Below are 72,089 nucleotides of genomic sequence, written 5' to 3'. Positions count from 1 at the left end.
GTCCAGAAATATTGGGACATCGACACAATTCTAACATCTTTGGCTCTATACACCACCACAATGGATTTGGAATGAAACAAACACAATGTGCCTTAACTGCAGACTGTCAGCTTTAATTTGAGGGTATGTACATCCAACTCAGGTGAACAGTGTAGGAATTACAACAGTTTGCATATGTGCCTCCCACTTATTAAGGGACCAAAAGTAATGGGACAATTGGCTTCTCAGCTGTTCCATGGCCAGGCGTGTGATATTCCCTCAGTTCCCCAATTACAATGTGCAGATAAAAGGCCCAGAGTTCATTTCAAGTGTGCTAGTTGCATTTGGAATCTGTTGCTGTCAACTCTCAAGATGAGATCCAAAGAGCTGTCACTATCAGTGAAGCAAGCCATCATTAGGCTGAAGAAACAAAACAAACCCATCAGAGAGATAGCAAGAACATTAGGCGTGGCCAAAACAACTGTTTAGAACATTCTCAAAAAGAAGGAACGCACCGGTGAGCTCAGCAACACCAAAAGACCTGGGAGACAACGGAAAACAACTGTGGTGGATGACCGAAGAATCCTTTCCCTGGTGAAGAAAATACCCTCCACAACAGTTGGCCAGATCAAGAACACTCTCCAGGAGGTAGGTGTATGTGTGTCAAAGTCAACAATCAAAAGAAGACTTCACCAGAGTGAATACAGAGGGTTCACCACAAGATGTAAACCATTGGTGAGCCTCAAAAACAGGAAGGCCAGATTAGAGTTTGCCAAACGACATCTAAAAAAGCCTTCACAGTTCTGGAACAACATCCTATGGGCAGATGAGACCAAGATCAACTTGTACCAGAGTGATGGAAGAGAAGAGTATGGAGAAGGAAAGGAACTGCTCATGATCCTAAGCATACCACCTCATCAGTGAAGCATGGTGGTGGTAGAGTCATGGCGTGGGCATGTATGGCTGCCAATGGAACTGGTTCTCTTGTATTTATTGATGATGTGGCTGCTGACAAAAGCAGCAGGATGAATTTTGCAGTGTTTCGGGCAATATTATCTGCTCACATTCAGCCAAATGCTGCAGAACTCATTGGACGGCGCTTCACAGTACAGATGGACAATGACCCAAAGCATACTGCAAAAGCAACCAAAGAGTGTTTGAAGGGACAGAAGTGGAAAGTTATGCAATGGCCAAGTCAATCACCTGACCTGAATCCCATTGAGCATGCATTTCACTTGCTGAAGACAAGACTGAAGGGAAAATGCCCCAAGAACAAGCAGGAACTGACGACAGTTGCAGTAGAGGCCTGGCAGGGCATCACCAGGGATGAAACCCAGCGTCTGGTGATGTCTATGCGTTCCAGGCTTCAGGCTGTGATTGATTGTAATGGATTTGCAACCAAGTATTAAAAAGGGAAAGTTTGATGTATGATTATTATTCTGTCCCATTACTTTTGGTCCCTTAACAAGTGGGAGGCACATATGCAAACTGTTGTAATTCCTACACCGTTCACCTGAGTTGGATGTACATACCTTCAAATTAAAGCTGACAGTCTGCAGTTAAAGCACATTGTGTTTGTTTCATTCCAAATCCATTGTGGTGGGGTATAGAGCCAAAGATGTTAGAATTGTGTCGATGTCCCAATATTTCTGGACCTGACTGTATGTTATAACAAACAGCAGCGTCTGCCTATTAATGAAAGTAGGAGTTAGAAGAACATGCATATATGTGGAAAAGAAACTGGACTAACTTCTGCACAACTTCTAGGAAGGTATCTGTTTGCTCTTCCAAACACATGAAACTGCCTTATTTTGGTCCATCTAGCTCACAGCCAATTACTCTGACTAGCTACAGATCTCCAACACCTCAGTGCAAATCATTCCAGTCAAATATTGTAATAACCCACAAATAGCTACTAGGTTTGCTGCTGAAGTTTACAAGGTAAATTCTTTAATTTAAAGTGAAATTTTAAATCTTCAGACATGGTAACTATTGCTTACTTTTTGTTTTTTATTATTATTTTAACCGATACTTGAAAGCCAACCAAGAAAAAAAAGAGAAAAGAAATAAAAAAGAAATAGAAGAGATTTAGAAGCCATATAAAATAGAATAAGAATTTTCAAAGTAATATTACATTAGTACTGCATATAAAGATAATATTACATCAATTTGGCACTTCAAAAACATTGTCAAAATCAAATTAATAATTAGCAAAGGCTGCCAATATAATAAGAATAATAAATCAGAACAATTAATAGGAATTTCTTTCTAATCTGAGAAACCCTGTCCTTATTATCATGCAAAATCTTGCCTAAACTATGGATGTGATACAAGTCCTTGTGCAGAATTATAGTCCATAAATAGTTTCCAGATTAAATTAAATTTAGTATCAGACTTGTTTTTTAACTACAAAATTATTTTTGACATTGATGCATACTTCCATAGTTTATTCTGCCATTCTTTTAAAGGGATTATCTGCAATTTCCAGTAAGAAGCATAAAGGGCTTATTTTCAAATGAACATGTAAAAGGTTCTGTGCATGCTTACGTGTGTGTGGTAGAGAGGTCTATGTTTGCATTATGGGCATTGTGAAAATGTATGCACAGGAAGGGAGAGTATGCATGTGCCTCAAATCAAAGAAACTGCCTTTGTGCAAAAGACAGCCTGCAATTTCTATAGGAAATATTCTACATATTTTAATAATTATTTTTAACAAACATTCGATCTTTCTTACCTGTAAAAACTTCTTAACATCAGCAATAATGTCTCTAAAAATCAACTGGTCTTTCTGAACATCAAACCATCCTAATTTTGTGATCTTTGCAATTACTTGAACAAGAGCCTGAATCACAAAAAGGGCCAATTTTGGTCGAGATGCAATATAGTTTAGTATATAGTTTCCTGTGCCAAGATACAAAAAAATTAAATAACAATTTAAAGACAACACAATCCTCTAATTTAAAGTATGGTAAATGAAGGAAATCAGATCATAAAAATGTGCAGAATACGTAATTACTTTCTCCATTTAAAACTAAAAATATTTTAAACACTATTATAAAGTTTCAACAGCTACAATGACTAAAAAAAAAAAAATAGAGATTTTGGACAAGACTTCCTTAATTCTTTCTAAAAGGATTTACTACAGCATTAAAATTTCAGCAAACTGCAATATACTATTTGATATATTCATTCTTTTGCCTACCAAACTGCCTTATGACTTCTCCATACAGAATTACTGCCATATACATCCAGTTCAATGTTTCTTTATGGGTAAAATCTAGAGAGGTAGTCAACCAAATGTTTTTGATTGGCTCAGTGGCTCCCTAATGTGCTTAGCTATGTTAGCATATAATTTTGCTTCCTAATTAAAAGTGTATGACATATTCAATTTCAGTACATCACTACTTTCCCTAAATACAGGTAGTCCTCACTTAATGACCATTTGTTTAATAACGGTTCAAAGTTACAACAGCCTCGGAAAAAGTGCTTTACAACCTATACTCACACTTACAACCATCACGCCACCCCCTGCAGTCATGTGATCATAATTTGCAAGCTTTTTAACAACAGTCATTAAGTGAATTGCCACAGTTGTTAAGTGAATCATGTGGTCGTTAAGTGAATTCCGGCAAAAAAAGTCCACTGGAGAAGCTGGATTTGTTTAACAACCATGTGATTCACTTAATGACATGATTCACTTAATGACCATGGTAAAAATGGTCATAAAATCAGGTCCAGTCACATGGTGACTTGCTTAATGACCGCCCCACTTAACGGCCAATTTTCCGGTCCCTATTGTAGTTGTTAATGAGGATTACCTGTAAAGTTTTCCTTTGAATACAAATACTCAGTGGCTGGGTTATATATCATGTTAAGCCATCATGGTTCATTCCATCCTTTCTAATGTTCTGAAAGCCACTGAATATGGTACTATTCAACAGCTTTCGGAATATTAATTATTTCAGCTTTTAAGTATTTCACTGACTAGTTTGTTGTCACCATTTTTATTTCACTTTGAATTACTTATACTAATGATTTAATCATAAAAAATATTTAATTTTGTCATGGTTTGCTTATATATTTTTCATTATTGCTATTATCTTTTATCTTTGTATTAACTTTGATTAGTTACCAGCTGCTTCCATTTATTTGTATTTACTGTGGATGCTTTAACTGTTACAATCTTGGGTTGTTCATTAATAAACTGCCATGAGTCTATTCAGCAGTATACAAATAGAATAATCATGTATGTATATACTTATTTTAGAAAACATATATAGCTGCCCATCTTATATACCATACCTCTGGGTGGCTCACAGCAACAATAAAAACAAGTAAGAGACAATAAAAATCCAACCTAAAAAAAATCGCCTTGCACCCTCAAGCAATATTCCCCAATAACAGTAATTGGGCTCCAGCTTCATCTGATCCCAATGCTTGGGGGAAAAGCCAACTTTTTAAGTCCCGCTGGATCTCGGGGGGCACGGAGGTTCCCTGGGGCAGAAGCTGCTACTGAGAAGGAACACTTTCTAGGTCCTGCTAGGTGACAACCTTTAAGGGAAGGGACCTGGAATGTGCGCACCCTATCTGACCTGGTGGAATTAGCAGATACCTTCAGGGAGAGGTGGCTTCACAATCTAGTCCTGAGCCATGCAGGGCTTTAAAGATGATAACCAGCACCTTGAATTGCACTGAGAAAAAAATGGTAGCTAGTGCAGTTTGTATAATAGTAATATAAATATGGGCAAAGCAAGGGGCACCCAAGACTGTGTGCACTGTTGCTTTCTGGACCAGTTGTAGAGTAAGTGAATAAATAGAATAAATGAATTAAATAATGTGATTTTGTTTAGTATCATGTCTGAAACCCTCCCAATGTGGTTTGTCTTATATGCAAACCGAGCTATTGTGATTTGTTCAACACACACATCAAAATCTTGATTTAACATTATATGCCAACAGAGCCATTATCTAAACAGCCCTGCCAATTAATGAATCTTAATACGGAATCAGGGACTTAGATTAAAAAAAACTATGAAAATAAGAAATTAGCATAGCTACAGCCACTCATTTTCATTTAAACAGGATATTAAGATGTCCAAATGGACATTTACCTTCCCCAAGTTTAGGATTTCTTTTACTACTTCCCTCATCCAACCTAGAGAATAAATTTTCAAGGAACTAATCCTCTAGTGCAGTGTTGTCCAAACTTGGCCACTTTAAGATGAGTGGACTTCAACTCCCAGAATTCCCCAGCCAGCCATGCTGACTGGGGAATTCTGGGAATTGAAGTCCACTCATCTTAAAGTGGCCAAGTTTGGACAACACTGCTCTAGTGGTATTTGTCCGTGTGACTCTGGAGCCTTGGATACCATGAGAGAAGTTCTCTTTACATTATCTTCTATTGGGATATAACAAAAGAACTTATAAAATCACTATTTTGAGGTTCCTAGGAAGAAAGTACTGTATATACTCATGTAGATAACACGACCCTCGAATTTTTAACCAAAATACTCCACCCAAGGATAAGCCAACCTACATTTTTCATGATCTTTTGGTTAAAAATTTGAGGGTCTGCTTATCCATGGATGGGCTTATGCGTGAGTATACAGTGCATTCAGAAAGTATTCAGACCCCCTTCACTTTTTTCAATTTTGTTATGTTGCAGCCTGATACTACAATCGTTCAAATTCATCTTTTTTTTCTCATTAATCTACACCCAGTACCCATAATGACAAAGTGAAAACAGAATTTTAGAAATGTCTGTAAATTTATTAAAAAGACAAAACTGAAATATCACATTGGCATAAGTATTCAGACCCTTTGCAACAACACTTGAAATTGAGCTCAGGTGCCTCTTGATTGTTGCTGAGCTGTTTCTACACCTTGACTGGAGTCCACCTGTGGTAAATTAAATTGATTGGACATGATTTGGAAAGGTGCACACCTCTCGAGAAGGCCTCACAGCTGACAATGCATACTGTATCAGAGCAAAAGCCACGAGGTCAAAGGAACTGCCTGCAGAGCTCAGAGACAGGATTATTGCAAGGCACAGATCTGGGAAAGGCTACAAAAACATTTCTGCTGCACTGAAGGTTCCCAAGAGCACAATGGCCTCCATAATTCTCAAATGGAAGAAGTTTGGCACAACCAGGACTCTTCCAAGAGCTGGTTGCCTGGCCAAACTGAGCAATTGGGAGAGAAGAGCCACAGTAAGAGAGGTGACCAAGAACCCAATGGTCACTCTGACTGAGTTCCAGAGATCCTGTGTGGAGATGGGACAAAGTTCCAGAAGGACAACCATCACTGCAGCCCTCCAACGATCTGGGCTTTCTGGCTAGATGGAAGCCTCTCCTCAGTGCAAAACACATGAAAGCCCGCTTGGAGTTTGCAAAAAAGCACCTGAAGGACTCTCAGACTGTGAGGAACAAGATTTTCTGGTCTGATGAAACCAAGATTGAACTGTTTGGTCTCAATTCTAAATGAAACCAGGCACCACTCACCACCTGCCCAATACCATCCCAACAGTGAAGCATGGTGGTGGCAGCATCATGCTGTTGGGGTATTTTTCAGCAGCAGGGACTGGGAGACTGGTCAGGGTTGAGGGAAGCTGAATGGAGCAAAGGACAGAGATCTCCTCAATGAAAACCTGTTCCATAGCGCTCAGGATCTCAGACTGGGCCGAAGGTTCACCTTCCAACATGACAACAATCCTAAGCACACAGCCAAGACAACACAGGAATGGCTTAGGGACAACTCTGTGAATGTCCCAGAGTGGCCCAGCCAGAGCCCTGACTTGAACCCTATTGAACATCTCTGGAGAGACCTGAAAATGGCTGTCCACCGACGGTCCCCGTCCAACCTGATTGAGCTTGAGAGGATTTGCAAAGAAGAATGGCAGAAAACCCCCCAATCCAGGTGTGCAAAGCTTGTCGCATCATACCAAAAAAGATTCAAGGCTCTAATTGCTGACGAAAGTGCTTCAACAAAGTATTGAGTAAAGGGTCTGAATACTTATGCCAATGTGATATTTCAGTTTTGTCTTTTTAATAAATTTACAGACATTTCTAAAATCCTGTTTTCACTTTGTCATTATGAGGTACTGGGTGTAGATTAATGAGAAAAAAAATGAATTTGAACGATTGTAGTATCAGGCTGCAACATAACAAAATTGAAAAAAGTGAAGGGGGTATGAATACTTTCCGAATGCACTGTATATTACGGATGAGCCCATCTGCAGATTAAGCTGAACCCAATTTTTAGGTGCATTTTGGCACCTAAAATTCTCAGCTTATCTGCAAGTATACACAGAATTTATTTTATGTAACTTACCCTCTTGCAGGTGTGAGCCCAGATACAACTAAAATGGTTGCAAAGTTCTTTTATACTGCTATTAATATAAGACCCCAATTATTTCTGATGCAACTGCACTATTGTACTAAGTTAATTTAAGTACAATACCCCAGTTGTGATTAGTCAAAGGCAGTAATAGAATTCATTTAGGTAGGATGCAGAATTGTGCCAGCATGCCTCAAATTTAAAGTAAAATGTTTCCTTTCCATGTTCCAGGGCTAAACTTTATAGTGACAAGTATTCATACTCAAGTCTGTGAACCTCAATCTTACTATTAATGTCTAAAGAACAGAAGAAACTTTCCATATCAGGCACAAAGAAATGGAAGACAAAGCTACAAAGAAAAAAAAATGCATAAGAAATTATCACAAAAGTTATTGTTTTTTGAGTCAAAATGTTACATAGCGTATTATGCACCTGATTTTACCAAAATAGCTCAAACTGATCCAAATTATTTTTTGTTACTAATTGGCAGGCTACCACAATGACAGGATTCATATATTGTATTGTGCCAATAGTTTGTTAACTATTGTTTACTGAATAAGCTGTAATTTGCTGGGTTCCCCACACAGGTTTACCATTATATAATAGTTTGATTGGTTGAAAAAAAAAAAACTAAGCCAAACCAAATAAACCACATTATGATTTGTGAGAAAAGTAAACCTGGCCAATATATTTGAATTTCTTTCTATAAATGTGCAGGACAGCTAATTCCCATAATATGCATATAAGAGATTTCCAAGCATAAATCTACATCTACCACATTAATTATGAAGTCACAGAAATCTGTGTACTATTTCTCTGGCTCTAACAACAAATATGTATGTTATAAGAACCAATCCAAACAACTCTTATTTTCACTTTATTTTTCTGGTTTTAAGCTTGGGAACATTTATAAATCTTTGACATGAATAAATAACATTGTGTACAAGTTCAGTGTGACACACTATAAAGCAGGTAGGTATGATACCTACCACTATCTTCATTTTAAGGATGATACCTATCACCATCACCAAACAACTCCATTTGACTGCAAAGATAACTCTCTGAATATACCAGATGCTCACAGAAATGTGGTTCAGTTCCTGCTCAAGTGTTCACACTTTCTCATTTATATGAGAAAAACAAACAAACAATCAAACATACACACATCTCTTCTATTGCCTAAAGATGACAAACCCAAGATTATGGGAAATATCGACACTCTCCAACTATGAAACTATAATAACAAATTTAAAAAGATTGTGTTAAAATTGCTAGTAGTTATTTTAATCTAATCTAATTTTAGATTATAAAAACAATTTTACTATTGAAAAGAATAAATGATGCTTACTGATGTCCATTCTTTGCTGAATAGGTAAAGGGGCAGTTTTGCATACAAGTTTTGAGAGGCATGTTGCTGCTAACAGTTGCGCATAGGATGTCTAGAGGAAAATATACACAATTCAAATGCTGACAATAATGATTGGATAAGACTAAAGATTTTTAAAGCAAACAGATAATCTTGCAACAAGGAATTCTCTTTCTAGCATTTTGCTACTTAGCGAACCATATGTGTTCTAACATACAATTCTCAGATTATCATAAGCAAAGAACCCAACACTGTATAAATAATATTAAAATAACAATTTATTTTTATAATTACCTTATCATTTTATCATTTTAATAATTTATCATTTATCATTTTATTTATAAAAATAAGAGCCTTTCTTATTTTTATAAGAAAAAAAAGCAGGTTCTAATGTTTGTAAATAAAATGATTGCAGGTACCTGTAATTTGCAATACACACTGCCCTACACAGACATGCAGATAATAGATAGCGATACAATACACAATTAAGCTATTATATTAATATGATCTTTATATATTATAGTTACATATAATCATATAATATATAAATATATTTATTATTATATTATTATTTCCAATATGTTCTATCTATATTATAGATAAGATCGTGTCTTTATGGACCTTCAGGCGCCCATACACATTAGCACTTCTCTTATAGCTTCATTGATGCCAACATGGTTTTAACACACAAAATGAGTAACTGCTGTTTCTTCTAATGTCATCAGGTTTCCATCAAGGAATCTCCAGCTGGCAATGTGCCCTTTCCCTCAACAGGCCCCTTACCAAAATGACTGCTAATCTCAAACTAAAAGGGAACATCCTTGTAGCCCATCAAGCAAATAAATGTAATACCCTCTAATCTAAGGATTTTAATACTAAGTCTTTTTTTCTTAAGTCAAATTTTCAAGCAGTTATTAAAACTTTCTGTAGCATATGGAATGCTTTAAGACTGTAACAGAATCACAAAAGAATTTGGTAGCAGATATACAAGAATTCTAAACTGTATTTAGCCTTCCTTAGTTACCAACAAACTTCTTTATGTAGCTATAAATTCCCACTGATGTGAGAATGTGTCATTATTTCTTGTCATTTGATAAAGGAAGCTTAGAAAACAACTTTTGTAAGATAGTCTGTGATACATACAGGACTGGCTTCCAGTACTGGGAGATGGCTGGGGCTGAAAAGAAATAGTTTGAGAGTAGCTGCTTTTGGGGTCTGACACTAAAATTAGGGCCATCTCCACCCACTGCAGGTTTGGAGATCTTTTTGGCTTAGCACTTGGTTGTAACATTACTCTAGAGTAGCTCTTATACTTCATACAGCCATTTCACACTGGCAAAGGTGGTAAGGATAGCCAAAATGATCAGAGTCTGAGTATGAAAGTAGCAGAAGTCAGAGATGTGACCAAGTTTAGGGAGTTGGGGAACATCAAACCAATAGAATACTGAGCATCAGGACCAAAGGCCTCTGGTTAGTCCTTTTCCAGAATTTAATGCCTTAATTACTAGATTAACTGCATGTTGAACAGAAAGAACATCTCAAATGGCTCTATTTTACCCTAGTCAGAGAATCTAATTGAAAATCCATATGCAGGTATTTGATAGAGATATTTTCAGTAGATGAACTGAGCTTTTTCTGTTCTGAGCAACAAAATATTCTAGAATTCACAGATTAACCAAAAATTGTTGATCATTTTACCCAAAGGAACTTCTATTTCATTCATATAAACCAAATCATCTTCCTGTAAAATGGTACACAGAATTAACACTTTGGGTATACATAAAACTGAGAAATTTTTTTAAAATATCAAGGCTTGTGTGACTGTTTTGAAGTGTTTGATTTGGTTTACTGGGCATTATTTGAAAGTTATTGTCCAAGACAAGCACTACAATCATAAGGAATAATTGCTACATCAATGATAATGCTCCATCTAGCTTTTAGGGAATCACCTTTCCAATCTAATAAAGTTCCTTGTCTACCACAGGGTCATCCACACAGTACCCACCAGAATCTCAACAGCTCCTCTCCCCCAAAAATTATATAAAGGTCACATCCATGATCTTGAACATATCCATGTGATCTTTTTGACAACAATATAGAAATGGTGTGCCATTGCTTTCTTCTAAGATATTTTTTCAACTTTCCAGTCTACTCTACTAGTCTAGGCTTTCCTGCTATCTACCATCCAAGTCCTAATCAAGTCTGACCCTGCTTAGCTTTTGTCAAGATAGACAGGTGCTGCAATCTGCTGTGGATAACAATAAAATCTCACATGAATGTGTATATATGTGTGTGTGTTTGTGTGTTTCTGTTTTGCTTCCTCCTTTGGTTTAAAACCATAAAAGCTTACCAATCCTTTGTCTATCATCACTAATCAACCTTACTACTGCTATTATAAAAAATGACAAATATATAGGTAAAGAAAAACCTTATAGTCAAATGTACCTTGATAATACATAGATGGTCTTGGGACCCAGAAGGGGATTTGAGCAAACAGGTGTAACAAATATGTACTTAGATAATAAAGTTTAAAGTGCTTACTGTTCCTTGTTCCAATAAAAGTTGGCACTGACTGAGGCACTCAGGACTGTTAATAAGCTCCAAGAGAACTTTTTCTGCTTGTATTCGCTGTGCTAAATCTGTCCCCTCATACAGCTGTTTACAAAGAACTTCTAATTCTGCCAAACTCTGTTGGGAGGAATAAAATGTCAGACATTAAACATTCATATACATTTTCCCTTAATATTCATGCTACTCCATAATGCGAACACTTACACGCACACACATAAAGACAGCTTACATTTAAATACATTAAGTATTTCTAAGCCACAAGTGGAACGAGGGGGTGATCCAAATTCTCCCCCAATAACTCACTAATTCATTTATTTATCATTCAGATGAAACAACTTGGGAAAGAATGAAACAAGCAATATTTGTCAATGGCAAAAAATACTGTATTTAGCATTTAAATTTCCTTAATAATCTGAAATAATAAGTGCTTTTTTCCCACCCAGCCTAACAGGTTGCTGGCAAAGTTAGCAATGAGAATCAACACTTTCAATGTTACACTTAATCTGTGCCATTTACTTCATGGATGCCAGCTTCTAATACTAATTTACTTTTCCCCTAATTTCCTATTCTGAATCAGAATTAAAAGCATAAGATATGTTTGCCCAAACATTATCCTAGGCTCGATTCACTTCTGTCCCTGATGCACAGGATAACAGTAAGAATAGTTATAAGAACAGTTATGTCCATACAATGAAAACGCATTTAGTCTACTCATCTCACCAGATTATTAACACAGTATTTATGTTAATATTTATCATCAGGCACATCAAATCATTAAGGCAAAACTAATTATTTAACAGTAATTGTTTCAACATAGTTAAAATTAAATTACGTTTACTAAGTTGCTCCTGGCCAAAGACCTCACTGAGCATTGATTATTTCCTGCCCTGAATATTGAGCATGTTGAGGTACAATCCTTACCCCAGTGATAAGCTTATCAAAAAAATTATTAGAAGACAATGATTAAAACTGAAATGATTACTCTGGCATCCCTCCACTATTCTCATTACAATATACACCTCAGATATATCACTAACATAAACGTCTTTAAAAGGTTGGTAAGCATTACATCCAGAAATTTGCCCTGTAACAACTACTGGCTATGCTTATGTCCAGTTCAAGAGTTCCAGAAGGAACTCAGCTGGCTAAATGGACCCTACAATTTGATTCATTAGGGTTTTTTTTTAAAGCCGCCTGACATATATGCAAATCTATTATTTAATTAAAATGCATTCAACCATACATATAAATTGCTCTCGCCATTAAGAAAAGAACAAAAGGAAGGACTGAAACCAGCACTCTTGATTACCAATCAAAAGGTATTTCATCAAGTTATTCCTTACATCTCACCAACCCACATGACCATTGACTTTATTCACAACTACCTCTACTTATTTTTTATACCTGTATAGTATTCCTGCAAAGAGAAATTTGGAGTTGCATACTTACCTTGGACCAACATTCAAGCTGGCGGAGGGGGAATCATAACCATGAAGCCACTTTTCAACTCGGCAGTTGCAAAGAAACATATGAAGAGATACCCCCCCCAAAAAACCCACCATGTCATAAAAAATACTATTAATCAAAGCAAGACAGGTTAAGTATGATATAATGTATATGCAGATGTTTTTCAAAAGCCTAATAGAAATTGGCAAAATGAAAAAAAAGGCTGGGTTCACATAATGGGCTAATCCATTATTTTAACAGTAATTTATAGTAAAAATCAAGTTCAGCTAAGGCACAACTAGCCTAAATTACAAACCATGGTTGACAAGCCACAATGACTGGGTTCATAAAACTTGCTAAACTAAAACTAAGCTTAAAGATGTGAAACCTCCCTCCGCATAAAAAAAGAAAAATATTTTTAAAAATGGAGGGAATGTTCCTCTAAAGATTTTTTTTTAATTAGAAAAATTGGGAAGAAAGGGTCATGAAGCATTTCTTAATAAAATTGTTAAGCTGTGGGGGGAAAAAACTAAGCTATGGCCTATTAACTAATGGCCTATGGCCTTAGGTTTGAAAATTTACTAGAAGCTGCTGATGGGGTTGGACTATTTGAGAGACTGCCTCTTCCCAATCACATCTATCTGTCCCATCAGGTCCAGCAGGAGGGGTATGCTGCAAGTCCAGTTTGCTAAAGAGTTCCATCTGATGGGATCCAGACGGCGTGCCTTTATTGCTGTGGCTTCTACCCTCTGGAACAGTGTTGTCCAAACCTGGCCATTTTAAGGTAAGTGGAGTTGAAGTCCACTTATCTTAAAATGGCCAGGTTTGCACAACACTGCTCTGGAACATCATCCCCCCCCCGAGGTGAGGTTAGCCCCACCCGTTATCCTTTTGGGAAGGCCCTAAAAACATGGTTTTTCCAGCAGCCTCAGGGATCCCATGGAGAGCCTGCATGATAGTTCTATGATGTTTAAATGGATGTTCTTCTCCTGCAATCCTGCTTTTATTTATATTTTAAAGTTTTTTTTAACAGCTATGACATTGTTTTAAGTGTTGGCTGTACACCGCCGAGAGTCACATTCAGTGAGATGGGCAGCCATATAAATTTATTACATAAATAAATAGTCCTCTACAATCAGAAAATGAGACCGATTAAACTGTGATTCATATAACAAAATGGGTATTTTGAGCTTGGTTCCCTTTCCCTCAATTTTTTTTCTTAGCTTTTTCAGAAAATTAGAGCTTTCTCTGTTTTACACAGCAGAGGACAAAACTCAGAACATAAAACTTTGTTTTACTACAATGTTATTTCCTTTTCCAATGTTAATTTTTGCCTACCTGCTTCTCTGAAACAGGCAAAAATGAAGCATTATATTTCTTAGAGTTCAAAAACTGTAACTCCATTTGTAGTAAAAATTTAAAACATTCTGAGGTAATTCAGTATCTTTATAACTGAGATTTGAATAAATTATACTTTTCAATTTTATACATAAATCAGTTATATTTTATAAAGCAAGTTACACTTCACTTTACATACAGACTATGTATCTATAAATAATGTTTATTGTATACATTTTCATTTTGTCCAAAATACCCATTTTTTCCAGTAGAAAACTAGGTTTTCTTTTATTGCTTCAAAATGTTCAGGAAATCTTATATCTCTAATTATGGCTTTGCACAATGTATGAGAAATAGGTGATCTTCTAATAGAAGGTATGTAAGAAATTATGCTATCTCAAAGACTCAGTACAATACTAGCTGTTTTTTAGCAAAACTAAAATCCCAGGTAAAATGGATTTCATCTCCCATCACAAATCTATACCAGAGACCAGATCAAAGCCACCATACATTTGAAAGAAGTCATTTTGTGTTCAAAAGAGACCATCACCTCCTGGGTTCACAACTTCTCCATCTTATGGATTGAGTCTCAAAATATCCCCATTATTCATACATAATTCTTCCTTATTTATTTAGCATAAAGAGCTTTTGCACCGTTGTCCTATTGTACCAACCACCCAGTCTAATTCCTTTTTCAAAAAATTTACTAAGACTTCAAGAAACACCTGATTATATTAATAAAAACGCCTCCCATAGCTCACATGAAGCCATCAGTTCCAGCTTTTACAGGAAAAAAAAAGTTTAACTTTTACACCCAGTAAGGTAAAATAACCAGATGATCTATGGGCAATGGAAGAATCATTATTAACTGCTATGCTTCTTTCCACAAACTCAGATCAGATGAATACCCTGGATAACACAAACCAGTCAACCACATTTTAGCTTACTTTTTTGGGCAAACCCTGGCCATGTGGTCAATATATAATTGTCACGTGAGAATCTGAAAATTGGGTTAAGCATTAATAAATCATCTCTCACTTAAACATCTTGTGCAAACCCAACCTGGGTTGTGGAAATGTAGCCATATTTGTGCTAGCCATCCAGTAATAAACTAGCAGATATTGGTTTACTTTCTGCCCCATCTATCTGAGCACCAAATTCTTGAAAAAAATGTTTGACTACAAATTCAATAGGTACTTCCTCTCTGGGTTATGTTTTGTCTGAATCTTCACTACAGCAGATGAATAACATGTGCTGTCTGTTCATAGGGCTGAAGAATGGGAAATATTTTTAAGACGAGTTCTTAACAATTTGTTTCAGCATTCTTGGGAAGAGAAAACACATAGCCATGGATGCTATGAATAATAGGTTCTTGAGGTTGCACATACTAAGGCAAACAGAGTTGTTTAAGAAACTAGAGTTTTATCTAGATAATCTAAGATGAAGAAATTTCTCTTGCAGATGAATCTCCTATCAGTCACAAATACACACAGTACAAAATCTTAAACAGGTCTCTCTCACCACACATGCCTTTGGTAACATACTCACACTTTTCCTCACTCACTCACAGCTTCTACAGCAAAATTTCCCACCTGCTCTACATCGATGCATAGCAAAGCCCTCCCTTGCCTGAAGAAATCGTTTTGGGGTTTTGCACACAGGTTTTGGGGTTTGTGTATATTGAATCTCTATAATCCGACCCTCCCTTTCCTGACATCCTCTACCACTGGGACCCCTGCCCAAGCCACCACTTTCTACAGAGGCATCACTTTTCCAAATACCATCTCCTCGAGGGATCATTCCCTGCTCTACCACCTCTCAAACGGGCAGGGGGATCCCCCCAGTCCCCAAGGACTGACCTTCCACGGCACCCACCCTCCTCTTGCAACCCCCCAACTGGCTTCTGCTCGGGGGGGGAGCGGAGGAGGAGGAGGATGGCAGGCGGGAGGCAGCGCCACTTCTTGCCTCCCCTCCAAGCAGAGCCGCCACACAGTCCCCCTCGAGGCACTGCCTGCCCAGGAAGATGCGCTGCCCCCCCCCCCGCCAACGCCCCGGTCCCCGGCTCTGGGCGCCTTCCCTCCCCGTCCCGCCCTGCCTCCTCTCCCCGGCCTATCCGCCCAACGGCCCGCCTGGGCGCCCAACGCCCCGCCGCCCCCTTCCCAGGCACACCAACCTGGCCGCCCAGCGCCATCTTCCAGGCAGCAGGGTGACGCCGAGAGGAGCCGGGAGGGGAGGCGCAGGCTGCTGCGGTGCCCAGGCAGGCGGGCGGGCGGGGAGGAGCGAAGCGGAGGGCAGCGGGGCCCGCCGGGAGGAAGCGTTCGCGCCGCCGGCGGCTTGGAATAGGCGGAGGAGGAAGGCAGGGAGCGAGCGAGTTTAGGCGGGAAAAGGGAAGCGGCGCGGGAACCCGGTGGAAGGGGGAGGCCGAGCCGAAGCTGTCCCATTTCTTCCCCTCCGCTTTGTTTTAACTTCACGCGGAGGAAATGTGGCGCGAAACCTTGGTCCCTGGTGGAAAACGCCGCCCGACTTAGGAAGCCGGTGCACGCGGGGTTCGCCCGGAGTTGGGTGCAACCGCAGCGAATCAGCCGCAGTTGATCCGTCCCGTAACGCCGAGCAATAAGGCATGGTTTGCAGTCACGGCGGCTGGGTTCGCGTAAATGCTACATCCAAACATGGCTTAAGCATGGGGCATGAGACCAGTCTCAGCCATCCTCGGCGCGTCCTCTCTCCTTTCATATAGTACCCATAGGAAGAAGCAGGAATAGAAAGCATGGGCCGTACGAAATCACCGCGGCTTTTAGCAGTTTGCTGTAACAAACTAACATAGCTACTCCTTGGTAGTAAGCAGTCCCTGAAAATACGTGCCATAAGTGTGCACAGAGTTGGGTTCTTCTAAACTTTGCTCTTTAATATCTGCTGTATTGCTTTATCCCACCTTTCCTCCCAGGAGCTCTCGAGACCTATTTTTGATTTTTCTCCTGCCTTGATTTTTGGTCAGCTTAAGGCCACATACATACTTAATGCTCTCACCTCCTATTTTCCCCACAACAACTGAGAGGTGGGTTAAGCTGAGAGACTGGCCCAAAGTCACCCAGTTGGCTTTCACGCCCTGGTTTCTAGCCCAGCATCTTAGCCACTACACCAAACTGGCATACTGACGTACCACTTCGTAAGGACTCTGTCTGCACACCCCAACCATGGGGTGGCATAGCAGTTAAGGTGCTGAAAAAGTATCAGAGGGAGGGCCTAAGTTCAAGTCCCCCCCTCAGCCCCTAAGAAGCTCCCTGGGTGACTTTGGCCCAGTCATTTGCTTTCTGCCCAACCCACTTCACATGTTTGTTGGGAATAATCCAGAAATGAAGAGTGCGGATGCTGTCTTGAGCTGAGGTAGAATTAAATAAATGAAATAGTTTGCTGAATTAACCTAATTCACATAACAGAGTAAACTCAACCACAAGGCCTCGGTTTGCACGACATACTAGAATAAAATGTGGCTCAGTGCATTGTACAAACAAAGCAACAGTTTTACTCCCACAGCTCTGCAGGTTCAGGTTAGGCTGAAACATCAGGCTGGCCCAAAGTCTCATTGTGAATAGGAATAAAGGTTAAATCTGCATGTATTCTTATCCTCATTAAAATACTGCCCATTACCATACATCATAGCTGCCTGGGTTATTTTGGCACATCAGGATAAAATCATACAAGCACCTCTTCCTATTCCTGTCAGGAAAAATACAATAATTAATTCCATGCTGCTCTTTCACTTTATTTATGTTACCTGAGGTGAGGGTCTTATGTCCTTGCAGATTCTGTTGCCCACCAACAACAGCTGATACTGATGATGCATATGAAAAGCTTGAGTGCCTATGCATGAGGGAGAGAGAAAATGGGGTTGATTTTTTATTTGCATATTTCTTAATTTAATTTAAACCGGGGAGCCACTTGAAGATGGGAATTGCTATAAGAATGTGCACGTAGAAGGATGTGCATATTAAACTTAACAATTTAATGAAATAAAATTAATTATAAATATGTTAATATTTCATTTTAATCCCTCCCTATTTTAAAACTTTTTCCATGACCCATGCCCTTTTGCAATACAGTCCCAGGATACCAATTAAGGAGTGCTTAACTCAAAGAAAATTGCATATTGTTGCATTAAACCCCAAACCAGTCATATTTAGTCATGTTCAGTACCCTGTGTGAACCCAGCTAGGGCATCCAAAAATTGCTAGATATAAGAAGGCAGTATGTTGCTTCAGGTACAGATTGAGGTACATTGACATGGTTAACTAATGGTGGTTTCTGTTCCCATATCAATTCCAACACAAGCTGATAGTTTATGTCAGGGGTGTCCAACCCGCAGCCCATGGGCCACATGCAGCCGAGGATGGCTATGAATGCGGCCCAACACAAAATCGTAAAGTTACTTAAAACATTATGAGATTTTTTTGCGATTTTTTTTGTAACTCGATTGCGCGGTTTTCAAACGTGAACTTTGTAGACAACGTCATGTCGCAATGTCACGTAAAATAAATGTACGTATACTCTCACTATTTGTACACATGTGTGGCTTCAGTTTTGCGGCGGTATTCAGCTTCCAGTGTGCAGACAGTTGAATTGACACCATCAGACGTTACATGTGCTCGTGGTGACTTGGCAAGTGAAATGCAGCAATTATCGATAATATTTCAACCTACCATTGCAAACGATAGGCATTTAATGTTATTTAGTAGGCAGGTAAGCATTCTTATTTGATTATTAAGGGTACTTCTACACCTCGGCCAGGCCTCACGTATCGCCCACTGCACTTTACCTATACAATTGGGCCTCTGCCTGGCGCTGCATCAGCAGCTGAGATGTGGAAGGGCACAAATCTTGCTTTCTATTTTCTTGTCAATCAATTTTCATAATAAAAGTAAATATAGTCCCTTATCTATTATTATTTTTTTGATCCCTGCATGGGTTCTACAATGTCTCAAAAGAAAACAGAACCCCAAAAAAGAAAAATTACGGATGAAGGAAGATTGTTCAACGAAAAGTGGACAGATGACTACTTTTTTGTCAAGGCAAATAGTAAGGTACTCTGCTTTACTCAGATGGATTCTATTGTAAAAGCTAGTTATGTGGTAGCATATTTAATAACAAAAAAATCAAAACCATTTACTGATGGTGAGTTTATTAAGCAATGTATGGAAAGCATGGCAGATATAATTTGCCCTGAAAAAAAGGGGGATATTTCTAAAATCAGCTTGTCTCACCAGACTATAGCCAGGCGAATTGAAGAAACTAGAAAATCTATCAAAAGAAGTTTGGAGAGCAGAGCTGCTAATTTTAAATTTGATGCTTTGGTGATGGATGACAGCACTGATGCTACAAATGCGGCTCAACTTACTATTTTTATTAGAGGTATTGATGACGAATATAATGTCACTGAAGAAATGGCTTCTTTAGCACCATTAAAAGATACAACTAAATCAAGAGATTTATACAAAGCAGTAAAAAATATGTTAAAGCGATTTTCTTTGTCCATTGTCAACATATCTGGTATAGTTACTGATGGTGCCCCGGCGGTGGTAGGTAAAAGAGAGGGACTTGTAAAATTAATAGAAGATGATGTAATTGCCACCCAAAACTCACGTTTGATGAAGTATTGCATGCTACATCAAGAAAATTTATGTGCAAAAGTTTTAAAATGGATAACATCATACAAATCATCATCAAGACTGTGAATTTCATAAGGACCAAGGGATTAAAACATCGCCAATTCCAGGAATTCCTTAAAAGTGTTGATGCTGACTATGGCGACACCATTTACTTTTTGGAAGTAAGATGACTAAGTTGAGGCCAAGTGTTGAAAAGATTTTATGATCTGCGACATGTTATCAAGTCGTTTATGGTATCAAAAACAAAATTTGTGCCAGAACTTGACAATGAAAACTGGCTTACAGATTTATTTATTTTTATTTATTTATTTTCAGACTTGTATGCCGCCCATCTCCCCCAACGGGTGACTCTGGGCAGCTCACAATAATAAAAAAAAAGAAAAAACACAGGTCTCTCCAGACATGGATACAATCTATAAATAATTAAAAAACATATATTAAAAATGCCCAAAAACGTCCTATGATTTTAGCCCTAAAAAACCTGTAAGATGCTGGGGGGGGACAACCCATCACCCCACCAGCTATCTCCACAGGTGCGGGCCCCCCTCTGGCCCCCAGGCCTTCTGGCAAAGCCAGGATTTGATCCCTTTCCTGAAGGCTATGAGGGAGGGGGCACACTGCACCTCAGGAGGCAGGATGTTCCATAGGGCGGGCACTGCAGCAGAAAAGGCTCTCTGCCTAGACCCCACCAATCGAAATTCCTTGACTGGTGGGGTCTGCAACCTGCCCCTTCTGCTGGACCGAGTGGGGCGGGCTGAAATGACCGGGGCGAGGCGGTTCCTCAGATAACCTGGTCCCATGCCATGAAGGGCTTTAAAGGTGATGACCAACACCTTGAATTGGACCCAGAAACAAACTGGCAACCAATGCAGCTCACGCAACAGAGGTGTTATACGTGCCCTCCTAGGGGCATTAAGAACTGTCCGCGCCGCCGCATTCTGTACCAGCTGTAGCTTCTGGATACTCTTCAAGGGTAGCCCCATGTAGAGCACATTACAGTAGTCCAACCCGGAGGTGACCAGGGCATGAGTGACCGTGCGGAGGTCCTCCTGATCCAGGAAGGGGCGTAACTGCTGCACAACACAAAGTCGTGCAAAGGCCCTCCTAGCCACGACTGCCACCTGCTCTTTGAGCAGGAGTCGTGAGTCCAGGAGAACCCCCAGATTACGCACCGGGTCTGTCTGGGGTAGTGCAACCCCGTCAAGAACCAAAGATGACAAGCTCCTAGATCCTGAGGCTCCCCGTATCCACAGCCACTCCGTCTTACCAGGGTTCAGCTGAAGCCTGTTGTCCCCCATCCAGGACCCCACAGCCTCCAGGCACCGCGAGAGGGCAGTCACAGCGTCACTTAAGGCACCTGGGATGGAGATGTATAATTGGGTATCGTCAGCATACTGATGATACCTCACCCCATGGTGCTGGATGATCTCACCCAGTGGTTTCATGTAGATATTAAATAGGAGCGGTGAAAACACTGACCCCTGTGGCACCCCACAAAGTAGGGGCCGGGGGCTGGACCTCTCGCTCCCTATCAACACCGATTGGGTTCGGCCTTGGAGAAAGGAGCTGAACCAGCACAACATTGTGCCACCCAGCCCCAACTCCTGCAGCCGACCCAAAAGGATACCATGGTCGATGGTATCGAAAGCCACTGAGAGGTCAAGAAGAGCAAGGATGGATGCACTCCCCCCATCCCGCTCTCGCCAGAGATCATCTAAAAGTGTGACCAATGCTGTTTCTGTCCCATAACCAGGCCTGAATCCTGACTGATAGGGGTCCAGATAATCCGTTTCCTCCAGGATCCTCTGAAGCTGCCACGCGACCACCTTTTCTACCACCTTTCCTAAAAAGGGGAGGTGGGAGACTGGACGAAAATTGTCCAGGAGGGTGGGGTCTAGCAACAGTTTCTTGAGGAGTGGGCAGACCAAAGCCTCTTTAAAAGGCTTCGGAAACACCCCCTCCTGCAAGGATGAATTAACCACCGCCAGAACCCACCCTAAAGTCACCTCCTTGGTAGCTTTAACTAACCAGGAGGGACAAGGATCTAAACCACAGGTGGTCGCACTGACAGCCCCGAGGACCCTGTCCACTTCCTCAGGGGCAACAGGATCAAACCGTTCCCAGATAACTGGGCAAGAACGCTCCCTGGGCAACTCCCCTGGACCTACTCCACGCTTGGCTTCCAACTGAGAACGGATCTGAGCGATTTTTATCCATCAGGTGTTCAGCAAATTCCTCTGCACGACCCTGCAAGTAGTCCCCCGCCCCCCCCTTTTCCCAGGAGGGCCCGGGTGACCCTAAACAGGGCTGCAGGGCGACACTCTGAGGATGCAATAAAAGCGGAGAAATGTTGACGTTTCGCCGCCCTTACTGCCACTAGGTAGGCCTTAATAGCAGCTCTAACCCGTGTTCGGTCTGATTCGTCCCCAGTTTTCCGCCAGCGGCGCTCTAGATGTCTCTTAGCCCTTTTTAACTCCCTCAGCTCCTCCGTGGACCACGGGGAGCGCCAGGGGTGATGGGCCAAGAGAGGACGCACAGGCGTGATCCTGTCCAAGGCCCCAGCCGCCTCCTTGTTCCAGGCTGCGGCCAGAGCCTCCGCTGGGCCATGCAGCAAGGCCTCAGGAACAAACCCCAGCTCCCTTTGGAACCTGCGCGGGTCCATCAGTCGCTGGGGGCGGACCGTTTGAATAGGTCCCACCTCCCTGCGGAGGGGGGCAGCATAGGAGAATCCCACTGCCACCAGGGAGTGATCTGACCATGACGGGGGATAATATAAAATCCCCCACCAGATTGCGCTGCCACTGCTCTGACAAGAAAACCATGTCTGGGGTGTGACCACTGTCCTGGGTCGGGCCATCAATGACCTGGGATAGACCCATGGCTGCCATGGTAGCCATGAACTCCCGAGCCGCCTCCGAGGCCAACCCCAGGGACGGCAGATTAAAGTCCCCCAAGACCATAAGTCTGGGGAACTCCACTGCCAACCCCAAGATGGCCTCCATCAGCTCAGGCAGGGAGGCTGCTATGCAGCAGGGAGGCTGGTACACTAGCAGCACTCCCAACTGATCCCGTGTGCCCAACCCCAGGAACAGGGTCTCACATCCAGCAACTTGTGGAGCAGGGCCCCTGAAGGCCACTAGGGCATTTAGCATTTTTAGTGGATTTAACTGCTCATTTAAATGAGTTAAACATACCTCTTCAAGGTGAAAAACAACTTATCAATACAATGTTTCAAACCATAACAGCGTTCCAAATGAAACTGAAATTATGGCAAGCTCAAATTAAGGCAAACAATTTTATGCATTTCAACATGTTGGCTAAACACAGTCCTGTGAACAGCAAAAAATATGCAGCCTTGCTTTTCGATTTGATATAAGAATTTGAAAACAGATTTCAAGATTTCGGGAAAATAATCAATATTTTGGTATATTTGCGACTCCATTTTCAGTTGACATAAATACGTTACCTGCCAGTTTTCAAATGGAATGCATAGAGCTGCAATCTGACATTCAACTTAAAGGAAAATTTGATCATGTCTCTTTACTGGACTTTTATAGGTCCTATCTTCCCAGAAACAAATATCTCTCGCTTCACAATCACATCTTATTCATGTCATTGCTTTTTGGTAGCCCCTACATTTGTGAGCAACTATTTTCAAGAATGAAGCACACTAAGAGTGAAATTAGAACCAAAATATCTGATGAGCACCTTGAGAACTCACTGAGAATTGCAGCTACTTCCATCGAACCAGATATTGATGCATTAGTTTCTCAAATACAATGTCAAATATCCCAGTAGTTTTATGTTGCCCTCTTTTCTTTTACTTTTATAATAAAAATATTTTTAAAAAATGAAGTTTTATTACTTAGATATGTTCATTTTCTATATTAGTGATTACAACCTTGGGACCTGCTCGATGATTTTAAAGACTCTCCAAACAGGGCGCCACATAATTAGGATTATTATGCGAGGATTTTTTGCTTATCTGTGGTGGCGGGTATCACGAAAATAATGCACAGACCTTTTTTTTGCTCATCAGCTTTCGTTAGTGTTTGGGTATTTAATGTGTGGCCCAAGACAATTCTTCTTCTTCCAATGTGGTCCAGAGAAGCCAAAAGGTTAGACACCCCTGGTTTATGTCATTTGACATCAACACAGGAAGAATCTAAATTACATTGGGTTTGTACACCAGCCTACCATTTTGCCATGGCGAAAGTCATGAAATTCATTGATGGGAAGATTTGATAAAAAAAAAAGTAGCAGAAATGAGGACCAGAAAAATGAAGAATGAATGCATTTGTTTGGGGGCAAGATGGGAAAAGCAATAGAATGAAACTGTGTCCTGAAATACAAAATAATTTGTATTTTGTAATAAGAAGGAATTGCACTACTTTAAGTTGTGGTATAAGGACAACAAATAGGCAAGCAATAAACACTAAGAAAATTTTGTGAAATATAATTGAAAGCCTTCACTCAGAGATGTATGTTTGTGCATGTGAATGTGTGTGGGTGTGTAATAATTTCCTTGAGAGCATAGATATGTTCTATTAAATTCCATTAAATTCAGTATGTCCACACATCTCTATTTCACTTAAAGCTTATGTGGGCACAGCCTGATTGCACTGTTGCCAGAACAGGCCAGCAACCATTTTTGGAAGGCAGGAATAGATGACATCACTCTGGAGATGGGGGGATTGATTTATTTAATTATATTGTTAGAGAAATACAAAAGAAAAAGTCTACATTGGATAATGATAATACTGTGGGAAAAACACTCTAAACATTTATAGTGCTGAAATGAAGTAAACAGAACTCCCGCAAAAAATAACAAAAGGGAAGATCCATGTAAATGTAAAAACCTTTATAGAATTAATTCAGTTGTTGAACTTAATATTGTCTGGATCATAAAGCAACATAATGTATCATTTTCTCTTTTTCAGAACACAAAGACCTTTTAAAAATAAACTCATTTCCTGGATCCATTCCTTGGAGTCAGGCAGCATATACATTTAATAAATTATTATTATTATTATTATTATTATTATTCCTTAAAATCAGGAGAATAACTTTATTTCCAGTTACATAGGATTATCCTCTTTGTTGTATCCCAAGATCAATAAAGCCAAAGTTCTTCATAATTTGACAAATCCCATGGTTTAGGAATATAATTCAATTTGAGATCCTTAAATATAATATTTCATCCCCAAATTATGTTAAACATATTATTTTGAATCTAAAACAATGCTATAACAGAACAAGACCAAATCAGGTGAGTTAAAGAAACTTCACATTGCCAGGATAAGAAGTCTAACGTCCATCCCTTTTTAAATATTCTTTGAGAAGTCCAGTAAATCCAAAATAATATTTTCAGAAGAATTAGTCGTCACTACCCTCCCATCACAAATGTGCCCTCTGAGCGTAATTTTCTGCTACGGTTTTAAAATACTCTCTTCCCCCTTATGTCATCTTTAGCACTTCTGTATATTTTGGCTGGTGTGCTTTATCTTATTACAGCCCAGCCCAGCAATTCATTGGTTACTTTGCAGAGGGAGGAACATCCCCTCCCTCTAATTAATGTTAGTACTACAAACTAACCTCTGCATTTTGAACCAACTGAAGTTTTTAAGGTTTTTTGTTTTTTTTTTAATCTGGGGAACTTCTTTAATGTATACCATATTCATAGAGGTTCCTGAAAAAAATGAGGAGGAGGGGAAGGAAAAATTCTCCCAAATCATATAAAGACTCACCATGATCAAATTCCTCTGAATCAAGTCTTCTGAAAGTGTCTAAATTGCTTATTTAGAAATATCCTTAGGATGTACAGTATAGAAATTGTCCCCAAACATACAGTGGGAGTTAATCCTTCATTTGCCTGAGAGACTAGCTGCATATCTGCACCCTTAAGCTGGACCTGTCCCATGCTGATGCCAGCTGGACTGTAAGTGGGCTGAAGAAAATACTTTCCAGACTAGGAGATTTTGCAAAAACTTGCCAGGCATTCAGTCCATGTGTTGAATGCCCCCCCCCCACTTTTCCCACATTGGACAATTCCCTTGCTGTTGTGTCCTCCTACCTTCCCCTTCCAGAAAAGCAATTGTAGATCATTTTCCTTTCTGTGGTTATGTCTTACTGGACATATATAGCTTTATATGTATAGGTAAATACATACATACATAAGGATTATTTGAGGGACCGCCTCTCCCCGATTACATCAGCCCATCCCATTAGATCCAGCAGGGAAGGTATGCTATGCGTTCCATTGGCCTGGGACTTGCATTTGGTGGGTCCCAGGAGGGGGGCCTTCTCTGCCGTGGCTCCCTCCTTGTGGAACATTCTCTCCCCTGAAGTGAGGCTCACCCTTTCCCTGATGTCATTTAGGAAGTCCCTCAAGACCTGGTTGTGTCATCAGGCCTGGGAGTCTTTGGGAACCGGAGACATTCTTAGATGGCTCCACTGTAATTGATATTCTGCTCTCCCCATGGGGTTTGTATATTTTAAAATTAATTTTTTAAAAAATTGTGATAATGTTTTTATTTTAATAACAACTTTTTATCTTTTTATAATGCTTGTTTTTATTCACTTGTTGTTTTATTTAATTGTTGTACGCCACCGACAGTCACTTTGTGTGAGATGGGTAGCTATATAAATGTGACATATAAATAAATAAATACAAAAATATATTAGAGAATATATGTAGCCCAGGGTTGAACTGTTCTCTGAACATGGTTGTTTTCTTGCAGACGTTTTATTACCAGGCTAGGTAAAATCAAACAAGCTCAGAGACTACCAAGAACCCAATAAATACACACACACACACACACACCGAGTTAAATTAAATTTATATAAACAAAGTTAAAGCATAAAAAATGTACATGTACACAGGCACAGCAGCAAGTTTTAACATAAGAAGTCCTTTCTTGCTTTTTCACAGTTTTGGCTCAGTAATTTCTGCTGCAGTTTCTGGTACAGAAGCCTTTTAGGAGAATAGCGGCTATAACGTTTGTCTGATGTGCAGAACATTTCTGGCTTGGAGAGCTTTTTTTAATTACCATGTTTGTTTTCCTAAAGACCTCCTTTGCTGCTTCTTACTGCATACCACCAGTGCCTCATTTCATGTTTTCTCCAGTCAATTGAAGTAGAAGGTAGAAGGGTTTCACTCCAGCTCCCAAACACCACCGCTGTACTCTGTGAACCATGAGTACAGAACATTTATCTGGTGTGGGAATCTTTCCTGTACATGTGGGGGCTTCCACATGAACTCAACCCCAATACTACACAGTTCCAGCTTGTGAAGTTCAGCATAGGTATACCCATGCAAGGCTCCTCGTGCAGACTATTGTACTCTACCCACGGCTCCCTTGGTATAGTAGCTCATCAACCTCACAAACAAGATTTGGAAACTGCTCCTCAAGTGATAAACTTGACACTCAAACGCATCTCCTTAATGGAGCTCTAGTGTCCCAATGAGGTATAGACTTCCCTGTTGGCTCTGATGAACCTGTTAAGTGAAAATGCTCATCTTTAATATAACAGCAAAGCAAAAAAGAAAGGAAGGTGAAGATCCCATTGAGTATTTGATCCACAGCTTCATTTTAACCTCTTTCTTTGAAGCACACCATTCTCTAAGACCAGAAAGGGAAGAGACTTGCTTGTTCAGCAACTGTCTGTTCACCGAGCAGACAAGAAAAGACTTTGGACACCCAGAAGAGGATTCACTTTTTATGTTAACATATGTCAAGTGATCTTTTCGTGTATCAGGTACTTTCCATGTACTTCTCATGTAAGTAATGAGGCTGCTTTAATGTTTCAAAAAGAGATGCTTCCTAAACATTCCCTCTTATAAGAGCTTTGTACAGCCTATTCTTTTTGTATATGTGCAAATCTGTTACTCTTATTAACTCAGCCAGAAACAAAAATGTCTTGGGCCAATTCTAACAAAGCACATTGATGTCATTCTACCTAGGGCAAAAGTGCGCAGCCAAATAAACAAGCCACAAGGCTCTTGTAACCTTTTATTTACAGCCTATACTCAAAAATGTATTTGATGTCAAAGTATCCTAACACTTGTATTATGCCCATTATTGTTTAGTAGCACGAGTTCTGGTTATGTATCCTAAGGCCATTATGCCTTTTCGTTAAGGAGTCCAGAACATAAGTCTAACCTCACAATACATCTGTGCTGTGGGTTAAACTGAGGGAGAATAACTCTGGTGAGGAGGGATTTGATACCCTTGAATTGTGTTAGGAATCTGAAAGTGGGCTATCAGTTCAACATGTTTTGCCACAGCATGATTGTCTTAATTTTTAAAAACTTTTCCCCCCCAAAACATTGTTTTGGTTCTTGTTACCTCTGTTGGGCACAATGAAGCAAAACATCCCATCTGTTTCCAAGCATGCTTCGATCTTTTATCTTTCCCCCCGAAATGATAGCTGTTAATTTTGAACCCAGCATGAAGGACAGTTATAACTGTAAATTGTGTGATTTGCTGCAATTCCACTTGGGCACTAAATTCTGTTTTATAACTTTCATTTTGATCAAGCTATTAAAATCATTATGTTTGGGGAGGACATATTTTAATCTAATCACTATGCCGATTTCAATTGCACTTTCAGATTAAATGTGTAAAAGACTGGGCCACATAAATGACTGCAATCATGGTGCTATGGACAAATCTGAAAGTCTTTTGTGGGAATATTTTTCCTTTGAACAATTACAAAATCTAGCCACTAGGGGGAATCAAACTTGTCCTTTAAGTTGGTTCCAGTTTGGAAGGTGAAAACTTCAAGATCAAAACTAGCTGCGCTGAGCCAGGATACACACAATGAACATAGTTTCTGTGGACGCTGTTGTTTTTAAACATTTTTTCCCCCAAGGAAGCTGCCTTGCTGCAAAGCAAAGGACCAGGCTTCAGTGTGAATTATCTTGATTTCTAAGACTGCTTCTGAGCTCCACCTGAACTCCATACACATTCGTAGCAGAATCTCCACTGGTGACTTGAAGAATCTCCAACACTTTTGTGGCAGCCATTTTATGAGAACATCAACAGTAGTGAATAGGAAAAGGAAGCAAAGATATCGTATAGGGCAAGTACGAACTGTGAAAGAACAGAGGCAGGAATTCATTTGGGAGTGAGGCCTTCTATTCAGGATGAACTAAGGGCTCTAGGTATTTTTTATTATTGTGAATTAAGTTAATGTTGATTAATGGAGGTCCTCAGACCAGTTTATAAAGAACATTCATGACGTGACCTCAACATTTAAATTACATCTCCAGAAGATTGCCTATCTCATGCTGCAAGCAATCCATGGCTTTCCCAAATATTCAGTATCCCCCAGTATTTGTTGGTCCTTCAGGAGTACAGGTTAGAGACAGATTACCATGGAGAAAAGCTATGTGTGTGGTTAAGAGTTAACATCAACTTGATGGCACATTATCAGTCACCAATCAGTCAATCAGTGTCAGAAAACAACAGACACGGGTTCGGTTGTCCAGTAGACAGAAGTTTTTTATTAGGCACGTTTGCAAAGGTGGGTCCCTCCCGCAGCAATGGAGGAACCCCGAAACAAGGTCTGACAGGTTTTTATACCCCCTATCTGTCCTCCCCCTCCTAAGAGGGCCTGGCTCACAATCTCACCTTTTTTTACCGCCCCGGAGCGCCGCTAATTAACCGCAAAACCACAGACATTCCACTTTCCTAATCCAATCAGCGCAATACACATTCCAATCCCCACTTGACCCAACAGCCGCCCCCTGCCGTTTCTCTTCACTCTGGTGCGAACGTGCCTCCTGCCCACAGTATTTCCTCCCTCCTGCCGCCCCTCTTCACTCTGATGCGAACGTGCCTTCTGCCCACAGTATTTCCTCCCTCCTGCCGTCCCCCCCAAGGCTGCCCCATGGTGCACAGCGCTCTCCCCTAGCAAACATAGTTCGTTTGAGGCCCTCACTTCTCCCTGCCTTCTCACAATCCCCCCTTTTTCTTTTCACGCCTCTGTTGGGCCTCAAACCTGGCTAACAGGATTGCTCCCTCGTCCCGGACCCGGGGCTTCACACACTGGGACAGGTAATTCCCACAAGCAGGGAGGCATTGCATTAAGCAACATACTAGGACCAGTAAGGCAATGAAGCCAATAGCTAGCACAGAAAGTTATTTTAACCAAGCAAAGTTAGGTAACCAACTAGTGAGCCACGACCAATTCCATCCCTCTGGATCCTTGGATATGCAAGAGGCTAAGGTCTTCAACTTGGCTAGTTTTGCTTCAGTATAATTCTCATTGTTGGTTAGGTTAAAGCAACAAAGACCTTGAAAAGATTCACAGCCTTGTCCTGCCCTTAATAGGAGATAGTCTATAGCTATCCGATTTTGAATGACCGCCCTCCTGATCTCAGTGACTTCTTCAGTGAGAGCTGCAATGAGAGAGGATGTAAGGTTGACACTTTTAGCCAGGAGGCAGGCCACCTTCCTTAGGTCCAGATAAGTTCTTCCGCTTAGTGCAGGAACCCCTACTAAGGAGAGGGCCAGAGCCATGGCTTCTGTTTCAGACAAGAGTGTCACATCACTCTCACAATCAGATGGCAGCTCCCTTTTTCTTTTTTCTTTTGATGGGTGCGCTTGCATCGGAGGCAGGGCATATAGAGAGGTCAGGCACCCTACGGCACAAGGGCCCCCTGAACTATAGGCTGGAACATAGGTATAAGCTTCATGTCCACATAACAAAAAGAAACCTTTAGGTAGGTATAGAGGGGTTGAAGCGTAAGGGATATTATAGACCCCTCCACAAGTGAAAGCAGGACCTTTTGAGGGCAATGGGTGGGTACGGTTCTGGGTATTGTTGAAATATACACATTGAGTTGCATTGGTTATCCCCAAGAGATTTAGAGCCATTTGCCTTTGATTAGTCCAGGGTCTTGGTATGGGAGAAGACCCAAAATGATAGAACATCCCCTCCCACGGGGGATCATCCCCAGTGATATCAATATTCGCTATCTGAGTAACATTCTTCAATGCTTCCAAGCTGATGGGCATTCCAAAGAAACAGGTGGAAGTGACACCATTCACAGTCAAGAGTTGCCCCACACAAAAAGTTGTGCTGTTCAAAGCTGTCTGTGCCAATTCTACAAAAAAATTGTTGTTAGAGCTGTGCTGTAGAGCATCTAAGCAGTGACATAACAGGATAACCTGGATGCAAGCCTTTATGTTGGTCATCTCCTCCCCTGCCTTAGTTCAGTTCCTTTTAAGTTTTACTTTGAGTCTGTCTCCCAGTTGGGCAGTCCACGGTCGGGGGTCGGGAGCTCGCTTAACCCGATGGTAGTGGGTCCAGCCCCCCTGTTGGGTCCAAACCGCTGATTCAGTTGTCAGGAGAACTTGGTATGGTCCCTCCCAAGACGGTTTCAGCTTCTCATCCTTCCACGTCTTTATCAGGACCCAATCCCCTGGCTTGTGGGGGTGTTGGTCTTCCAGCAAGGGGGGCCGTTGAGCGAGGATTCCCTGTTTTCTTAAAGACAAGAGAGATTGTGACAGTACCAAGAGATACTTTCTTAGGAAGGCATCCTTTAGCTCGGGGATAGGCTCTCCCATTGGAGCCAGGAAAGGTCTTCCCATCATCAGCTCGAACGGGGAGACCCCCACATCCTTGCGAGGGGCTGTCCGCATTCGAAGCAGGGCAACCGGAAGTGTCTTTGTCCAAGGTAGCCCTGTTTCCAATCCCAGTTTGGTGAGATGTTGCTTCAACACCCCGTTGGCCCTTTCCACTTTCCCACTGGAGTCAGGATGCCAAGGGGTGTGGAGTTCCCATCTAACCCCCAGGCTCCAGTACCACAGCTTTACAGTGTCTACCAAAGCCTGCACCCCCCCGTGAGACCCTTCGTGCAGTTTCTCCACCATCCCCCTCATGTCAGCACGGCTAACTACTGAGGTCCCCTCAATTGTAACCCAACGACCTGCTTCCTCCCTGCAACCTTCCCTTTCTAGCAGCACCTTGTCCAACTTCCCTGGCACCCAAGCCGGAGGTTCTTCTATTTGGGGGATTGCAATCATGATGGCAATGGGGACACCCTCCGCTGCCTCCTTTGCTACTCGATCAGCAAGTCGGTTCCCTCTTGCCTCCATCGAGTCCCCCTTCTGATGTCCCATTACATGCACCACTGCAATCCTGTCAGGTTCTTGAAGAGCTTCCATCATCCCCTCTATCAGTTGCCGAGTTTTCACCTCCTTCCCAGCAGTTGTGAGTAAACCCCGTTCCAGCCAAATTTTCCCGAAAGTGTGCACTACTCCCCAGGCGTATCGCGAGTCTGTGTAAACGGTGAGGGACACTCCCTTTCCCAACTCTAGTGCCCGTTTCAAAGCGTGCACTTCACACAGCTGGGCCGACCAGTCCGCTGGTAGTGCCCCCTTCTCTACTGTCTCTCCCTCCGCCGCCACTATCGCATACCCTGACTTCCTTTGTCCCTGCTCTACTCGGCTAGACCCATCCACAAACCAGACCTCACCCTCCTCCAGCGGGACCTCCTGCAGGTCCTCCCGGGTCTTTGTTTGCAGCTGCAACAGGGTGAAGCACTCGTGCTCCGCCGGCTCCCATTCTTTCCGCTCCCCCGCAAGAAACTCCGCTGGGTTCAAATTCCTGTCTGTTCCTACCACCACATCAGGACTTATCCGGAGAACTGTCTCATATTTCAACATCCTTCCTTCTGTCATCCAAGCAGCCGCCTGCTGACTAAGCACACTTAAGATCTGATGGGGTGAATGGACAATCACGGGGCTCCCAAAAGTGAGTTTTTTCCCTTCTGTCACTAGTACAGCAGCGGCAGCCACTGCCTGCACACAAGTCGGCCATCCCCTCACCACCGGTTCTAGGGCTTTGCTCAGTAAGGCCACTGGTTGATATTTCCCAGCCCGTCTCTGAGTCAGCACTCCAATGGCGGTTCCCCCATGGGCTGTAACGTACAGGTGAAAGGGGAGGGCCAGGTTCAGTAGAGCCAGAGCCGGGGCCGTCACCAGGCTCCTTCATAATTCTCCCCACTTCTCTGTGTCCCCGTATGTCCATTCTACCCTGTCAGATGATCCTTTCAACTTCTCATACAGAAACTGAGCCTTGCTCATGTACTCATCTATCCATAGCCGGCAATATCCTACTAGACCCAGAAACCACCGCACCTCCGTTTTAGTATGAGGGGGCTTCAACTGCATTATCCCCTGTATCCGAGAAGGATCAATCAACTTCTCGCCCTTCCGGAGTACATGTCCTAAATACTTGACCTCCCTTTCCACAAATTGGACCTTCCCTTTTGACACCTTTAATCCTTCCTCAGCCAACCAGTTCAATAAAGCCACTGAGTCTTCTCTCACCTTTACCTCCTTCTCTCCAGACACCAACAAATCATCCACATACTGCAGCACCCGAGAACCCCCGGGGGCCCGGAACCCCTGGAGTTTCTCTTCCAATGCCTGTCCAAACAAGAGGGGGCTCTTGGTGTACCCCTGGGGCAGCACCGTCCATCTCAGTTGTTGCTTCCTCCTAGTCTCCGGATCTTCCCACTCAAAGGCGAACAGATCCCTACTTTCCTCTGCCAGAGGGCATGACCAAAAAGCATCCTTCAAGTCTATCACCGTGAACCACCGATCCCTGGGAGGGATCTTCCCCATCAAAGTGTAGGGGTCAGGCACTACCGAGGTCCGGGCCAAGACCAAATCGTTGACCCTCCTCAGATCCTGCACCAGCCTGTAACTATTGTCCTTCTTCTTCACAGCTAAGATAGGGGAGTTGAAGGGGGACATAGCCGGTTCCAACAGCCCTTGCCGCCTCAGCCCATCTATGATGGGCTTCAGCCTGCGCCTCCCATCCCGGGACAGCGGGTATTGGGCTTGCCGCAAACCCGTCACCCCCGGTTTCAAGGGGATGCTAATTGGGGCGATGCGAAACCAACCCGCCCCCCCTCCCCTGCCCATACCTCAGGGTTCACAACCTCCACGTCCGCCTCCCGCAACAAACACATCCTTTCTGCCTGTTCCACATTCCACAACTCCACTCCTAGACTACCCATTAGATCCCTTCCCAGCAGGTTCACTCCTGCCTGTGGGATCAGTAACACATCTGCAGTTACCTCCTTCCCATTCCACTCCAATCTTACTCCCTCCAGTACGTCTGCCTTGACCGGAGAACCTCCCACCCCCATCACTGATACCGACGCGCCCTGGGATTTCGCAATCCCTGGGATCGGTTGGCACAGCGATGTTCGAGAGGCTCCAGTGTCCATGAGGAACTGCCGTTCCTCGCCAGTGGGACCCACCGTGATGTTTACCAAGGGTTCCCCGTGGGTCCTGGTTGGGGAACCATGACCCCCCTAGTCGTATAGGGGGAAACTCCTCTCACCCGTGGGGCGATCCACCTGACAGTCCCGAGCAAAGTGTCCTACCCACCCGCAGCGGAAACAACCTTGCCTATCCCCAGTCCACCTCTCCCTTCTGGAGTCGACGCCACCTCTCCGGGGCCAAGGTCCCCGGACCAGATGGGGAGAAGGTCGCGCCTCCCTCAATCCCTCCCCCTTCGTCTCATTCTTGGCCGCCGCCTGAACGGCTGCCATCATCATTTGAGTTTTCTGCCTGGTCTTCGCCTCCTCCCTCCCCACATAGGTCTGTTGAGCAATCCTTAGGAGTTCCCCTATCCCCTGTTCAGTCCAACCCTCCTGTTTTTATATCTTCTTCTGAATGTCTGGCCACGCTTTGGTGACAAACTGCATTTTTAACAAGGTCTCAAAGGCTGGGGTGTCCGGAGTCACACCTGAGAATTTGGTCAGGCCAACCTGGATCCTCTCACAAAAGTCTCCGGGCGATTCATCCTTCCCCTGGGTTACCTCAAAAGCCTTGGTCAAATTCTTCCCCTGGGGCACTGCTGTTCGGATGCCCTCCAAAATCATCTCTTTCATGTCTCTCATGTTCTGCCGAAGTGCGGCATTATTGGGATCCCAATTTGGGTCTGCCAGAGGGAATTTAGTATCCGCGGCCGGGGCATTTGGGACATTTGCATTCCTTCGCTCCCAAGCCCCAAGCGTGGCTCGCCGAATCTGGCCCCTCTCTTCTGGCATATAGAGGTGGGCTAAAATGTAATTCAGTTCCCCCCAGGAGTATTCCACCGGGCCGAGAAAAAGTTCCAATTGTTCGGCGGCGGTATGGGCGTTCTCTTGCATACGAGGAAGGGTCTTTTTTAATTCCCTCAACTCACTGGGTTTGATGGGAACCGTTACATAACTGGTGACGGCCACCCCCTGTGCATTTGTTCCGTTCGGGACCTCCCGGACGGGGAAGGCACTGGCTGACCTTAGAATAAAGGGCAAGTTCTGAATGTCTTGGTTCAGCTGGTCCAGCTCTTTCCACAGCCCGGGATAGGGTGGGGGTGCCGGAGGGGGAGCAGTTGGAAGAGGAGGAGGAGGAGGAGGTGGCGGCCCCCATTGGGGTCCAGTCAGCCAGAGGTCCTCCTCATCCTCCTGTTCTTTTTGGACAAAAATTTTGGCTAACTTGGGTCGAGGCCCCTCCCAATGAACATGGAACCAGACTTCCACATGGGGTTCCTGTGTTAACAATTTATGCTCCACAATGTAGTTTTTTTTTTTTTTTAGTTGGGTCACCCAGTAATTACTGGGGATTCCAAGAGTACCCAACGGTAGGGGAATTCGGGGTCCACTAGTGGTTATTTTGGCCATTCTTTAGTGCACAAAGTTATCATGGTCAGTTTTTCCAGACCCCTGGTGAATGGACACAACCAGGGTGTCTCCCATTGTTGCAACAATTGTCCTAATGGAGAATCCGTGGGGATTCCCCCTACTGCGTTTTTCCCACTGGCCCCTGGCCTTACACTCTTACTCTGCGCCTTACCCATCCTTCCTGACTACGTTTCCCACCTTACAGAAGGTCCTGGACTCTTCTGTCCCCTTGCGGGGTCCAACGCCTCGTAACCACGATAATCTCCCCGAGATTATGGGTAGGCTGTACTCACCAGACCTCCCGGAGGTCCCCTCGTCGGCCGACTTCCTCTTTACTTCTGTCTGACTGGCAATTGGAGTCCCGTCCCAGACCCGACTCCGGGGAAAACGGGAGACACCTCAACGGGGTGCTACGGCCGATTACTCACCGGTTCCCCACAGTCCGGTCCACGTCGAGGACTCCTGGCTGGCTCGCCAATTTTGTCAGAAAACGACAGACACGGGTTCAGTTGTCCAGTAGACAGAAGTTTTTTATTGGGCACGTTTGCAAAGGTGGGTCCCTCCCGCAGCAATGGAGGAACCCCGAAACAAGGTCTGACAGGTTTTTATACCCCCTATCTGTCCTCCCCCTCCTACGAGGGCTTGGCTCACAATCTCACCTTTTTTTACCGCCCCGGAGCGCCGCTAATTAACCGCAAAACCGCAGACATTCCACTTTCCGAATCCAATCAGCGCAATACACGTTGCAATCCCCACTTGACCCAACAGCCGCCCCCTGCCGTTTCTCTTCACTCTGGTGCGAACGTGCCTCCTGCCCACAGTATTTCCTCCCTCCTGCCGCCCCTCTTCACTCTGGTGCGAACGTGCCTTCTGCCCACAGTATTTCCTCCCTCCTGCCGTCCCCCCCAAGGCTGCCCCATGGTGCACAGCGCTCTCCCCTAGCGAACATGGTTCGTTTGAGGCCCTCACTTCTCCCTGCCTTCTCACAATCAGTATTGGTTGAATACAATTTAAACATTGTTTCAAGACAATCCATTTCCTTCCCTGATGGACATGGGTTCTTCCCAGTTGTTTGACATTAGGTATTTATTTATTGTGGGTGGGGGTCTATGTTAGCCTATCTTAGCAAGCCCCCCCCCCATGTGTCCTAACCACTCCTCCAAATCCCAGGTTGTGAGATCTACTTTCAAGCATGTAATGCATAAGATACGTCAGAGTCCTATTGCTTGAAAAGCTTGACTATGCGGGGCTCCCTGCTGGAGACATGTGTATTTTCTCTTCTGTTGCCATTTCTGTTGCCTTTAGGCAGACAAGATTGTTACTGACCTGCTCTGGAATCCCTGGAATGTGAAAAACGCCTTTCCTTTTTCCCTCTTCTCAGAGGGAAGTTAGGCCTGTATTTCTCTGCCTAAGCAGGCAATAGAGGCAGAAGAGATGGGAAACTGTTTTGGGGGAGGGGGAAGAGTGCAGGGCTGGTCTTCTCTGAAGATCTGATATGGGGCCAATGGTTCTGTCTGGTCCCATCCCCTCCTTTGTCTTCTCTTTCTACTGGAAACCAAACCCAGCCAGGTAAATGTTCCCCCTGGAACTTTTTAGGGCTGAAAGGAAAAAGTATGAGGTCTCCCAGCTTCCTGCAACATAACTGGATTGGGGCTATGATGGAGGAGAGGCCAGCAGGCCCCCTATTAAGAAGGGACCAGCTCCTGAAGACTGATACCAATGTTTATAATAAACATTCAAAATCTGAAAAAAATACATCCTCTTGCTTCTCACATACCCCATCTGTGTCTTTCTATCTAGTAAAAAGGCTGGATTCACACATTATGCCAAGATGCAGTGTGATTTGTTTGGTTTTGGCTAAGTGTGTTTTGTGAATCCTGCCATTGTGCTCTGTGAATCATAATTTATAGCTTATTGCGTTGTGAGAACTTAGCCAATAGTGTTTTATTCAATAAACCATAGTTAAGGAAATCAGAGGTTAATATGCTGAGTCAGCCAAGCTGAAGAAACAGGACAGCAACCGTGTGATGGGTTGAGCCATTTCTCTCCCTTCCTAGGCCGACTAGATAAAAACAAAGATGACTTTATTTGGTGAAAAAGGCCTATGTGGTTTTGCCAACAGATATTTTAATGGAATAATGCAATACTTCAAAGCACATCTCCCTTGAAAACTCTGGTGATGATATACCATTGTGCGTAAACATTACTAATACAATATATTTGGAGATAATTAGTTTACGCTAAGTGGCTATTGCTGTTTTTGACTCTTATTTTTTTATAGTCTCATAAACTTTTACTGTTCTTTCTCCCATTTGTTACCCAGGGTTCTCAGGCATAAGGCTCCAAATGCCACTAGTTGAGACTTGTGTAGTTATACAGTATCACCTTCTGTCCTAATAAATTTTTTTTATAAGAACATTGGTGCAAGAAATTGTGCAAAACACTGGAGACTTAAAATAGAAGGCAGTATTCTCTATTCTGACAACCTTGGGCACTTCTAGACAACTAGTTCTTCCATAGGCCAACTCTTCCAATTCCCCTTGGAATTTGGCCAGGATGAAGCTGAGCTGTTTTAATTGTTTGCAAGTCTATAGAGCTTTCAGAGAACTGACAACCACTTAGCACTTGCCCTTCCTAACCAAGAACAGCACATGGGGCTGTCAATCAGTCATGGATATGCTACTAGAATACCATAAGCAATGCCTCCTTCTGCGCTTTCAGTGTCACGCTCAAGTGTCCTTTTCCCACCCTTTCTTTTAAAAAAGGAAATGAAATACAGTGAATTGCTGATGTGGCCCAGTTGTGTTCCAAACTCCTTATTCTGGCATAGCAGCTGTTTATTGTACAAGCAGTTGGGATCCCAGGAGCTGGATGCTGAGAGACAGAAGTCCTCTGCATTGACTGTAGGTGCCCATTGGAACACCAGGCAGTGAAACACTGGCATTGCCGTAGCAGAAGATCTCCTCATGGAAGGCTGAATTGCAATCTGTCATGATTGTCTATGCCCCACAGCCTTTCCAAAGGTTGCTTCTAAGTTAAATTTTCAGTGTCTGGGAGTGGTCAGGGAAGTGTCAGGGAGAAAATATTAACTAGTTTGGGAGTGGTCGTACTAAATTGATATTTATTTTTTACCCTGACCACACCAATTTCTTCCAATGCAGTCTCTCAAAGGACAGTAAAATTCTAAGTGGGTTTCTCTCAAAAGTACACATTCCTGATATATCCTGATAGAAGTAGTGCCATTAATTAACATTTGACTCCTAACGTCTTTATCTGCTTGAAGATAAGGCTCTTTAGATAGTCCTTTATTTATTCCACAATGTAGGAAGGTAGCCCAACATTTTTATGTTCCTCCTTCTCTAGAGTCACGCTCTGGATGTTTGCTCAAAATCCAGTTTTGAATATGCCACCAATTACAGTGGTACCTGTAGTTACGAATGCCCCTCCTTACGAATTTTTCGAGATACAACCAGCTCCGGCCCCAAAAATTTACCTCTACTTGCGAACTCCACCTCGAGTTACGAACCGGATCCGCGGCCATTTTCCCTGCTGCCACGCAGTCGCGGCTTCCTGTGGGCGAGATCGCGGTAGCAAGGAGACGTTCGGTGAGGCTTGTGGTGTGTTTTGTGGCGTTTGGAAGGTTTTTGGTGTGCTTGTCAGCATGGCTCCAAAGAAAATGCAGAGCAGGCTGGCAACTGACTTTAGACAGGTTTTTCCCCAGAACTGAGCCTGCAGCTAAGAAGCAAAGAAGAGAGGAAACCCCTGAAGGAGATGTCCCCGATGTCCCTTTGGAGGGGGACTCTCCCTCCAAACAATAACTGCCTCCCCACCCCATTCTCCCTCTTCATACTGTGCTGTACTGTACTTTTTTTCATGTTTTTGAGGTTTAAAAATAAAATGCATATGTTTCAGAACTGTTTAGCCGTATTTACATTGAACCTTATGGGGGAAATTTACCTCGGGGTACAACCAAATTCGGAGGGCGGATTAGCCGTATTTACATTGAACCTTATGGGGAAATTTGCCTTCTGGTGCGACCAAATTCGGAGGGCGGAACGGATTAACCGTATTTACATTGAACCTTATGGGAAAATTTACCTTGACTTGAGACCAACTCGAGTTGCAACCAGAGTCACAGAACGGATTAAGTTCATAACTAGAGGTACCACTGTAGATATTTATTGCTGTACTTCCTTATTTTATATGATAATATATAACACAATTCTGAGCAGTTCAAGATATGGGACACACTGAAGCCTAGCAAGAATCTATAAAATTATATGAAGTTTTCCAGGTGCTGTCACAATTTACAGAATGTGCAGTATACTGTAGCTAATTGCAGCCCTAAATTATGTCTTTGTAAATCTGGCCAGATAATCCATAGTCTCTAGGCTAGTGTTTCTCAATCTCAGCAACTTTAAAATGTGTGGACTTCAACTCCCAGAATTCCCTAGCCAGCAAGCCTAGCTGGGGAATTCTGGGAGTTGAAGTCCACACTTCTTAGAGTTGCTGAGATTGAAAAACACTGCTCTAGGCCTACATGATAGGTTACAAACCACAATGGTTCTACAGCCACATTTTCCTAATAATGCAGGTCATTAGGGCACATTTTATCAGCACAATGCCTATGCAGCATATAGTAATGAGCAAATGTTATGTATCAGCTTTTCTGACCTGAAAGCTTCCACGTATATTAGACTTTTGCCCATACTGACTGGGAAATATCAGAGTTGAAGACCAACATGTCTGGCTGTGATATGAAACTATTGTACCTTGGAGAAAAGTCTACATTAATCCATAGTCATTTATTTTCATGCCTCAGTGCAGAACTGTATCCCCTTTGAGACTCCTCCCAAAGAGCTTGTCAAATTATTTGGCATTCTGAGAAGAAATTATGCTAGTTGCTAAAAAATAAATCATTTGCACATCAGGCTATAAAGTTGGGAGTGGATTAATAATTCATCTGAATTTGTCCATTCAGTTATCTGTTTGTTTTTTCCCCGCATGCCATAAAGTTGCATGCAGAGATTTTTTTTTCTGATATAATAAAATAAACTTCATCCTATTGTGTGGTGTAATTAATTCTGCCTAACACCATAAGGAACTTCAGAGATCTTATTTTGTAGAATTAATCAAACTATATTCTATCTATCTGTCTAGGGCTTGAACCTTTCTACTTCAGGAACTTCCCTTACTTAATTGCTGAAAATGAGTGATGTTGTTTCTTCCATTTTTAAAGTCAGAAATACATGGAAACTAGGATATGTCCTAATAGAGACTCAATAACATTTAAAACAAAGAAAACTAAGCCATCCAAAGCTTCTCTGTGGCCAGCTTTTTTAATATATATATGATTGGCCCATGTGGGAATGCTGGATTAGATGGACTGATGTAACAGGCTTCTTAAGCTGTTACAGACATGCAGGATTTTGCATCATTGCCCCACCAGCCACGGCCCTTGGTCTCATAAGTGGACTTCTGAAAGTTTGCCTACCCCAGCTTAAAATAATTTCTGCCAAGAACAAATCATTAATACTTGCTTTCATATTTTCTTATAACTCTCTTCTGTTTACCACAAATGGGGGGAATATAGAAACGTTGAAATTTGTCCTAGGAATTAGATAAAGTTGATACCAAAATGAGTATGGCCAGCAATGTGATGTAACTGCAAAGAAAGCAAATACCATTTTAAGCTGAATTAGCAGAAAAATAATTTCCAAATTACAGGAAGTAGTTGTTCTATTCTATTCTGCTTTGGTCAGATTGCACTTCATGTCCAGCCCCTATAAGGACTGGAGGAAGAGAATAAAGATATCAAGGAACTAGAAATTAAGCCCTGTGAAGATAGAGAGAAGAAGCTGGCTGCAATCAGCCTTGCAAAATGACAGTGGAAGAATATGATAGCACTTTTTCTTCAAAGGATATCATATAAAAAGCAGTCCAGATTCCCTCTCTCTCCCTCTAGATGGACACAGGATAATGGATTTAAGTTACAGGAAGGCAGATTCTTCTTTCCAAGCTGTAAGAGGAGCTTGATTGGAACCAATCATCCCAAAAGATGGTGCACTCTTTTTAACTGGATGTGTTCAAGGGGAGGCTGGACAGCTATCAGTCCATGATGCTTTAATTTGGATTCTTGCAGTGAACAGGGAGCTGAACTCTAGGACTGACTGTTTCTAAAGAGCATCATAACCTTTATAAAATGTCCCCTAAATCTTTGGGTCTATGATATATGATTGCATCATGGTAAAAATGCACCCTGTTAAAGTGACTATGCCCACATGTTACATGGTATGAATATTTCATGGTGTCATACTACTTTTGAATCGCAGGTATCTCAATAACTTAAAGATTATCTTGAAGAAAATCTCTAAGGTTATCTTAAAGACCCTGAAGTTGAAAAACCTTACCAAAAGCTTGCCTTGTTTTGTTTTTAAGGCTTTAGTGCCACCATAAACATTTTGAACAGGACTTCTCATTGTGGCTGTTTCTTACTGAATAAGGTTGTGGCCAATTTCTTGCTGGCCTGGATAGAACTTCATGTTTAAGGAGAATAAGAACCAAATAAGGAGGGTGACAATGCAAAATGAAGTAGATGGTGTCACCTACATATGTCAGACCAAGATTGTCTTTCTCCATTGTGTGGGGGACAGTTGTTTTGTAAGCTGAATTAAGCCTGTTTCTTGAATTATATTTCAATTTTCATGTTTCCTGCATCAGAATGGTGGGAAACCATGTTGCCAGTTTTTTAGAGATTGTACTCCCAAATGTTGGCGGTATGGTCAGAGGATTCTGGGCACCACAGGAAAAGGAGTTACACCTCCCTGTTTATGGCAATTTTTATTTGAGAAAATAAAGCAAAAGATGAACATCTTAGAATTTGGAACAATTATGAACCTGGAAGAGATTGCACTTGTGCCAATGCCTTTAGACAGTGTGATATTCTCTAGCTGTTTTGACTCGTAAAGGACTGTAGCAGTTGAAGCTGATAGGAGTTGATATGCAAAACATCTGGAAGGCATCAGATTAGTAACCCTAGCCTTAGATAACTCAAACTGACAATTTACTCTCTAAATGCGGCTACAATCTGCACTTCCCTGGAATTAAATCCCACTGAATTTAATAAGACTTATTTTTGATGTAGTCAGATCAAAAACTGCACTGCCAATTATAAATTGTTCATCTACCTCACTCCCAGTGATAGGATACAATGACTGTCAGGTTGTTCTGTTGCGCCCAGACCGAGATGCTGGGGTATCCGATTAAAAAATCGATGATAGTAAATGTTAGCTACATGATGCCTTTCCTGCACTGCACTGCAGGATCCTTTGTGCTTCACACTAATGTTTGTGTCCTTTTCTGCAGATGCATCTTAGAATGGGAAGATGTTCTTGCAGGGGTTTCCTTCAGATTCATAGACACTCAGTGGCGATTTACCCATGCCTTTAGGGGTCGTGGATTTCTCTAAATGTGATGGTCCCACAACCATTTTGGCCAGTGCACACAGAAATTATTCTTTTTGTCCAACTCACAGACCTGCTCTTCTGTGCTGTCACATTCTGTGCAGCCACACTGATCTAACACTGTCTCAGCTTGATGACGTGTAGGCACAAAGCATAATTTAAAACAGAATGGTCCATACTGTAGTTATCCTCTTAGCTGCAATGACACCAGGTGGGGAAGGGCTGAACAAGTTACCAGGACAGCTGCATCCAATCAGGATTCATCCCTCTGGATTGAAATCTGAAGAAAAAGTGGAAAAGAAAACTTGTCCCATTCCAGCTTGGATTTTAGAATAGAGGTTGACCGAAGGCCTACAGGCTTTTAAAGTGATATTAGCACCAGATTTCCCCTGGTTCTAAGGAGTGGGGATTGAGCTCGCACCCCACTGCCGCTCTGCAGCAGCAGTGGCATCAATGGAGTCTGTCGCAAGTAAGGCACAGATTCTGCTTCGTTGCATGCCAAATTTCTAGCTTTTCTGTAGTCTGGGAAGGGAAGGATTCCCACCCATTCATGACTGGCATGTTGTCCTTCATACTAGTGCTTTCAGTTTATGCAATCAGCGATACACCCATTAAAGAAATCGCATGCCCTGAAAGAAGAAAATAAATGTTGTTTTACAGACCCCACCCATAACTGCTGTAATTTGGGGTTTCAGAGGAGTAAGAGAATGCTGCATAGCTAGCATTTGAAAGGGAAGGCTAGGAGAACTATCTTTGCAACATGTCACATTAATAGGTCATAGTGACTACATGATACATTGATCTCAACTTCCTTTTTCTTTGTTGGTTCTAACTGATGTTTCGTGGAATAATAATAAATACCGCAATGTACATTTTATAGTACTGTACTGGGTTCCATCTCATTTCTGTTTTCTAATCAAAAGATGGCCTTACTGATTCCAAGCAATGATTGATTTTTTTTTCTATTCCAGTAAAATCTTTCTGTTAACCATCTCAGTCTGAATCCTATCTTGATGACTAGTAGTCTCAAGAACCAGATAAAGTTTCTATACATTAGAATATCCTAGTTTAGCTAGAAGGCAGAAAAGCAAAATTATAGTTATTTTCAATATTCTGTAGAAAACAATTAAAATATATAAAGTAGGTTATTAAAATATGTAAAATTTATAATTTAATTATAAGATTACAGAGCTTTATAGTCTAATAACTCTGGTGTATTTTGCATAACAGTGAACAATTGCTTCCTTAAAGCACACAGTAGAATCGTTTACTTGATGCTGGAGATTAAGTTAATTATGGATCCCTTGGCTTTGACTAATGGTTTTAATAATCACATTACTGTAGAATTAACTTATACTTTACCATGCTTATAGCACTAATGATGAGAATTATAAAATTTATGTATCTTCAAAGTAAAATTGGCATGAAAAGCTGCCTGTAAATACAGCAGCTCCTTGGAGAACATTTAATGGGTATCCAATCGCTTCTGATTCTTCTCTCATTTATCCTCCCCACTCGTTTACTAATTTCTTCTGCTTCCAAAATCTCATGGCAATTACTAGTTTGCAAGCTAAAGTATGAACTGTCTTCCTAGGAAGATGCAAAACACATTCTCCTGGAACCAAGATGAACAGGCCAATGCTTGTTGGGGAAGGTCACGCAGGGGTAAAAATAGGCATGACACCGATTCCCATGTCAACATCAGGAAAGGAGAATTTCAGTCATGTAGGCAACGTAACCTGATAAGAGGGACTGCTTCCATTATTTTTCCACAAATATTCTGAAACATTGATGGACAATTCAGGATTTTAGCAATTCCATTCTGCTTTCTCCATCTTCATAGTTTTCAGTTTCCCTTGCTCCAGTACTTGAGAAGCTCTACTCTGAGCAGTAATTTAAAAAACTAAAACATAGGCGAGCATTGTGTGTCTACTGAGTCTTCCTTGGGGTGTTTGAAAGGATAACCTTTCCCCATTTTTTTAGAAGTATCCTTAAAAATAACTCCTTACAAACCACAGTGTTCCCCCAACACTGATATCTTTCTCTTCTGCGCAAGATGACTTCACTGTGGCTATAAAAGCAATGACATTCCAACTTGATCACTGGAAATAATATCACTTTGGGAGGGAGCATAACTGGTGCAAAAAGGCATAACACCTGGAATTTGTAGGGATAATTCCCATCACTAACTGTTTGTATTAATTTTACTAATATTCCTTATTCTTCCATATTAGGATTACCAGACTTGGAATTTGTTTGTTTATTTATTTCTGTAAAAGAAAATATGCAGATGGGAATGAATGGACACCTCTAACTTGTTGCATCTCATGATACAGACTTATCTGGTACAATCGTGTCTATTCAAATGCAGTTAATGACATTATGTTGTATAATATGCTTTGGGGCACACTTGTAAAAAAAGCATTAGGGAGATGTATAGCCATATATAGCTAAATAAAAAAGATATCTCTAGGAAGGAAAAAAAATAACCAAATAGGTCACAACCCTGTTACATATTGCACTATGTATGGGAGAAAGGATGGGCAAATCCATCAATTTTAGTTTTTTTCTGTTTCTCATATTCCCAAATGAAAATTTGTTTAGGCCTCTTTCTGTATCAATTTGAAAAATCAGCCAAGAAGTCTGCATGAAAATGTTTACATATTTTTGTGCATATTTCTCCAAATTTCCAAAATTTTATCCACATTTTCATATGCATTTTCTGGTATGCACACTTTTTTGTAAGAAGTTTCCCCCTAATAGAATGCTCCAAGTTATGTATATTTTCTCCATTGAACATGCTTTGTCCACATCTTATCTCTGTATTAATTTCAGGAAACCTACTTTAAGAATGACTTAATGTAATGTGTTACCTCAGAGTTAAGGAATTCTAGTGGAAGGCAGTAAAAACATAGAAAACCTATTTCTTTTATTTATTTAGGCTTTATTTAATAAAACAGAGAGGAAAAAAATAAAAGGAAAAGGAAAAAAGAAGAAAAGGAAAAAAACATAATGCAACAACAATTATATATAAGAACTTGTCATACGTGTACATGTGTTTCAATAAAGGATGACCATATTTCACTGTAATTGTCCACACACATTATCTACATCTGTAAGCAACTCAATCACAGGTTGCACATATCAGCTGATTTTTAATCCACTGAGTAACTAGGCCACAGAGTAATTGGGCCATCAATTTATCTTACCAACGTTGATGGACTAGTTTCTTAGCAATAAGAATGGCATGGGGAATCTATTCCTCCAGTTGTAAATTTCTATTTAATAGTAATTCAAAAAATTATGGATGCCTAAAAATATTAAACCTATTAACATAATAATGTTAGGACATTTCAAAAACATGTTTTAATGAAGCATTATTCTCACTGCATCTCCAACAACACAATGATTTACTAATTCCTTTTCTATACAAATGCAATAGGGTTCAATAAATCTGAAATAGGGTTTTTTTGTTGAAAAAGCCGTAATCTAGAAAAGATTAAAAAAAGAAAAAGCTATATTGAAATTGTTGATACTGATGTTAAGGCTTTTCCCATTGTTCAGACAAAATGGGGATCTTTAGTTCTTTTTTCTATTCAGTCTTTCAATTTTGTATGTCAAACTGATAACAAGCTAATCGAGAAAGACTAATTGCGGGCTCTTTTGAAGGACTTAATGATCCCTTCTAATAAATTTGGTCCTTGTGAAGCCGAATCTATTCTTGGAGGAGCAAGCCAGTGCTCACAAACCCTCAGATTCACAGCACCTCAAAATAAATGTAAAATATTTTCAAAAGCAGGTGGAAAGGATTAAAATCTTGTGAGACTATCAAATTTTGGGAGAGCAGTAAATTTCAGAAGATAACTTGTATGATTCCCTCCCCCGCCTTTTTTTTTTTTTTTTTGTTATCACTCCACCACTGTATAAGATTGTGAAATGGGACAAAAGTTTTAGATGATGCACGGCAGCATTAATGGATCTCAATATTTAATTCCATGTAAAGGTCATCCTGAGTCCCAAGCAAAGGGAACAGAAGCTTGATAAAGGAACAAATCAGATTTGGGTGAAGGCTATATACTGTATGTTTGTAGGTGTGTATCAGACTTGGGGATTTGATTTTGTCTAACTGGCAGGTCTATTTTAATTCCATGTTGCTATTTTCATTTTTAAGTAGGAAGCACCATTGCTTCAAGTGCCCTGGGTGCTTCCATTATTCCAGAATACCAAGATCTTATTTTTAGCTCCATGGATAGGAATTATCTCACACGGTAAATGGAATTTCTTACGACAACTCTCTTTAGAGGACGAAACAACAAATATCTCCAATAAAAGTCAACTCACATTGTTATCAGTAAAAGTGATGCTTCCCCACCAACACATTTGTGAAACATGTTCCTCTGGAACTGCAGTGCCTTTACATGAATTGTTTAGGAAATTGCATTTTTATTCATTTCCTTCCTTCCACTCATGTCATACTATTATATTAAGCTTCAAATCCTTTTGCATTATGCTACTTGACATGGTGATGTTTGGCATATAACTAATAAAACTATATTTTAACATTAAAAATTACTCTGAAATATAAATTAGTGTCAGGCTTTATTGATAACAGACTAAGACACACACACACACACACACACACACACACACACACTGAAGCCTTGCTAGATTTGAATAAATTTTGTCTAAATAAGAGTTGGACAATGAAACAAAAATCAAACCATGAAAATCTTGGGGAACATTGAGCCATAGATTGTTCCTCGGTTATCACTGATCACAGTTATTGGCAGATTGCATTGCCATTATTAATTACTCCTTCATAGCTATGATTTCAAAACTCACAAGCATTTCAAAACAAAATAAAGCCATAGCCAGGAGGGCATACCTATTTACAACAGGCTGCAGAAAAGCATCAGGAGAGGATGCCCTCTGTATTTTTGCCTCCCAAAGGTGTAAGAGAAGTGGTTTCTAAACTTAGGTGGGAGTTTCAGGGGCAGAAAAGAACAAGTTTCTTTCTGGCCTGACTGTTTGTCTTGGCTCCATACCTTTGTTTTGTTTGGATCTATCATTCCCAACAAGCCAAAAGTCAAGTTCAACCCATGGACAGAAACAGGGTTGCTTGCTTGCTTATTTATTAATTGGTATTCCTTTATGTATACAAATGTAGGTATTGATTCATTTTTATTTGAATGCCTTTCCTCTAGGACAGGGTTCCCCAAAGTACTCAATATCAACCCCAAGGGTCAATGGGACTATCGAAGGGGTTGATAAATCGCTGGGGGTCAAAAGGGGTTCAGTCAATGTCTGGGGGTCAGTAGGTGGTTGATAAATGATGGAAGGTCAATTGGGGTCAATTCATCTTTTGGGGTCTCTGTAGAGCTCTATGCCACTCCCTTGTCCTGAAGGCGAGACAGTGTTACCCAGGATTGATGGTCAGCCACCAGCAAGAATGGCCTTGAGTTGTCCCTATCAGCTATGTGTTGTTATTGGCCTCATTTACCAGCATGCTTTGCATTGTGTGTCTGTGACCTTCCACCTTCCCTCTTGTCTCTCGCATCTCCCCTGTCCTGGGAAGGATATAGATATAGGTAGTATTCCTGTTCACTTCCCGTACTGAGCATACATCCCCACCTCTAGTTCTCCAACTCTCTACCCACATTTGTTGTACACATTCTTTATCATTCAACAAAGAGACATTGAAATACCAATTTCTCGATAACTTGACCGGTTTCTGAAACACACAATTCAAAATAATTGCACTATGGTCTGATACCTAGCAAACTTCAATATTACATTCTTGAATTTGATAATATAGAGTCAGTGTTATTAAAACATAACCAAATCTAAAAGATTTTGGTGTACACTTGAATAAAATGTATATTCTCTTTTAGTTGGGTACCTCAAACGCCAAGGGTCTATTCAATTCAATTTTTCTATATAGGCCTTAATTGTTTCCCTCACTAATGATTGTTTTTTTCCATACTGGTATATTTCTATCAAGCTCAGGATCCAATATTTCATTAAAATCTCCTCCTATTATCACGTTATCATATTATACTCATTCATGTTGAAAACATTAATAAAACATAATAGGAGAATCTAAATTTGGTCTATAAACATTAAACATATGACAATCCCTGCTATTTTATGACATAAAATCAAATAACACCCATTTACATCAGTAATAACCTGTTGTACATCAATTAGAAATCCTTTTTGAATCAAAATGGCCACACCTTTAGCTATCATTGATGTATCTGTGAGGTAAACCTGTCCCACACAATCCTTCATTAATAGAGATTTATCCTGTTCCATTAAGTGAGTTTCCTTCAGATAAGAAATATCTGCTCTTAACTATTGCAAATATGCTAAAATTACATTTTGTTTCTTAGGTTCTCGCAGCCCTTTTACATTAAGGGTAACTAACTTCATCCATTAGTTTTATTTTGGCCCACTTATCAATATTCTCCCAATACTAATTCATTTTATAATTTGTACCAATTTAACAAATATCTAATAATAAACTTTTCTATGTTTAAATATTTATCATATTTTCTAATATTGCTCACAGATGTAGAACCTTCATAGGAACTCAAATTAATGTTCAAATAGCATTGTATTACATACATATAGAATGTAGTCTTAAAAGAAAAAAAGAAAAACATGATTATGTGCAAGAGAACCCAAAGGAAGGAAGGAAGGAAGGAAGGAGAAGAGGGAAGGGAAGGGAAGGGAAGGGAAGGGAAAGGAAAGGAAAAGGAAAAGGAAAAGGAAAAGGAAAAGGAAAAGGAAGAAAAGAAAAGAAAAGAAAAGAAAAGAAAAGAAAAGAAAAGAAAAGAAAAGAAAAGCAGGCAGGCAGGCAGACAGGCATGACTTCTCAGTGGGATAGAACTATAGTTTCATCTTTTTTATTATAGGTAAATATACAGAGCAATTTCAAACTAGCCTTTAAGCTAAGAATTTATGTGTAAAAATAAAGACTTAAGTCAGCAGTATACCCAGATTCATTATCATGAAGTTAACAAGAATATGGGGCGGGGGGGGGGGGGAAGAGTCTTAAGAGTCTTTTAAATTGAGGCTTTTTTCCCAAACTTCTCTCTTAACAGTTGCTACAAACTGAGACATAATCAGGCTTATCCATCAACAGATTTCAGTGATAGGATAAAGGCCTCTGCATTCAAAGGATACTCAAATTTGTGAATCTGATCTTGATGATTAATGCAGAATATAGCTGGAAAGTGCATGAAATATTGAAGTTGTACTGATCTAGCAAGATTTTGAGCTTTTGTAAACATCCTTTTTTCAGAAACCTCTTTAGTAAAATCAGGATAGATATCTTACTTTGGTTGGAACCCCACTTCAGTAGAGACTTTACTGATTCCTGGCAAAATATACATAAAATCTCATCTCTTGTGGTAACATGAAGGAACCATACAATAATAATATTGGAATTAGTTCTAGTCTTCCATCTCATTAAAGGAATTTTAATGACATGTTCAATCTCGAGAGAAGCTTTCTGAAAAAAATCCTCCATAAATTCAACCAGATTTGACTGGGGGGGGGGGGGGTTCAATGCCAATCATATGTAAATTTTTCCTGTGCAATTGTGATTCTAAATAGGTAATTCGTTTATCCAGAATATTATGACTAACTTGAGTTATGGCCTCATGAGCAGCCAATCGATCCTCATAGCGAGCCAGCTTATCTTGCATCTGCTTTAAATCATTTTTAAGCTCTGCCAAATCTTGTTGTATTGCCTTCAAAACTTGTACTTGAGCCAGGATCTCTTTTAATAAATTGGTAGACGAATCCTCCTTTACCATCTTTCCTGGTTCAGCGGATGGTGACACAGTTGGAATTAAGCTAACTGTTGATTGTTTAGATGTAGTTGCCATGCCAATAGCTCATTAAAAACAAAATAATATATAATGAAAAATTTTTAATTACCAAATAATCAGTCTTTATCCATACGATCCGATCATTCAGAAGTTTGAAAACCCTTTAATCAGGAGAGAGGCAAGAGATGTGCCTTAGAGTGCCATCACAAACTGGAAGTAACGTTGGGTTTACAGAAATGCAAAAAATGTACTAAGCTATCTGCTCCATTTCTTAAAGTCCTGTGTATCTATATTAATATTAACCATGTTTGCAGAATACATATATCGGAGCTCTCTGTCCAGAAGAGTGCAGTGCTAGGAACAGCTAAGATACTGCTCAGAACCCTCAAACTCCCAGGCCTTTGGTAGAGGACCTGAGATTGAGGAAGACACATACCACCCATAGGGGTGAGAGGATTTTATGGTAAGTGTCTGGAGAATCTCTGGTGGGCCAGAGAGCTTCTGAAATCAAGTAATCCCATCCATTATTTTAAATGGAAAACATCAGTCATTTTATTTACAGCACAATATGCAGTACATTTCTTGAATTAGACATCATTGATCAACTTAATGGTTAGACACGAGAGTAAATGGCTAAGAAACCTTTACCCAATTGCAACCCTGTATTAAATGTACAATAGATCTCAAAGTCTTGGGTCCTATTTATGATACAGCACCAGAAGATCTGGTATGTCAATGCAAAATTATGATATCTTTACTGAAGAAATAGCAATTGTCTTTAGAAGAGATACTCTGACACACATACTGGAATTTCTTCCCCTTGGGCAAGTCACAACTGGCATTTTGTATTACTGGCTTTTTAGAAAGCAGTTAGGAGCTGCAAGTGATCTGTTATAAATGGAGAATCTTGTGTTAAAGAAAGGGGTTTTAACTCTTGATCCTGTTGCAATCCCAGTCTTCATTGGGTCCCCAGTACCTGTTATTTGCAGTTCCCATTTGTGCCAACACTGGCTTCTCTCCTCATGATACAAACATAAAACATGGAAGAACCAATTAGGATTGCAACTGGAGATAATCAGTTAAACTCCTTGTCCCACCCCACCCCATGCTACACTCTAAGTTGAACTAGGCTTCCAATACCTGTAATCTGTAAGATACAAGAATGATGTACTGGCTAATTTGGACATGGTTCAGAAAACAATCCTATGATCTTTAATCAGAAACAAATCTTCAGTGTGGCTTAACCTACACATGAAAAGAAATTGTAGCCAAGCTGTATTGTTCCCACAATCTGTGGCACTTGCCCTTCTCTGCCTAAGGGCAGGGACACCACACTCTGGGCTATATCCTAAATATATTAATGCAGACACATTTTGGCACGGTGGGGTGTCAAAACAGTTGTCTGCCCAAGCCACTAGTTGCAATGTCCTTAGGAATGTTTATTTCCCTGTCAAAACAAATTGCCCAGCATTTGCTGCATCCATGGAAACATCTATATCAATTGAAGGTAAAATCCTGAATCCACAGTGCTAACCCATCCCCAGTTCCTACTCTATGCAGAAAAGGCACTTTTCTAGAAAATCAAATAGTAGCCCCAGTAGAACAGATTGACCAATATGAAAAAAAAAGGAAATAACCATTTTGAATAGTGATCAATTTTGCTTGGATTTTGAATTGTGAAATAGCTGATGAGTCTCTGCACTTTGTTCTTCAAGATGTACTGAATTTTATCCTTTGGACTCAAGGTTAAGCTGCTGCAAGAGGCATTATCAACAGAGGCAAAGTTTATTTTTTGATTGAAGCTGGCAGTGACTGAAGTATTGAGGATATTGGCTATGGTTTTATCTTCGGTTTCTCTGGTGGCATCTTTTGCAAAACTCTAGAATAGGCAAAAATTACAGTTAGATGACAGAGGCATATTATGAATTAGTAAATTCAAAATACAAAAGAATACAGTTGTAAAGGATAGACGTTTGGTATGTCTGTTGATAACATGGCCTCACTTTGGGATTTTAACAAACAGTGGAAGTCTTAGCAAAAGCCAAATTCTGATTCACCAATACTAGGGCCAGAAGGACCAAAAAATTAATAACTTGCCTAGGCATTCAATTAACATAGTCTAAATATAACCATTATTTGGGGAATCTCCTTAACTGAATAAAACTAACTCTCTCTCACTACCACAAGCAACTTACTTTTTACTTGTTACTCACAAAAATACACCATGATCTTCTAGCTAACTCTGCTCAGACACTGGAACCAGGCAGTGAGGAGGGGAGAGTAGCAACATTGCCCTGGCTATTCCACTGAGCTTGATAGTCCATCGGGCTGCACCCTGTGCTCTAAGCCAGCCTGCTGTCCTCATGGGCAAGGCAGGAGAATGACTGATTCAAAACTTTGGAGTAAGATCCAGCTGCTAGTCTACTCAATTTGTATTAGGTGGAGGGAAGAGCAATGAAGTCCACCTCATTTCCAGGCCCCAAAGGGGAAGTCACAGGCTGAACTCATCCTCTTTCTTCTAGCCTGGCTTGTTTCTTCAAGAACAGTTTCTGGGTTTGGAGGAAAGGACATCCCAGGCTTTTTTTTTTTTTTTTAGCAAACTACACAAATCCATTGTATAATGTTATCTCAGTCTGAATACAGCCTTTCTGACCTTGAATTGTTTTACTGTCCTATTTCCTACAGGGAACAAATCCACATTTAATTATTTATCTATCTATCCATCTTGCTATCCACCCATTCATCCATCCATTGAAAATGCTTGTTCACTATACAATCTGACTGAACAGTGGTATCTTTGCTTTACCTTCTGGGTCTCATTAGCCGCACGTTTCTGTGATGTGATATAATGCGCTACTGCATATTCCACCAAAGCACCAAATATAAAGCTGAAGCAGATGCCCAAGTAAATGTCAATGGCTTTTATAAAACCATTGGCATTTGTTATTGACTTTCGGGACCCCATCATCAAAGTTGTCATTGACAGAACTGTGGTTACACCTGGAAAGTATAGTAGGATTTTTTTTTTTAATAAAAAAGAACACAGAATAGACTTTTGGTTTTTGTCTTCTTCCATTGATACCTTTTTGTGACAAGCCATGGATAATTATAATTGCCTGGCAGTTTCTGATATGTGAGCTTTTTTATTTTGTTTTTTGAGTATATATATTTAGGACCACATTGTTAAACCCTGAAAGCTTTCAATGAGGTGACAGCAGAAAGCACGTCCCCCATTTTTTCCTCAAATGGATGAAAGCCCAGGAAGAAAAAATAGGGAAAAAGCAGGGGTGACCTACATTTCGAAGAAGGGGTTGGCTATCCTACAGTTCTGCAAAACAGCTATACTCATATGACCAAATAGATTTTCCCCATTAGCATCCACACTGGGAAAGTGAGGATGGATTAAAATCTCCATTCAAATTATGATATTTTCAAGAAATGAAATACCTCTATTTCTATCTACCTACCTCTCTACCTCCATTGTCTGTCTATCTGTCCATCCATCCATCCATCCATCCTCAATCAGACCTTTGTACCATCCAGCCTTGGGAACATTCAACTTGTTTTCAAGTGTGATGTAAGAGTTCTGGAATAAGTATAGCATGTGCAAGGGGCACTATTGAATCTTACTCTTTCCTATATGAAGGAAAAGGATATTCTAGAATATAATTTTCCTTATACTGCAGAAAATGTTAATGGTGAGCAGTAATGTAATGATGGGCAATATGTCTTTTGTGAAACTTGAAATTTTCAGTGAGTTTACCCACTATTACTAATCTTCTGCTTAAGAAATATCTGATAATGAATTTCCAAAACATTTGAGCATCCTCAGAAGACAGTGTGAAATATAAATATATAATATCTCATATTTGATGTTGCTTTAAGGATGACATGCAATGTTATTTTAAAATTTTCATTTGACATTTTTTATTCAATACTGTCTTTTTAGATACCCTACAACAGTGTTGTCCAAACTTGGCCACTTTAAGATGAGTGGACTTCAATCCACAACTTCACATCCAAAATCTGGGTAAATTGGAAACTCCTCAGACATCAGATAGTGGTGACTATTCATTTAGCTCTAGACATTTTGGTAGCATAATATTTTGTTCTTAGTAAATAACATAATCTGTCTTTTTATCTAAGCAAAAGTTTCCCCAGTCCACCCCTCATCTTTGCATCCATAAACCAAGTGCCTCTTTTTTCATGAAATCACTCACCAATACATGTTCTTGCAGGAACTGAATCCAGGGTGATCCAGAAAGAAACCCAAGACAAAATGACAAGCAGAGTGCTTGGCACATAAGTCTCCAGAATAAAATAAAGGATATTTCTCTTGAGCTCAAATTGCAGTACCAGTCTTGGATAAATGCCTGGTCCAAGAAAGAAAGAATATAACTTCCTATATTGTTCTTTCAGAGAAGAAGATGATGTGCTACTTCTCACTAGGCGCTAGATTACCCCAAATGTCCTTGTGATATGGTAACAGTATAAGGTACAGTGTAAAGGCTGAGCATGTGATCATGATGGGGTGTCTTGCAGGAACAGAGAGCAGAATAGAACTATTTTATATTCCTTGGCTTTGCCAGCACCGGTTCTCTTCTTGTAATTGATCAGTAAATGAGAGGAGGGGTTTTGAAGACCATTCCACAAATCTCCCCTTTTCCTTCAGGAGGAACCCTTGGCTGTCAGACTGAGATTACATGATGGCCAACTAGTTGTCTTCCTGACGTACCTTAGAAGCTGCCATCATAACAGCCACGAGATTGGGGTAGAGCAGAAGACATGTAGATCTATTGCCCATATCTCCTAAAATGTGGCATTAGCCTTAACATTAGAAGGTTTATTAGCATTATTGTCACTGCCGCGTTCAACGTGGCACGTAAAGCAAGAAAAATAGACAAATCACAAGCTAACCAGGAGCTCACTAAAATAGGATGCTCAGAGTGGAGCTCTTCTACATTCTGTGTTTACTTTAATATTCACCTCTGAATCCCATAGGTTCAAGCAGAAGGGTCCCTCCACAAGAGGTGATATAGCAGCAGGTATTAGAATCAAACCTCATCCAAAGCAACCAAGCCAGAATTATTCTATCACAGAAGGATCTCTGCATTGAATCACCTGGGCCATATGCAAGTACAAACTCTGGATTTTTGGCATACTGGGTGTCCAAGTGGCTGTTATAGGAGAGATCCCCTGTGAGAAGTTGGCAACTCAGGGCAGGGCATAAATCTGGTAAACCATGAAGCAAGATCATGGGATGTAACAGTATGGTGCCATTGACTAGTTCTCAGTGTCACAGCATTCTCTGTTGTGTTGTTGTGACTGGGTATGTTTTACTCCCAGCTCTATGGCTATTTTAATCAGCAAATGCCTCACATAGACCTTACTTGCAAAGCTCCCATTGTCAAAGAAAGCTTCAGGGGTGATCAGGATGATTGAAAATAGTTAGACCTGACAGATAACCCTTGCTCTTGACACTACCTTTACCTCCACTGCTGATTTGTTACCTGTTTCTTGATGTGACCTGGTTACAAGGGTGTAAAAATGTCCCACTGTGTATTGGGAGAGTTGCAAATTCTCAAGGCCATGGACAGAATCATTTCCCCTCAGCCACATGAAACGTACATCATTTTCATCATATCCCCCTAGAGATAACATTACAAAGAAGAAAAGGTCATTGAGCAAGGAGCTGAACACCAGTGAGGGTCATCCCAGCTATCAGCAAAAAAAGAGCAAAGGCTAATTAGCAATTCTATGAGCGCCTTACTCTTGCAAACATGTAAACATGCCCACACTCATATCCTGATGTCAGTTGTAATTCCCCAAATTATTAGGAACCATAGTGGAGAATATATGTGGCTCAAGGTTGAGTTATTGGGTTCTTGATGTTCTGTGAACTTGTTTCTCTTCCTGCAGATGTTTCATTAGCAGTGCACTGCACTGATGATGGTACCTAGCCTGTTAATGGAACATCTGCAGGAAGAGAAACAACCTCCCAGAACACTAAGAACCCAGCAAATTTAGGTGCATTTTAAATTGGATTCAGAAGAGCTGGGAGATGGGAAGCCCACCTCCTTCAGCCCACCTCAGCAACTCCTACTTTTGGATGCTGCCTTTATCTTGATGGATTGGCACTCAGCATTCCATCAGTGCAGATAATGATCTCAAAGCCAGCTCATGGTCATTAATTCTGATTGATTTTCCATGGGGAGGGGGGAATAATCAAGCTAATTATGGGTTTAAGACCTGTGATGTAGCCACAACAATATTTGCATTTAGAGAAGAATTTACCTCCAGATGTATACACTTAATTCCTCAGAGCAAAAATTCTTCACAGTCTAATAGAAAAATGGAAAACACAAAATACAGACAGATTTCATGCATTCCTTCTGAATCATGGAATAACTCCTCCTTAAACCTCCTAGCTGATTGGCTCTATGAGTTGTCATGTTCTTCTACCTCTTCTATGTCTTTCCTTGATTCAAAGGTTTTAAATTGTGATGGACTGCAGGGTTTCCACCTAGAGTTTTCCCGGATGGCCAATCTCTTGCAGGATGATTCCTATATTTCCCTTGCCTCTTTAGCATTACACCTTTAATAGCTCCTTCAACCCTTGCTGCTACAGAGCAAATTAACAGAAAGTTGCTCAGTTCTCATTTTCAGCTGGAACAGAAATGCACCCCTAAGGAATCACTCAGCTGAGCTGCTGCCTCTGAAAATTAGACAAGAAGAACAAGGGAAGAAAGAAGACTGCTAGTTGTCTAGTCATATGAATTGCCCGCCTGCCCTCCTTTCCTTCCTTCCTTCCTTCCTTCCTTCCTTCCTTCCTTCCTTCCTTCCTTCCTTCCTTCCTTCTCCCCTCAGGAGTCCCTCTTGAAAATGCAGAGCACCCACAACATTGTCATAGACTTGGTCACCTTTGTTCCAAGCATGACAGAGATTTGGAGGTTATTTCACATTCTTGCTTTTGTTTTCTTGATAATCAGAGGAAATACTTTGGATGAGACTCCCTTTTAATATAAAATGGCTATTTCTATAGCAAAATAAAGGTTTAGGATGCAACTGTCTAACAGTTCAGACATTGGGAGAAGTCTCTCCCTTCTCTCATCCCATAAAGATCAATTATTGCAAAATCTAAGAGGTATACAGCTCTCCTAAAATCAAAGTGCAATAAACAAGTGAATCTTTTAGTTTCTTGGTGATTAATTTAAAAATCTGTCATTCAATAAAAATGACAATATTGTCATTAAAAAACCCAACAACCTGATGACTATCAAACAGTGAGAAACTGTGTTTTACCCTAAACAAAAATGATTAAATCAAGTATCTAATACTACAGGAGGTGCTTATTCTCCCAGTACAATTTATTCAAATCTCTTTTTTCAAAATTTCTGCCTACCTCATAATAATGATAACTGCAGTTACTTAGGGAAACTATATAATAAATGACTTGTTTTTCATCTAGAGGTTGTTCATCTAGCATATATTTAAATTGCATTAATTCTAGACATTTATCGTACTGGCTTCTCTTGTTGGCAATATGCATATAGTTTCATAAGAATAATATTACATGGAAGCTTGATATAGAACCAGTTATACTCTCTCTCTTCTGCGCCCATCTCTTTGTAAAGCTAAACCAGCTACATATTAAAAAAGAAAATTAATCATTACTATTTTAGTTTCCTGCATTGTAAATAAAGTTAATCATGCAAACTAATAGGATTTTAATGTGAAAATAATAGTGACTTCCATTGGAACTTCACTCTAGTAGCTGGCAACTAAAAATTGGCCTTCATATAATGAGTTTTAAGACATCATTGAACTTGTTACAGAGAAGAACAAAGAGAAAAGTCCTCAAGATTTTCAGGCTTCATGTGTGTGTCCAAGCAGCAACAGCCATGACTCCTTAAACTGAAAATTCAAAATTCAAAAAACAAAAGCTGTCACGTCACAAGAATCAGTCGGTCAAATAATTAAAGACCGCCAAGAGCCAGAAGTATCAAACCAGGCATGAGGCTGCCCACTGCCTCTCTGTATGATATACTACTCTTGCCCTCCAGTTGGTGCTGAAGATCAAGGTTTCTGCTACATCCCTGGCTTCGATGGAACTCAAGCAGTCACATACAACACAAAGATGCAACAAAACTACTCCTCCACCTTGACTGAGAAAGACTGATTGAGTATAAAATGTATAAAATATGCGTTTAAATAGACACATTTAGAGCAAACAGACATTAATTACACATTTAAAAGGATTAATACATTGTTAATTTCCTTGCCAATGAAACTAAAATATTTTCTTATAGGCAAAAGTGCTATATTTTATGGAATAGCGCATCAGAGTATAATTTTCAGAGGCATTACATCTCCAAGAGTTCTTGCCACATTTGGCACATTTTCTGAAAGGGGCTTTTAAGGCCATAAGAAGCTGAAAAATATGGAATGATACAAAACAAAACAGGCACCCACCCCAGCTTAACTTATTTTTAGGTAGACCTCAGCAAATGTAATGCTCTCCTACAATAAAACTTGCATTAAAGAAAGACAGCATTTCCAGATGCTTACTCAATAACAGTTAAAGGAGCTGAGATAAGGAATTATAAGTCCTCTAGGCATCTGCAGGGAGATGTAACCCTCTAGACTCCCCAGAACCACAGCCCAGCTCTAGAGTCTTCCAATGGTACCTGGGCATGCCATTCATGAATGCTGAATGCACAGAGATCAGTACAAAGACTAGATGTTGGACTGTCTAGGTGAATCCAGCACTGCTCTCCCCACCTTCTTCTGTAACGTTAGAATAAAGTGAAAGAATCTTGAAAGAACTCCATAATGAAAAAGACAAGTGGAAACCTTTACAGTCAAAAATACAAATGAGATGTCCAACTTGGGCATCTAATTATGAATTAAGCAACTCAGGCCAGTCAGGAATAAAAAATGTTGACTTTCTTCTAGAATGAGATACTTACAGCTTTCCATCTGCAGCTTACATGTCTGTGTATCAAGTGGATATTTGGACAGATCCATGTTACATGCAACAGTGGTGGTGATTCTGCAAAAGGAGAAAAAACACATAGATATTTATTATGAGGCATCTGTATTATTCACAGCAGTACACAGATGGCAATGCTTCTGCTCTGAAGAATAAGCAATTGTTAATGCTTACTGGAGCTTTCCTTCAATGGTTTGTTTCTTAAGTATGCATCTAGACAGCTTCACTTACAAAAATAAGAGGGCCCAAGGTATTACTCCATTAGACGAGAACTGTTCTGAGGAGTTTCTGTAAACCCAGTAGTTGAGTTATAAATATAAAAAATAATAAATATGTCAAAATAACAACAGGGCAGCAGAAGGATTTAAATTGAAAGATAAACTGTAGCAGTTATACCTCAACTTGCTGTATTTTGAATAGAGGTTAAACCTCTTTTCTCAAAAGCTCAGTTCCTGTATATAAAACTCGGATCCCAATGCATACTGTAATATTTTACTGGGTTGTGTTGTGTTCCATGGACCAAACGTAATTTACCCTGGCCTTTTTCAACCTGGCACCCTCCAGATTTGTTGGGACTGAAATTCTAGAAATTGCAGACCCAACACATTTGGAGAGTATCAGATTGAGGAAAGCCAGTTTAGCACCTCTGGGAACATAAAATGAAATGGGAATTGCTTGGAAGTGCCCTCCCTTCCAGGGCACCGAGCCTGGGAGAATAAAGAGGACTTATGCTAGGAGAATCTTTATGGGTTTCCATTTCTAAGATGAGTAGCCAATTGCCACACAAAGGCAGAGGCTGGCACTCAGAGTAGGACCTCCAGTGATGATCTGAGAGTCAGGTGGGAATAAATGGAGACAAAACGTTTCAAGGTATGAAAGACTTCATAGGCTAGCACTGGCATTTTGAATTGTACTCCAAAGCAAATTGGAAATCAGGGAAGATAAGATAAAACTAACATAATATGATCCTGTACCTAGTCAATACCCTAGTTGCTGTGTTTTATAGACATTGACATTGCTAGCCGTTTTCAAAAGAAGTCCTGTATTGTATATACTTCAGTAATCTAGATGAGAAGATGTAAGGGCATGGAGGTTAGGCTATCTCTATCCAGGTAGGGCCATAGTTCACACGCCAGCCTAAGCTGCTGCAAGGCACTCCATGCAAACGAGACCATTTGTAGCGCTAATATCAAAGATGGAGCTGCGAGCATGATCCTTTAGGGAAAGTGCAACCCCTTTCAAACTTAGTTGAACCACACTTTTCCATTCTCCAACTGTATCTTCATCTTACCCAGACTAGGCATCCGTTTAGGGACCCTCATGTGATTCCATATAGAACTGGTGTGTCAGAAGGCAAGCAAGACTTACCGCAAAGCATACAAGACAGTCCCATTGGAGAACAACCGTATAAGCCGATTCTCTACTGTAACTTCATGTAAGAAAGACCTCTTCGACTCCACAATATAAGTGTCGGGTACCCACAGGTATTTCACCAGCCGGGCATCCAGAGTAAAACTTCGGTTTCCCTGAAAAACCAGCCGGGGATCAGTCCAACGTTGTCGCAAATATATCGTTGCGGTGTAGTCCTAGGAAGGATGGTGAATCGTGAGAATCGGGATTGTGATTTTTGTAAATCAAGTAAAATTTCTCAGTCCGGGTCTTCCAACAAGAGATGCTTTAACCGTTTTCTCCAGAATATGTATACTTAGCAAATGTCAGTCCTTGTCTTTTTAGGCACTATCGATAGGCACACATGCTGATCCATGTAGTTCTCAAATTGCTCTATATTGTATCTTATATTTCTGTTCATGGAATCAGAGGGGACCTAAGAGGTCACCAAGTCCAACCCCCTGCACACTGTAGGATTCACTGCACCATCCCCCGATAGATAACTATCCAGCCTCTGTCTAAAAAACTCAAGCGAAAGGGAGGTTTTATAGCTTAATTAACTATCTAGTTAAGAGTCGCTGGGAGTCGGGCAGCATATAAATTTAATGTATTATTATTATTATTATTATTATTATTATTATTATTATTATTACATATTCACCCTCGACATTTAAATTCTGGAGATTTCTAAGGCTGTTCACCATTAAGGATAGCAAAAACCGTCATTATAAAATCCAAGAGAAATTTTAACTGATAAAACAGTTAACAAATGACCCTTCAGCAGCAGCAAGCTTCTTTTATTGCCCCAAAATGAAGATAGAGGGAGCCTCTACACAACGGAAGGGATCTGCAGTGAGTGGTCATCTGTTCTCACTGAAAGCCCTCTCAGTAATGAGGCCCACTGGAACAGCCTGCAGTATGTTCAGGAATCCCTTTCCCCATCCACTGCATTGGTGTGCAGCTTGTTCCTGAGCTCAGTTCAAAGAGTTCTTTTAAGCTGTGAACTGTTAGTGCCTGAGGTCTCAGATACCTGAAAGGCCACCTGGACCAATAGAAGGGGAGTTGAAGCTCCCCGATTGAGGTTAAGCTGCTTTGGTGGGATCAAAATAGGATTGTATGAATCAGTGCCAGGCTGCCTTCTGTCAATGCCATGTGTACTCATAAGTTACTCTATGCTTTCATTTTTTCAGCAAATCTAAAAAAAAAAAAAAATGCCCCCAATTCTGCAGGTATCCTATGGTCTTAGGTACAAGAAGAAGGTATCAAGTATAAAGAATGAAAAAGTACAGTGACTTAATGTCATAACAATGGAGAAAGGATATGAACAAGTTTGCTGGCTGAGTAACTGAATGAATAAGAAATGCATCGGTTTGTGTGGGAATTGGTGATTTGCTGAATTTCAAATCTTGTAGAATTCCAAAGATCAAGGCCAGCACTCTGAGCTGGGGCTGGAAACAGAATCACAGCCAAGCCAGTGTAGTCTTTGAACACTGGCAACATGCATTTCCTGTTCTAGTACCAGTTAGCAGCTTGGTATAAACTGCAGTTTCAAAGAATCTTCAAGGGCAGCCCTAGGTAGGGCAGGCTGCAGCAATCTGACCAGCATGTTCTCAGGATGTATAGCGCATAACTGCAGCCAACTCCCTTATTTTTCCAGGCAAATCAGTCTAGGTTTTCCCATTGGCAGCAGTGACTTGCTGGATGTGGGCTAAGAGATTCAGATATACTGTTCTACCTTCGCATAACTACCCAAAATTAATTAATTAATTAATCAATCAATTATTTAATCAAATTTATGTAGATTAAATTCATACCTTTCAGGCAGATACAATCTGGTTGTGGGTGAATCTCTTGTCTGTTTACATCCTCAGGTCATCATGTGGCAAGTCAAATATGAAGCATTCAAATGTAATGCTTTATTTTACTTCAGTACTGGCTGAAAGAATTCAGTAGGTTGTTTTACATGTTTATGATCTAGGTTTGATTTATTGTTTGAAAATGGAATTGTAATGATTTATATAGATTAATGTGTGTGAATTAATTTGTATCAATTAAGGCTTAGCAACTGTAGAATAGTTATGACAATTTGAAATGTGAATTTTTGGTATTTTTATTACTGGATTTTTTGTTAATCTCATTTTACTTCTTTTGAATATACTGTATTGTTCTTTTTCTTTTCTTTTCTTTTCTTTTCTTTTCTGTTTTGTTTTTGTTTTTGTTTTGTTTACATTTAGCTTTGTTTAAGTTTTTTCTTTGATTAGCTTCTTTGTACAATTGTTTTATAGATGTTATATATAGGAAGAAAATAATATTTATCTATGATCATAGACCAAAATTTCATACAATACTGAGTACCACAAAACATGAATAAAACCATAATACTAAAATGGTAAATTATTAGCTAATAGTAATGAATATTTATATATAAATGTAACTAACTGCTACTAATTTTAATGGTTTTGAAGAAAATTTAGTTGTAATTTTAAAAATATCAATAAGATACACACACACACTATATGTATGTATAAACAAAAGGCTTTCGGCATGGAATCTGTTAACAGCTGAAGACACGCTGAAGTTTCCTATATATCTTTGCTACCTTTCAGATTTTATCCTCATGCTGTGAGGGAGAAAACTTGTTCACCTAAATGATTGAGATAATGCACCATTATGCATTTCAAAGCAGTGAATTATTAATCCCTGCAATGAAGGTGAAACCCCCTGGGTCATTCATACTTCAATTATTTATCTAGACAGAGAGTACATCTATATAATGTTCTGTGTGAGACCTGGACAATACACATGATATACAATAAGAACCACTAGTGGATTCAGAAAATATTTGTTGATTAATAGCTTTGGAATACTAGGAAAGTTAGCTTTATGAAAGATGGTGTCAAGCTATCTAACATTTCCTGTATGTTCAAAACCTCGCTAGATCACAGCTTTCTATTTGGTACTGTCTTTAGAGGGAGGCTGAAACGTGTGGCATTTTAAGGGGAAGACCCTTGGCTCTGGATTCTTCCAAGCTATGTGTCAGCTTTATCTCCAAAGTGTTTTACTTTGAAAAGATACCTCCAACATTTCAAACCTGAAAGAGTTGGCCATTTTGTTTCACATAACTGTTTGGTACTGCTCTGGATGTCATACCCCCACAAGTAAATAATAAACACATTAACAATAAAATAATATTAACAATAAAATAAAGACAACACTACAAATGAACTTACAACAACAGCATCGTCATAAACAAACATAGAAAATGCAGTAGGATCAAACTCTAAGATACTCCCATGAAGCAGACTTGGGAAAAAACACTTTCCTTCCTAAGTCTAAATACTGAGGCCAGACACACAGGACACGTCTCAGTAAGGGTTCTCGTTGAATGATATAACTCTTCATGGATTGACCATGTGATTTTCATGACTGATTGCATATTATAAATTGGTATGTGACTAAAAAAGTGTTGTGGAGAAAAAAAATAGAAGAAGCCATACCCCCCAGGGTAAGAAAGCAGGTAGAGTACCTCTTCTAAAGACATTTTAATTTGTCTTCCTCTGGTCCATGAGGCAACAATAAAACATCTTTGCTCTGTCCTGACAGCCTATTTCTATTCTTTGGTCAAGCAGTGCTACGCTAACATCTTTAATATCAGACCAATTAAGGAAAGTGATTGGTAAATTTCCTGCTGGTGGGAAAAACATTTCCCAATCACCCTTCCTGTCATGGAGGGAGAGGGGGCTGGGAGAGGATAAAAAACTAATCTCCAGAATGAGTGGCACTCTCTGCCTCACTTGCTTTTTTAGGAAGCCCCTACTCACAGATCAGGTGGTACAGCCCCCACCCACCCCATGGCTGATCTCTCTGTGTAAATAAGGCACCTGCGTAATGCCTAACCTGTGCTTCACTATGGGTTGCCCAGGGCCTGTTGCTCCTGCTGCTGAAACCAAAATAGTCATGGAGGGAAATCTCCAGGATTAGAGGGGTGGGAGCCCACTTGCAACAGCCTGGTCCAGCCAAGAAAAGGCCAACCCCTGCATAATTAGCCCCATGGTTACCGCCAAACGAACAATCATGAATGTGGCAAGGCTTGTGCTAGGAGAATAGAGAAGACATCACTTTAACATTGAATCAGCTAAAGAGAAAGTTAGGTGGCTTCAGCTGTGGGTTGCAGAGGAGAAAAAGGCTGAAGATGTGTCCCTCAAGAATGGCTAGTGAATCATCTTAAAGGTGCAGCTAGAAGGGCCTGAGTGAGCCCTAAAGCAACATCAATACCATTGCTCCTGTATTATGAAAGGAACTAATTTTAAAAATAAAATCTGATGCATAATTAATCAGTAACAGTTTTTCAGACAATTGAAAGACTTTAATCAACTGTTTTATCTGACCTATTACATCACAGGCCCAATGTCAACTCTGAATTCCACCAAGATGTTGGTAGAAAGTTCTTAATGATAGAATGAAGTATGAGCCTCAAATCCAGAATGTGAAGCAAAATCCAGCTCGCTTAAATGCTCTCTCTACTACTTATATAAATGCCCAAGATTTATTTTTTTTAAAAAGGGGGGATTAAAATAACGTTATTAAAGCCATGAAATTACTTTCAAGATGTACTTCTGCAGTGCTAAGTACACTTGCTAGAGAGTGAGTATCAGTGAACATATTGAAACTTAATTCTGGGTCAACATGGATTGCAAAATGTTAGCAATCTAAGGGACTTTGTATTCTCAGAGCTGCAGTACCGTACTATGCTGTTCTATTTTCTTATGTATGTGCTAGGAATTATTTGCTTACCATATCACTTTCTGAAATACTGGAAATACTTGCAACATCAAGGGTCATTGCTATTGTCACAGGTTTTCCTAGGAAATGAAAAGAAAGTTTCATTTACAGCGGCAAAATGATATTTCTTGTTGTGCTGCATAAAAATCCAGCAGATTTTTCTCAGAATTTCAGAATCAAAATCTTCTTGCCAATAGAAACATTCACTTCAAGAACTTTTCCAGATTCTGCCTCGACCTTGAAATTAGAATTGAGACAGAGTTGTTGAAATGAATAATATGCACAGGAATGGGCAAGGTCTAATAGTCTAGCTAGGAACAAATTACACCTGTAAATCTAATATTAAGGCTATTCTACTATAGAAAACTAGGAAAATAATTCCTCCCTCCAAGGACAAATGATTGTTCTGTATGACTCTAAAAAAAAAAAAAATCACAGGAATGACATACCACCAAAATTTGGCCGGAGATATCTGTTATATTCCTTAGTGAGGTTCCCAAATCCAGGGAGGGATGATGTGACTGGATAGTCAGTTCTGTGAACTTTTTGACACAAAATAGACTTTCTGAAAAGGAAAAATAGATTTTTTTTAGCTGTAGCAATGAATATTTAACTTATCTGCTATGAAGTTGTTTGTGCCGATCATTGACCAAATAAAGATTATTTTACTTAACTTGGCTATGAAGTTGCAGTCTTGCTTTTCATCTCATATCAAGTACCAAATAGAAATTGCAGCATTTATTTATTTATTTATTTATTTATTTATTTATTTATTTATTTATTTATTTATATTTCAAATTTGTCACTGCTCATCTCACTGTGGGGTGACTCTGGGTGGTTATCGACTGTTCTCTAAAAGAGGGCGCAATATGTTAAATTAGCACCCAATAACATCAAAATAATTGATCACCAAATTAGTGATGGTTGTAGAAGACAAAACAGAATGAACATGACAGAAGAAGTTATTTAACAACATCAACAACAAATCAGTAGAGGACCAAAAGCGGTCACATACGGACCATGCAAAATTTTAATAATATTCCTTAAGTATGTTGCAGAGACTAAAAAGGGGCTGCTTTGTGAAAATGTGTATTGACATCATAAGAGCTCTCCCTTTTTCATCAATTTTCAGGGAAAGATGAAAAGTGATCCTGACAGATTTGGACTGCCCACCTAACCAGATTAAATAACAATAATTTATACTGACTCATCAGAATACATGACCTCTAATTAGATAGGACCACTTGAAAAGGAGATAAACAGGGCAGGTGGTAAAAGGTGATAATTGCAACCAAAGGAGCAATAAAAGTGCTAAAAGAACTATGGCTATATAAACAGCAAAATGCAACAGCAAATATTGTATGGGATTAATTAGGGGAGAGGCTCAAGATGTCACTTCCTTGGAATCATTACTCATCAAAATCTAAGGAGTGCTTGGGTCAGTGTCCTTTGGTGAGAAGAAGGCAGTCAATACAGGCAGATAATACAGGAGAGTTCTTAAATTATTCTGAGCTTAGTACATCAAGCTATTGTGTCTGGACTGGGAAACAAGAAGGGAAATAACTTGGGACACTCACAGAGCTGGGTTGAAACAGGCCACTTATATCGTTTACCATTTTCACAATATTAGCATACAGCAAACAAGGACCCTCCAGTTTAGCAGTAGTCAGACTGCTGACAGGAAACCAACCCAACTTCCTTTCTGGTTGTACCAGGGTAAAAATAATGGCTAAGTCAATGGATAATGCAATACAACAAAGAGCTCCAAAAGCTCTTAATGAGGGTATCAGTTACTTATTCCCACCAAGTAATAGTTTCTGTTGAATGCCTCCCTGTTGCTGGAGCTCGGCCAGGAATGCATGACAATGCTCATCTGCCATTAAAAAACAGACCCCAGGTGGAAATCTGAGGGTGTCGGAGGAGGAGGAGGAGGAGGCAGCTTTCTGACCAGACTATGAAATACTGATCTAGTACTAGATAATAAACTTCTGTTCACCTGCCCTCTCTGTCTGTATCAGTCTTGGGTAATAAGGGCATATGAACATGAAACTGAGCAAACTCCGGGAGGCAGTGAAGGACAGGAAGGCCTGGCGCAATATGGTTCATGGGGTCACGAAAAGTCGGACACGACTTAACGACTGAACAACAACAATAAGGGCATGGGAGTAGGAACAGGGATTATTTTTTTTAATGATAATCCTTGCAGGAACACATAGCCTTCTGTGAAGTGCTACAAGAGATTTTGGAGCAAAGCCTAGACAACATAGAACTGAAAGATACCCTCTGTGTTAGTACCCAAAGGATGCTTGCCTTTTATGAGATGAAGAGTCTGAGAGTAGAAAATGAGGTATGTGTGTGTTCGTGCATGTGAGTGGGTGTGGAAGAGTAGGGTAGAAGAGGTTCTCCAGAATGAGAGAGACCCTCTACTTCTACATTGTAGGACAGTGTTGTCCAAACCCGGCCATTTTAAGATGAGTGGACTTCAACTCCCAGAATTCCCCAGCCAGCCATCCTGGCTGGGGAATTCTGGGAGTTGAAGTCCACTTATCTTAAAGTGACCAAGTTTGGACAACACTGTTGTAGGAGTTGTATGTGTGCCTTCAAGTGAGTCTTGATTCCTGGTGACTGCCTCAACAAGTCCCTGCAGTTTTCTTGGCAAGATTTTCAGAAGTGGTTTGCCATGGCCTGCTTCTTCCTAGGGCTGAGCCCTAGGTCACCCAGCTGGCTTCATGCCTAAGGCAGGAGTAGAACTCACGGTCTCCCAGTTTCAAGCTTGGTGCCTTAACGACTACACCAAACTGACTCTTTATATTGTAGGAGAAGAGCTGTGTTAGTCTATGGTGGCAACAAATCAAGTCTGATAGCACTTTTCACTCCTCCTGATTCTTTGCCTCTATTTTGACAGAGTCATCCTGTTTGGATAATGTCATAGTTGGTGAAGGCTACCCATACCGGCTTCCCTTGTGTGGGGAGGGAATGATCCTGGTAGAAAGCAATAGCAGGCAAGCACTTAGCACCCTTCCCTGCACTGAAAGCACAATAGAAAGGATGGGACAATGACTCCCCATTGTCCAAGTTACTAGAGTTTTCAGGGTTCTACTTGTTAGAATTCAGTTATCAGCTAACAAATACACACACACACACACACAAAACCTAGAGCAGGGTACAATATGTCCAAATGGACAGCAAGCATGCAAACATTCCATAATAAATCTGAACCCAAGACCAGCCACTGCAGTCCCTAATATAAACCACCAGCCTCTTTCTGCCTTACTTTTAATCTCTAAGCATACAGGCCCGAAGCCCATGTGGAGGCATTTTGATCATGAATGATAACATATTTTCATTGGGAATTGGGGCGGAGGGATGACTCTGCTTCTGTTGCTATTCCCGAATAGCTGCTCTTACTGCCAACAAACACAATCCTAGAAGGACGCTGGACAAAGAAACTGTCCAGATCTTTTTGCATGGAAATGAGATGCATCTCATGTATTCAAGTGGGAAAGACTATTCAGATATACCCCTCTTATTAACCCCTCAATTCTGGGAGTTGAAGTCCACTTATCTTAAAGTGACCAAGTTTGGACAACACTGTTGTAGGAGTTGTATACAGCATCCTTTCAGAGCCCCCATCCCAGTGGTTCTGCTCTCCAGGAATCCCATGACTCAAGAAGCACAGAATTCAGTCGTGATCATTTGTTTTCCAAAAACACATACAGCATTTGCTTTAGCAGTATTCCATGACTACTGAAAGCTGTGGAATCACCAGAATTTCTGAGTTCTTTCTTACTGGGAAATATTTAGGCTTCTTTTGAAAGTTTTTAATTTGCATGGCTGAGATGTGTGTAACTTGGAAACTGGATTACCAACAAATTATGCCTTCCTCCAAATTGTTTTCTTAGGAAGAGCCCCTTATCCCTGAATAGAAGTTAGAAAAGGAGGTGTTTAAAAAAATAACTTCAAGCAAAATTCTTTTGACTCAGCGCAGAAGACCATGTCAACAAGAACAACAACAAATTAATAGGAGTGCATATACAAAGGAATCGTCTTTGAAAGATGTTTACATCTTAGAAAAAAAAGAGAAATCACAACCACAACAAATTACATACACCTTTTTTCTGACTTTACTTCCTGCTGCAGAAGAGAGCTGAAATTCTAGTCAGGCCAGTAAAATACTAGCTAAACAGCAACCTTAGAAAATAAATAGCTGTTTCCATTTCACAATTACAGGTCTGTAGTTTCCATAGTACTGGCGGTGCCTTTGGGTGAGAGGCTATGCTCCCTGCTAAGCTTGGGCTGCAAAGATAGACATGACCACTAAGGGGCAGCTAGAATTACTTTATGTATCTCTTTTCTGCCATCTAGTGGTCATCTGGATATGGTAGCGCAAAACCTGAACCTTGGATCTGGAGAAAAAAATAAGCTGCTTGTGTCTTTTGCAAACTATAACACCATGTGTGTTAGTGGCCAGCAAAAAGGAAGAATGACTAGTGCATCTCTGTGGGGAAACATGATGTGCTAAGTCCTTACTAATATTCCAAGACATCAGAAGCTAAAAATGAAGCTCAACACACATCTCCTGAGAAGGAAGGCTCATTCTTCCATGGAATTTACTGCTAAGTAAATAAGAATAGAATTCAGCCTGAAAAGGGACATCAGTTTCGAACTGTGCAATCCTGTGCTGCCTACCCAGAAGTATATTCCTCTGAATTCAGTAGGATTTACTACAAGGAAGTGACTGTAGAATTTCAGCCTCTGTCTGCCTGCATACCTGGAGTTTGCATGAGTGATGGCTGTCAGCTTGCATGCAGAAAGGAGAGCGGCCAGAGAGAGTTAAGCTCATTTTGTACATGCCTGTTAACTGGGAGACAGAACCTGAACAGTGAGGTAGGTGGGTATGTGGCCATCGGCTTTTCTGGCATTCCAATATTCAACTCATGCTGAGATGTACAGTCATTGTTCTCCAAGTCGTTCTCAAACATTGCACGTTCAGCAGGGATTTAATTTAAAAAGCAGCCAAGCTCTTTGAAAAGCTGATATTTTAGAAGTTGATAAAGAAATGGATCATCCTTTGGAGATATAATATTCCAAAGTGTGTGTGTGTGTATGTGTATGTGTAGAATTATAGATCCCAGAATCCTTCGTTTTTAGTCCTGCTGGCTACCGCTGCTGGGAGGAACATCTGGTGAGGTGGTACCCTCACCCTGATACAAAGAATTGCTTTGGACCAGTATGAGCCAGGATTTACTGGCTAAAAATGCTTCCTATTAATAAAACAATTATCCCATGGAGCAAACGTGTTTTCCATATTGTCCTTAGTCTGGAATGCTTCTGAATCCTTATCTCTAATCTGGAAATCTGACTTAAAAATTTTTGAACTCCTCATGTGTCAGCCCCAAAAAACTGTTTGCATTACTTTTTTGATACTAGGTCATTTCTCCCGAACCCCAGCTGTAGACATCATGGATCTTTTATTTCACATTTAGCATGGATTAACTGTACTAAAAGATAAACAAATGGCTCAATTGTAGTTTCTCACAGTGTTTTATTTTTCCAAGCTTAACCTCCTGTCCTGTTTTTGCATCAATCTGCTCATTTTTCGTAGTACATATATAATGTGCACATTTTAGCAGCAATTTCCCTAATATAATATATTTCTGTATGTGTATTTCACTGTCCCATGAATTTTTATATGTACTTTTCTCTATTCATTTATTTTAGATGCATGTTTTGATTGGAGAACTGAATCACAGCATTCAGAGTAAAGTGAATTCCAAAAGGTCTCATGTTCAGGAACTGAAGATTAGAAAGATTTGCATTAAAGTATAAACTGAATAAATTTGAATAAACTGAATAAATATACTCTTCTGTTGAATATATATTTCAACTTACCCTTGACATAGAAGAAAGAGCCACACATGGATGGAGAAATAATAACTGTGGTGCATTTGTGAAGATTATTCACTGCTGGGTGCAGTGCTTCAGGTATCAGTCTGTGAAGAGAAGCAGAGAAATGCTAAATTTAATTTTCCAGCAGAATCTTACAGTAGCAAAAGAGGCCATTACATCACCTTGCTAAAACTAAGATTTGCCACCCACTGCCTCACTAGAGAATCCTTTTTTTTTTTTTTTAACCTAGGGTAACACTTCAGATCATACCCAGTTTTGCTCACATCCATGCTACCTTAGCCAATTTCTCTTTTGCCCTTCAGATTTGCATATCTCAATAGTAC

At 40.5% G+C, this 72,089-nt stretch overlaps 2 protein-coding genes across 3 annotated transcripts in view; both read right to left on the bottom strand.

The window, feature by feature from the left end:
* The window catches only part of RANBP17 (RAN binding protein 17), a 240,644-nt gene extending 224,289 nt beyond the window's left edge, over positions 1–16,355 (bottom strand). For both annotated transcript variants that reach the window (XR_015795121.1, XM_088134974.1), the window contains exons 1-4: positions 16,209–16,355; positions 11,222–11,368; positions 8,663–8,753; positions 2,714–2,880 (exon numbers count right to left, since the gene is read on the bottom strand). Coding sequence is in view for 1 of the 2 variants with exons in the window: in XM_088134974.1 (XP_087991100.1) it covers positions 2,714–2,880; positions 8,663–8,753; positions 11,222–11,368; positions 16,209–16,226 (423 nt within the window). In the remaining variant the exon portion in view is untranslated. The remainder of the gene's footprint in view (positions 1–2,713; positions 2,881–8,662; positions 8,754–11,221; positions 11,369–16,208) is intronic.
* A 35,729-nt stretch (positions 16,356–52,084) lies between these two features.
* Positions 52,085–71,804, bottom strand: GABRP (gamma-aminobutyric acid type A receptor subunit pi). The gene is made up of 9 exons (XM_025176390.2): positions 71,749–71,804; positions 66,306–66,421; positions 65,869–65,936; positions 61,054–61,271; positions 59,663–59,745; positions 56,204–56,341; positions 54,914–55,066; positions 53,500–53,693; positions 52,085–52,572 (listed from the first exon to the last, which is right to left on the bottom strand). Exons 1-9 carry the CDS (start codon positions 71,802–71,804, stop codon positions 52,267–52,269), a joined length of 1,332 nt encoding a protein of 443 aa, XP_025032158.1. The 3' UTR covers positions 52,085–52,266.
* Positions 71,805–72,089: the final 285 nt, after the last annotated feature.

The sequence above is a fragment of the Python bivittatus genome, unplaced genomic scaffold (genome assembly GCF_059951505.1).
Source record: "Python bivittatus isolate LINGU-HERP-01145 unplaced genomic scaffold, Pbiv_v1 ctg000020_np1212, whole genome shotgun sequence".
Classification (NCBI taxonomy): Eukaryota; Metazoa; Chordata; class Lepidosauria; order Squamata; family Pythonidae; genus Python; species Python bivittatus.
This window is presented reverse-complemented; position numbering and strand designations above follow the sequence as displayed.

Bases quoted from the DNA above. Each gene is read 5' to 3' on its own strand.
- GABRP (XM_025176390.2), bottom strand. From the start codon at position 71,804: ATGCACCACAGTTATTATTTCTCCATCCATGTGTGGCTCTTTCTTCTA. The intron at 59,746-61,053 runs GTAAGTCTTGCT...CTCCTTTTGCAG, and splicing joins ACTGTCTTGTATGCTTTGCG to AATCACCACCACTGTTGCAT. The intron at 52,573-53,499 runs GTAAAGCAAAGA...TGCCTATTCTAG, and splicing joins CGGCTAATGAGACCCAGAAG to AGTTTTGCAAAAGATGCCAC.